General features: G+C 42.9%; 2 protein-coding genes and 1 pseudogene across 2 annotated transcripts; 1 reads left to right on the top strand and 2 right to left on the bottom strand.

The window, feature by feature from the left end:
- Nucleotides 1-5,373: 5,373 nt before the first annotated feature.
- On the bottom strand, nt 5,374-6,219 carry LOC122734029 (annotated as a pseudogene).
- Nucleotides 6,220-38,300: 32,081 nt separating this feature from the next.
- On the bottom strand, nt 38,301-39,601 carry LOC122733602 (L-lactate dehydrogenase B chain-like). Its single transcript, XM_043974154.1, is given in 3 exon segments — nt 38,301-38,696; nt 38,699-38,975; nt 38,977-39,601. Coding segments are annotated over 3 exon segments (996 nt in total). The 5' UTR covers nt 39,486-39,601; the 3' UTR covers nt 38,301-38,486.
- A 23,274-nt stretch (nt 39,602-62,875) lies between these two features.
- On the top strand, nt 62,876-65,110 carry LOC122734028 (inactive ribonuclease-like protein 10). The gene is made up of 2 exons (XM_043974705.1): nt 62,876-62,992; nt 64,488-65,110. The coding sequence occupies exon 2, from the start codon at nt 64,493-64,495 to the stop codon at nt 65,108-65,110; it is 618 nt and encodes a 205-aa protein (XP_043830640.1). The 5' UTR covers nt 62,876-62,992; nt 64,488-64,492.
- Nucleotides 65,111-72,089: the final 6,979 nt, after the last annotated feature.

Below are 72,089 nucleotides of genomic sequence, written 5' to 3'. Positions count from 1 at the left end.
GTGGGAGGTCCAGAGGTGTGGAGTACTGTAAATATTTTCAGATTTTTTCAATTGATTGATTGGTTTTACTGATTGTTTTTTTCTCTTCTGCCTCTTTTCTTTCTTTAAATTTTTTTTTAAATCATGTTTTTAATTGCAAATGTATAACTTAAATCTGATTGCTTACCTCCTCAAGGAGGGCAGAGGGGAGGGATAAAATTTGGAACCCTAAAACTTTAAATAAAAATGTTTATTATTCAAAAAAATCATCTAAAATTATAAAGGTAAAAGAAATAAAAATAAAATTAGAAGGGTAGATTGTCTGGAGGGCAGCTAGGTGGTACAGTAGATAAAGCACTGGACTTGAAATCTAGAAAATTCATCTTCCTGAGTTCAAATCCAGCCTCAGACACTTACTAGCAAGTCACTTGACCCTGTTTGCCTCAGTTTTTCATCTGCAAAATGAACTGGAGAAGGAAATGCCAAACCAGTCCAGTATCTCTGCCAAGAAAACTCAAATGGGTTCACGAAGAGTTGGACAGGACTGAAAACAACTGAACTGTGGCACCCCTCAGCTGAATACCTTCTTTCCCTGGCCTCTCTACAGCTTCCTTTTGTGTATTGCCTTACCAATAAGAATGCCAGCTTCGGGAGGATGGGGACTTTCTTTTCCCCAGTATTGGCATTCCCGTGCTTAGCATCTTGCCTGACCCAAAGGAAGCTCGGAATAAATGCTTATAGCTTGATTAGTCAGGCTGAGGCTTGGACTACAACTACAGATGATCAAAGCCTAAGCTGGGACCCAGCAGGGCATTTGTTTCAAAAGGTTGTGAAGCCCTTTTCTCTGTGCAGTTAGTGAGAGAACTTAATACCATCTCTTAAGTCCAAGGCCATGGGTCTCAAGTTTCCTTTAGACCTTTATTCCCCCACATGCTCCACACCTTTATAGCAAATATTCACTGAATATCCAAGCCAAGTAAGCTATCTACACGTGGAGAGAAAGCTGTCACTAAAGGAGACCAAAAATACACTAGAACAGCCAACTTCAGAGGGCAGCGATGCCAGCGGAAGCAGTGAGGAAGGGAGAGGGCACAGCCAGCAGGTACATCAAGACCAAAGTAATTCTGTGAGGGCTGTGTACTCATTCAGCGCATGTGTCAGCCAGAAACACCTCTAGCACTTATGATTATATTCAGTTGCCATTACCAGCAGCTCATTGCTGAGACCTCTCTGATCAGCACCCTTCTCCTCTTAATCCAGAGAGAAAATGCCTGGGAGCCTCCCTCCTCCTATCAACCTTCATTGCCTCCTTGCAGATATGAAAAACTTCACTTCCCATCAGCCCTCTGCCTGATAAGTGAGCCAAGTCCTTCAAGTGCCAGGCAAGCACTGCCATCCCAAGTGCCCACCACTCCACCCTTTCCCAACTGTGTCCATGCTGGGCAGATGGCAGATCTCAGCCACAGGCTACAGGAAGCTGTTCTCAGCCATGGGCTATTGCGGCAGGAGAGATGACGTGAGAAAGTCCCAGCCTAGAGCTCTCTTCTCCTTCTCATACCCCCAGGGATTCTGTGGGGCCAGGGAACCACTGAAGAAAAGGAACATTTCTGAATACTGACCTTGTTACTGTTTTGCAAAATAAAGCTTCCCTTCCAGATAAAACCACCTTTCTTTAGAAGTACCCAACCTCAGTAGAAACCCAACCCTCTGCCCTTCTAGATATCCTGGTAATACAGGGGTGACCAAAATTCCTGCCAAAGTTTTTGAAGGGGAAGAGGGAAGAGGGGAGTACTTTTCATGCCATGTGATCTGAGGGGAGGCCAGTGACTTTCCCACATGCCATTACTCAGGATTGAGGCTAATGGGATGTGTGAGTATGGGGGATGGGGGGTGGGGAGGTGCCTGAAACAAAAAAACAAGACCCAGGCACTGCTCAACTGTAAGAGATGCAGAGACAGTGATGGTATCTCTGGGTATATTCTTTTCTTCTTCTTCTTCTTTTTTGGTGAGGCAATTGGGGTTAAGCAACTTGCCCAGGGTCACACAGCTAGTGTCAAGTGTCTGAGGCCGCATTAGAACTCAGGTCCTTCTGACTCCAGGGCTGGTGCTCTATCCACTGTGCCACCTAGCTGCCCCAGGGGTACATTTTTAATCAGATTTTTCTCTATGGTTTCTTCATACAGAAACGTAAAAATGAAAGGAAATAATCTTCTGATTGGCTATACTCACAAGGTACAAAGAAGTACAGAAAAAACAAAGTCACTGTTAAGAAACATCTGCTTTCAAAATCCACAAGTGATGAATGGCAGAGACAATGACCTGCAGCTAAGAGACAACTTCAGCAACAGGACAAAATGTGGAACCTACAGACAACTTCAGCAATGACCAAACTCTCTCTAGAACAAGGATACAGGATGTGTCTACAGATATGTGTGCCATGCTATCCATGATGCTAGAAACAGCAGTCCTGGGATTGCTTTAAACAAACCAGGAGTTCTTTGGGTTCACAAATTAATTTCATTTCTAGGGTGTCCCCAGGGTTTGCTACAGCAGGGCTACGGTTAACTTCAGGGTTAGGGGAGCCCTACGTCCTTACTGCCCTTGCTTTGTAAAGCCCCAGACTTGCTTGAGCAGGACTCATTGCCTGAGGCCCTGGATGAAAAGAATGACTAAGTGGATGGGGGTGGGGGTCCCTCAGTTTCCTCAAGTCAGACTCCCATGGGACGCCCTAGAGAGGTGAGTGGGGTGGGTAAAAGATAGACATTCCCAGGCAAAGAGCGTCTTTCCAGAGAGGAGGTGAGATACCGGGTCAAGGAGAAGCTTTTCTGAGCCACCTCTGGCCGAGGGACCTCCAGGATGTTGAGGGCGCAGAGCACCCCAGACGTTCTCTGGGGTACATCAAGGAATCTTCTCCTTGAGAAACTAAACCAGAGGACAGATACGCCTAGAGAGATAAGGGAAACCAAAACTGAGCCAGCTTTGGGACCTCCCCCCTTCATTCCAATCTCCCTTACCCCTGGGGAGATAACTTTGGGTGTGGCTGCAGCCTTTGTGTCCCGAAGAAAGAGATGGCTTGAGAGATTGTAGCCACCCCTCACTCAATTCCTCTAGCCACCACCAGTGGGGGATGGTCCTCCCTCACTAAAGGAACTTTCCACAGGCAGATGGTCACTCCCATCAGTCCCCTATTAAAGTACCTGCCTGTCTCCTGTTCAAGGAGATTGGTACCTCATAGCCACGTGCTTTGTTCCATACCTCTCTCCCCATGAGAAGTCCAAGGTTTTCTTTCATGGTTTCCCTTCCCTTCCCCCTTCCCTTTCCTTGCCCCTAAATAACCTACCATCTTATAACTACTTTTGTGTGCAAGAGGGTGTAATTCTTTAAAGAGGAATTCCTAAGAACTCCAACCCCTAATAACCCCAAACCCATACCCCATTTTCCCCCATAACAAGGACAATAGGGATATGCCAGGAATATGGGGGCCGGGGTACATGGGGTAAGCAGCTCCGCCTGCGTGGTGGGGGTCTGTGGTGTGACACTGTTAGGCTTCCCCTCTCCCCTTAGATAGCCCGAGGTAGCCAATAGAAGCAGCAGAGAGGGCTGAGACAGAGCTCCCCCTCCCCTTCCCCTTCCCTTCTCCCCAGGACACAGGCAATAGAAGTGTGGGAGCCTCAAGAGACCTGATCATAGAGGTGTTACCCATGAGTGCTGAGCGGGGAGGTCTGGGGCCCCCAGAACCCTGGAGGCCACCGGCCCCGCCCAAGAAGGACAGAGAAAGCGCTGTGCCCTTCCCTACGGATTTCTCCCCCCCCCCTCCCCCCCTCCCCACCCCATGCTCACACACCTCCCCTCCAGCTCTCTTCCCTTAGTTAAGATGAAAGATCTTTCCAATCTCACACATTCAGCTCACTGTTATTCAGCTCCACATGCAAAACGGGCAGTGGGAGTCACCCCCCCCCATCCACGCCCAATGCAGGTCAGAGGAAGCTCTCTTATCTGGTAGGACCGTGGGAGCCCCCACCCCGTCCAAATACAACGCGGGCGGTGGGAAACCCTCTCCCCATCGATATAGGAAGCAGGTCAGTGGCAACCTCCCCAATCCATAAACGAAGTGGGGGCAGTGGACCCCCATTCATATACCAAGCGGCAGTGGGATCTCCCCCCGCCCCGCCCCATCCATACAGGGAGCAGGGCATGGCAGAGCAGCCCCCTACCCCAACCCACCCCAGCCTTCAGAGCGCTCAGAGGCAGATGTCAGCAGCTCCTGAGGTCAAGCTGGGGGGCGGGGAGAGGTGGGGGGGGCGGGGCAGACTGAGGAGACCTAGAGCTGGTGAAACTGAAAAAAACAGGGAAACGCTCAACAAGCCCCCTACCCCCAGACAGTGTGTGTGTGCCACACTGGAGACACGGACTGGAATGGGGACAGGCGAAGATACCTCCGGGGATGTCCGCACACTTGTCCATCCTTCCCCGACGTCCGAGCCCAGGAGCCTCAGTCGGGGCGGGCGGGGAAGTGATGCGGCACGAGTCTTCTCCCGTCCTTTCTGTGCAGGGTTCTGGCTGTCTTTGTGTGCAGGCCTGCCTGGCAAAGTGGACGAGTTGTCAGCCGATTCTCTGGTTTGCTTTTGCATTATTCCCTCTGCTAATTTTTCCCGAACTGTACTGGGGTGTGTGTATGTTATTGTTGTCGTTGTTGTTTTGAGGAGGGGAAGAAGGGGATATCAAGGCTCTGGCGGGTCTTAACCCTCTGCCTGCCATCTTCCCACAATGCATCAGAATAACACTTTCCCCCAGACTGACTGTTGTGAGTCCCAGCCTCGCATTTCTCTTGGAAGTGATTCAGTATTTCATTGTCTCTTGGGACAATGTTAATTTCGGACCCTTCAGCCCTTCTCTGCTTCCTGTCTGTTTCAAATATTCGAATTCTATTGTTCTATCTAATGTCCTTTTTTCCCTCCACTGAGTATGTCTCCTTTGCAAATTAGCCCAGTTTTCACAGACACGTCAAATCCATTGCATAACTTTCCCATGGGCCAATCAGAGCCAAAGCTTCCAGGCTTACTGGCTCGGTTTCTCTGGTGCCACATAACCCCTAATTCAGGTTTGGTTCCTTAAGAATCTGCTAATGCTCAGTTTATTTTCATCAGTTTGAGGTCACTTTGCTTCTTATTCATAGGCCTTTGAATTCGGCCAATTCACTGCAAGCCTTCTAACGGGAAACAGAGTTGTCAGTAGAATCAACCAGTACAGGAAAATAGGTTAGCGATGGGGACTCCCCAGCGGTGGAACTCCTCTTTTGGCTGGGGATGAAGATCCATGGTTTTCCACTTTACTCCTTGGAGTAAAGACCTCATGTAGAGCATGAGGTCTACTACACGGTTGCTATAACTAGACTCAGTTATACCAGAAAATGAGCTTCACAAAATGGTCGTTGAGGTCAATTCCAGCACCAGCATCAAAGGTAGAAGAAAGGGTCTTGCTTTTAAAGTCACAGAATACAACTTGGGCCTCTGTGTAGTCCAAGATGCCATTCCAGTGTCCTTCTGATTCTTGTTTCACCACTTTATTGATATCATCATATTTGGCAGGTTTCTCCAGGCAGAAGGTCAGATCCACAACAGACACATTGAGAGTAGGAACAGGGAAGGCCATGCCTGTGAGCTTCCCATTCAGCTCAAGAGTAGCCTTGCCTACAGCATTAGCAGCACCAGTGGAAGCAGGGATGATATTCTGCACAGCACCATGCTCATCACGCCACAGCTTGCCAGATGGGCAATCTACTATCTATGGGGTAGCAATAATGGCATGGAGTGTGGTCGGGAGTCCTTCCACAATGCCAAAGTTGTCATGAACGACCTTGGTCAAGAAGGCCAAGCAGTTGGTAGTTCAGGAGCCAATCCTGACAATCTTAAGGGAATTATCAAATTTCTCACGGTTCACTCCCATCCGGAACATTGAGGCATCACCAGAAGGGGCAGAAATAATGACCCACTTGGCTCCACCCTTCAAGTGAGTGCCAGCCTTTTCTATGGTGGTAAAGACACCAGTAAACTCTACAACATACTCAATTCCAGCATCTCCCTATTTAATATTAGTGGGATCCTGCTCCTGGAAGATGGTAATGGTTTTTCCATTGATCACCAGCCTTCTACTCTCAGCCTTGACACTGCCCTTAAAATTGCCATGGGTGGAATCATATTGAAACATAAACCATACAGTTGAGATCAATGAAGGGGTCATTGATGGCCACTAATTTCTCTGCCAGAGTCGAATGCAACCCTGGTCACCATTGGATTGGCAATATAACCCACCATTTTCCAATGAAAAAGGATTAAGATAGCTATTGCAGGGGGGATGTGCCCTTGTTTATCTAAAGCTTTCTTGGAGACCAGAGAGTTGGAAAATGTGAAGGACTATGCCAATATGGACCTCTCTCCCTCTCTACCCCCTCTCAAAAATGCTTGGCTATTAGATAAATTCTAAATTAAATAAATGATGCCTGGTGGGCATGATCCAAAATCACAGAGTACAGCATTCATATCTGTCTTTTTTCTTGAATGCTGTAGACTTTGATCATCACTGGAGGCTGTCAGAACTTGAAATTTACAATTTAATAAATAAACTCTCTAATGATTTTTGGCAAGATGTACTTTCTGAAATCTGGCATTTGGGGGTCAGATAATTTTATTCCACCTAATTTTATTCAATAGCCATCATGACCTATTTCACCAGATCTGGATTTAGGGTGTGATTTCATTAAGAAACCAAAGCAGAGAGCATCGTGGTCATTTTTAATCCCTTGTAATTTCTCTCTCTTTAGGATCACACCGTCCATTTGTTAATTTCTCTCTCTTCAGGATCGCACAGTCCATTTGTTAATATCATTACAGACATTAGTGGTGTTTGACTACAGTGATTAAAATTTGGAAGAGTTGAAAACCCAAGTATAGTGGTACTTAAGAGGCCTCATTATCACTGACTCAAAGGAATTAAAACAACAGTCATATTGCTCACAGTTATTGCTAAGTATGAGGAATATAGCCTTAATTAACTTAACTGAGTCACACTTCATCTTTATTTTTAGTCATCTATTCCTAAGTGAGACACATGAATGACCCTCATTAATGTTATTGAGAAATACCTGGGTAATTCTGCTTGGATAATTGACCTAGCATGTTTCTAAATACCTTGAAAATCCACATGCTTAGCACACAACTGAAACCCATTTCTCATCCTTCTTGACATCTGGGCAGCTTTTGACTATTAACCTTCCCTGCTCATACCTGGGTCTCCTCCTACCTGGCTGACCTCTCCTTCTCTGCCTCCTTTGCTAGACTTATATACAGGTCACACATGCTGACTAGGATTGTCCTCCAAGGCCTCTTCTTCTTTTGGTTCTACATGCTCTCGTTGAGCTTTAATGAAATAATAATGACCCAGTAAGATTATCTTTTTAAAGTACCTAGAACACAGTAGGCATTCTCTGACTGCTTGCTCCTTCCCCCTTCCTCTGTAATGGCTTCAGTTATTTGTTAGGTGATTCATAAATTAACATAACTGACGTTTTCAAGAGGTTTTAATGTACACACAGTTTTTTAATCTGAACCTTGGGCAGCTAGGTGACACAGTGGATAGAGCACTGGCCCTGAAGTTGGGAGGAGCTGAGTTCAAATCTCACCTCAGATACTTACTAGCCGTGTGACCCTGGGTAAGTCACTTAACCCCCTTTGCCTTAAACATCTGGGGCCATCTCCAGTCATCCTGATACATATCTAACCACTGGAGCCAGATGGCTCTGGAGGAGAGAGTGAGGTTGGTGACCTTGCACAGCCCTGCCTCACTTTAATCCAGTTCACTGTAAGTCATGGCAACACCTGGATGTCATGGGCCTCTTTGAGAATGAAGGGCAAATAACAAGCTGATCCTTATAACAACTATGTGAGAGATATTCTAGCAATTATTAGCTCCATTTTTAGGAGGTCTGGATGGAAATGGCTCGAGGCTGCTGTTGTTTGTCCTTTGGGAGGTGATGTCATGACTTGCAGTGAACTGGATATACATCAGCACTACTGGAGATGGCCCCAGATGTTTAAGGCCATTGGGATTAAGTGACTTGGCCAGAGTCACACAGCTAGTAAGTGTTGGAGGTGAGATTTGAACCCAGGTCCTCCCAACTTCAGGGCCAGTACTCTATTCTGAAGCTGCTGAGTCTCATAATCGATCCACATTCTCAGCAGGAGATCAAGATTTCCTAGCCTAACTTCTCATTAAATGTTCACCAATAGGGTTGTTTTACTTGTCAAAATGTAACTTGTCAATACAGCATTGTTTTCCATAATTGCACATGAATAACACATATCTGATTGCTTACCTCCTCAAGCAGTGGAAGGGGAGGGACGGAAGGAGGGAAAAAATTTGGAAATCAAAACTTTAAATAAAAATGTTTATCATTTGGGCAGCTAGGTGGCACAGTGGATAGAGTACCAGCCCTGGAGTCAGGAGTACCTAAGTTCAAATCCGGCCTCAGACACTTAACACTTACTAGCTATGTGACCCTGGGCAAGTCACTTAACCCCAACTGCCTCACTAAAAAAAAATGTTTATCATTCAAAAAACAAATAAATAAAAATAGAGGTACATTGTAGTAATTACAAAACAAAAGTTTCACTTATCAGGGGAGTTTCTTATGAGAAGGAACACGCCTGATGGATTTTAAATGTTTCCGTCAATTTATTGATTATTGGCTAGCCTAATAAATAAATTGATTGTTAATACCCAGAAACACCTGTTCTTGCATCCCATTAGCTTATGAACCACACCCCCAACCCTCCACACCCAGTCAGAGAAAGGAACTGATCTTGGGTAAGCTTTGAACCCAGCTGTAGAAAAATTAAGGGATGAGAGGAATGCTCTGGGAGAAAGGGAAAGGGAGAGGTAGAATGGGGTAAAGTATCTCACATAAAAGAAGCAAGAAAAAGCTTATGGAATGGAGGGGAGGATGGGAGAGTTGCCAGGGAGTGAGTGAGCCTTACTCTCATAAGAACTGGCTCAAAGAGGGAGTAACATACACACTGAATTGGGTATAGTAATCTATGTTACCCTGGTAGATTATGTTCAATTTAGATCTGGGGAACTGTCTGGTTATGGTATTGTGGTCCCAGTTAATTACCCACCTAATATCTGACATCAGGGCAATGTGTCTACAACTGGAAAATAAGGGAGTTTTTTGTCCTTTAAGGCACACTTTAATCAAGGTTGCTCTATGTGGTCTTAAATACAATCAATTTAGAATTTCAACAATTCGTGTTTAGAAATGTATGTTACCACTGTAAAAACTGCATAAGGAATATTGTTAGGAATTGAAAAACACAACTCTCTTCTTGTATAGTACAAGTATTAACTCTCTAGACTCTGAAAAGTGAAGAACAAGTAAACAGAAAAAAGAAGAGTAGGATTTAATTTGGGAAAAACGCTTTGAGATTTGTAGTCTTTGTAGACAACGTAACAGCCCTGGATGGTTAATTGGGCAGGCAACCTTTTTGTAAGCTGTTAATGAGGATTGGGGGAATGCTTCAACAGGAGCATAAGTTACTGCAGGTCTCCTAAAAGTTTTTTAAGAACATCTTCTTTGGGTTTTTTTAAAGGGCTTTGTCCCACAAACCTCTTCCTATATTGGGACTAGGAATAGGCAGTATAGGTTTCTATCTCCTTTTGGGAGAATGAGAGAGACTTGAGGTATCTCAATCTTCTGAAGCCTAGCTTCTTAAATTGTGGGTCTCAACACCATATGGGTCATGTAACTGAATGTAGATATCGCAAAAGATTTGGCAGGAGTAAAAGTTTATGTATAACTATTTTATTTATTTATTTATTTATTCATTCATTCATTTATTTATTTATTGTGGGGCAATGGGGCTTAAGTGACTTGCCCAGGGTCACACAGCCGGATTTGAACTCAAGTACTCCTGAATCCAGGGCCACCTAGCCACCCCTGTATAACTATTTTATATACCTTTATACCTTTGGTAGAGTAAAAATTACTCAGGTGAAAGGGGATCATTAAACCCTATCCTAGAGGACACCTGAATTGAAACTAATCAAGCAACAATGTTTAATTGTAGATAATTTTCTCTTTTTGGGGGTGGGGTGCGGCAATGAAGGTTAAGTGACTTGCCCAGGGTCACACAGCTAGTAAGAGTCAAGTGTTTTGAGGCCAGATTTGAACTCAGGCCCTCCTGAATTCAGGGCTGGTGCTTTTTATTCACTGAGCCACCTAGCTGCCCCCAATTGTAGATAATTTTTTAAAATATCATCTGTATCTTTTAAAAAATAAAATTAAGGGGTGAGAGGAATGCACTGGGAGAAAAGGAAGGGAGAGGTGGAATGGGGTAAAGTATCTCACATAAAAGAAGCAAGAAAAAGCTTATGGAATGGAGGGGAAGATGGGAGAGGTGCCAGGGAGTGAGTGAGCCTTACTCTCATAAGAACTGGCTCAAAGAGGGAGTAACATACACACTGAATTGGGCATAGTAATCTATCTTACCCTGCAGGAAAATAGGAGGGGAAGGGGATGAGGGTGTGTGTGATAGAAGGGAGGGCAAATTGGGGGAGGGGGCAGTTGAGGAGGGACAGGGTGAAAGAAGATAGAAAATAGAGTAAATGTCATGGGGAAGGAATAGGATGGAGGGAAATGCAGTTAGCAATAGTAACTGTGAAAAACAATTTGAAGTGAGTTTGTTTAACAGGCCTCATTTCTCAAACACATAGAGAACTGAGTCAAATTTGTTAAAATAAGAGCCATTCCCCAGTTGATAGATGATCAAAAGACATGAAGTTTTCAGATAAAATAATAAAAAAAAAAAACTTTAGAAAAATGCAGTCCATCTCCAGAGAAGGAACTTATGGCATCTGAATACAGATTGAAGCATAATTTTTTAAGTTCTTTTTTCTAAAGTTTTTTTTTCTGTTTTCTTTCACAACCTGACTAATATGGAAATGTTTTGCATGAATACACATGTATAACTAAGAAAAATCACCTGAGTTTAAATTAAGTATACAGCTTGGGAAAGTAAGGTTGTAGGAAGCCATTGGGTTTTTTCCACAACAATATCTGCTAAAATTATAAAGGAAATACTCAGTGGAATGAAATAGTGTGAGATATGGTTGAAATGTAGGATTTGAGCAAAGGAAAGTTGTATAGTCTCAGTAAAGGGTTTTGGAGATTTGGAAAGAGAAATAAAATTTAAGAAGCTAGGCTCTAGGAGATTGAGAAATAAAAAAGGTATAGTTTTCAAGATCACTAGAGGGGTGGGGACAGCAAATAAGGAAGATTTATGTTTTCAAATGCCAAAGAAATTGTACATACCCTTTGACCCAGCAATAGCACTATTAGGTCTCTTTCCCAAAGAGATCATAAAAAAGGGAAAAGGACCCACATGTACAAAAATATTTATAGCAGCTCTTTTTCTGGTGGCAAAGAACTGTAAATTGAGGGAATGCCCATCAATTTGGGAATGGCTAAACAAGTTGTGGTATATGAATGTAATGAATGTATTGTGCTATAAGAAGTGATGAGCTGACATTTCAGAAAAACCTGGAAAGACTTACATGAACTGATGCTGAGTTAAATGAATAAAATCAAAAGGACATTGTACACACTAACAGCAGTATTGTTCGATGATCAGCTATGATAGATTTATTTAGCTCGTCTCAGCAATAAAATGCTCTGACAATTCCAAAAGACTCATGATGGAAAACGCTCTCCACATCCAGAGAAAGAAGTTTGGAGTCTGAATACTGATAAAATACTATTCTTCATACTATTTTCACTTTATTTTTTTCATTTTTCCCCTTTTGTTCTGTTTCTTCTTTCACAACATGACTAATATGGAAATATGTTTTACATGGTTGCACATATATAAAATCTATATCAAAGTGCTTATTGTCTTAGAGACAAGGAAAGCAAGGGAGGGAGGAAATTTGAAACTCAAAACTTTATAAAAATGAATGTTAAAAATTGTCTTTACATGCAATTAGAAAAATAAAATACTAGTAAAAAAAAGAAAATAGATCCAGGTATAATTGAATTTATTCTAGTCTCATTTTTGTTTTGTTTTTTGGGGGCAATGAGGGTTAAGTGACTTGTCCAGGGTCACACGGCCAGTAAGTGTCAAGGGTCTGAGACCAGATTTGAATTCAGGTCCTCCTGAATCCAGGCCTGGTGCTCTATCTACTGCACCACATAGCGGCCCCTATTCTGGTCTCTCCTAGAATTTATTACTATTTGTCATTAAGACAAATTGAGAAAATGTATGGATCAGGAAAATTGTTAGCTGTATGATCATAACTGAAGTCATCTCAGCATACCAATTTGTTAAATGCATGAAAATAGAGCCCAACATAAATGATTAGAAATATGGTTTAGAAAAGTGAACTCTTCTTTGATTCTCTTGGGTTTCATTTTTTTAAAAGACTGATGTAAATATGTGTTTTTTTTAAAACTCTTTAAAATATCGAAGACTAACAGTTTGAAGTAATTAGGTTTGCATTTAATTTTAATTGAGAACTAGAAAAGGAAAAGATTCAGTCTCTACCCATTGGAACACAATGCCCTAAGAATCTTCTGAAACTTTCTTAGTCCTGTACAAGTGAAGTGAGATAAACATCTAATAACTGTGCTCACCTAACCTTTTCAAGATGGGCTGTAGGAAGTCCTTGTTTATAGAATGCTTTGCCTTAGGTTTTGCCCATATTATACATCAAGCACTATATAAATGTTGGCTATTGTGATCTGTGGCTTTAAATATTTCCTTAAATCATGGAAACTGAGAAATATTTTGTTAACTCCCTCTGTGAAAAGTCTTAAAGATTTCTGCCTAGGGAAAAAAGGGTCATGTCCTGCAGACACAAAAATCAGTCATCTAGAACCCTAGAGTGACCTGAAGCCTCTTCACTGAGGCATGATGGAGAAGCTTGGCTGTGCCAAAGTTTAAACTTCTCTCCCTCTGATAAGATTTCTGTTCTTCGTTCCATGCTTATAAAAAATGTACTATACCAGGGCAGCTAGGTGGCGCAGTAGATAAAGCATCGGCCCTGGATTCAGGAGGACCTGAGTTCAAATCTGGTCTCAGACACTTGACACTTACTAGCTGTGTGACCCTGGGCAAGTCACTTAACCCCCATTGCCCCACCAAAAAAAAACAAAAACAAAAACAAAAATGTACTATACCCTGTAAAAAATTGTTATTTGAGGTTTTTATGCCTCAGTGTGCACTGGCCTGGGGCTCCACAAACCACACAGTGCTCCACCCACTGGTTGTAGCTGTTGCCATGGCGCTGGCACCTCACATCATTACCACTCGCCGACGCCTACATAGGCCTGGCAAAATTATAATGATTGGAAGCCTAGTGAGGGCAGTCATGTGACTGACTGTCAGAGTGGCCAGTCAATTGGCTGGGGGCTGTGTGGGGCTTCTGGGAATGGGGAGGAAAATTCGCCATTCTAGCTGGAAGCTGGAAGGTGACAGGAGCTCTGTGTATTCTCAGCTGATTCCTGGGCGGTGGTATTTTTCAGTATGTATAACTTCCCTCTCCCCATTTTATTTCCTTTCCCTTGATCCTACTGATCCTGTTTGTCATTTTTTAAGTTCGTTCTTGTTAAAATAAATCCTGTTCTGTTTTGAGGGAGGCTGCCGGTCTCCTTCCTTGCCCCAATATTGCAGCGAGCCGTTTAGCTAACACTCCCCAATTAAAAATTGGTCCCCATACCCTCTATTTGGGGATTCTTGGCCAGAAGCTGGGCCATTGGATCATAATAAAGGGTAACTGGCTAGGAGATCTGCCTCAGTAAGTTTCTATCAAAACAGAGCTAATAGTTGTGAGTTTAATTTGGCAAAACTTTATATGTATTTCCTAGTACAATACATGTTTTTTTTTCTTTTTTCTTTTTTCTTTTGGTGAGGCAATTGGGGTTAAATGACTTGCCCAGGGTCACACAGCTAGTAAGTGTCAAGTATCTGAGACCGGATCTGAACTCAGGTCCTCCTGACTCCAGGGCTGGTGCTCTATCTACTGCACCACCCAGCTGCCCCTCAATACATCTTTATGTTGTGGAACTTGATAACACCAGCATAGTTATCAATTCAGTTGATAAAGAGTTGTCTAAGCTGTGCATACCCTTTGACCCAGAAATACCACTATTAGGTCTTCTTCCCAAAGAGATCATAAAAAGACCCACATGTACAAAAATATTTATAGGTGCTCTTTTTGTGGTGGCAAGGAATTGGAAATTGAGGGGATGCCCATCAATTGGGGAATGGCTAAACAAGTTGTGGTATAAGAATATAATGGAATTCTATTGTGCTGTAAGAAACGATGAGCAGGCAGATTTCAGAGAAACCTGGAAGGACTTGCATGAACTGATGGTGAGTGAGATGAGCAGAACCAGGAGAACATTGTACACAGTATCAACAGCATTGTGTGTTGATCAACTGATAGACTTGACTCTTCTCAGCAACACAATGGTCCAAGATAGTTCCAAAGAACTCATGATGGAAAATGCTCTCCAAATCCAGAAAAAAAGAACTATGGAATCTAGATGCAGATTGAACCATATTGTTTCCACTTTTTTGTTGGTTTTTTTGAGGTTTTTCCCTTTTGCTCTTATTCTCCTTTCACAACATGACTAATGCAGAAATATGTTTAATGTGATTGTACATATAAAACCTATATCAGATTGCTTTCTGTCTTAGGAGGGGAGGGAAGGGAGGGAGAAAAAGTTGGAACTGAAAATATTATAAAAATAAATGTTGAAAACTATCTTTACATGGTAACTGTAAATGGAAACTGTAACATAGTAAATGTAACTGGAAAAAATAAAATATTATGAAAAAAGTGGGATCAGAAAGATCCCCCTTCCCCTCCTCATCCCAGCCTCTGTGGTACCTGAGATTAGCAGTGAGTGTGTTTTTTCCTTCTCTGATTCTCTTTGGTTGAATTCCAACCCCTCAGAGGATTGAAATTTTGGTTTTGTGATTGAAGAAAAGATTCATGTCTCTTCTTGGTGAAGTCTCTTGATTTCTTTGGAATGGGTTTTTGTGTCCTTCAATTATAATTATGGAAAACTTGTGTGAGATTTAAAATTGGATATATGAGCATTAAACTCCCTCTTTTAATGTTTCCCTCATATATCTCCCAGACCACTAAGAAAAAGAAGCCTCTGAGCTTTAATCAGTGACGATTAGTTTTTATTGCTTGGGAATTAATTTGACAACAAAAGTTGATACCAATTAGGGAAATAGGAAAGTAGAAATACAAATGAATCATCTTAGATCTAAGCTTAGTCTATTTTCCTTTATAAAACTCACCGAATCCCAAACTGCCCGCCAGGCTGAGAACCAGCACATGCACACACCACCACAGTTAAGTTTAAAAAAACCAGAGAGACCCCACTTCCATTCCTCCTTCAGTTTAAACTGGTGTCTCGGAAATTGGTGCCCACAGATACGGCATGCTTGGCCAGCTTTCCAGGCAGCAGCAGGCGCACGGCAGTTTGTCGTGGTCTCCTCCCCAAAAGAGCAGTCCTTCAAAAGCTGCTTCAGTAGCATGCGTTCAACTCTCAAATGATTCAGCTAAAACTTCCATTTTTTGCCACACTTGGGATCTAAGAATGAGCTCCTAAAGAACTTGGCTTCAGGGCATATACATTTAGTCCAAGGACCAGATATTTGCAAGTTTCTTAATAATTGCTATAATTTGACATCCTTGGCCAACTTGGAGTTCTTTGATCAGGATAAAATTAATTACCTTAGGAAATGTCTTAATGAAGCCGACAAGAAAACTAAATACCCCAAATGGGATGCTTTTAATAAATGGCTGCTATAAACCACCAAATGAGATCAGTTTTGCTTTTTTCTTTGCATCCCCAGTGCTTGATACTGATATGTCTTCACACAGTAAGTACTTAACAAATGGTGTTTGTTGAGTTGAATTGAAGATTGAGTTTCACTGGTACTGTGTTTCTCCTGCTTTGCTTTCCCCCAAATATCTGCAAAATTACAGTACGTATTCTGAGCACCAGTTCACTTTCAGTCATCAATTCTCTAGAATAAACTTTACTCTTTCAATATATTTTGTTTACCTTGCTCCTTTTTTTTGCGGGGCAGTGGGGGTTAAGTGAGTTTTCCAGGGTCACACAGCTAGTGTCAAGTGTCTGAGGCTGGATTTGAATTCAGGTCCTCCTGAATCCAGGGCCAGTGCTCTATCCACTGTGCCACCTAGCTGCTCCCACCTTGCTCCTTTCTTGACAATAATTTAAGAAAACACTCATAGATCTGCTAACTTTCTGGCTCAAAACAGAAAAGCATGTTATGAAAGGATTTTTCCTTATCTTTTCAATTCTTTAAAACTGGAAAAATGGATGCACAAAGAGTTAGTCTTATAATTGAATGAGTAGGGGGCAGTTAGGTGGTGAAGTGGATAGAGCACTGGCCCTGGATTCAGGAGGACCTAAGTTCAAATCCAGCCTCAGACACTTGACACTTACTAGCTGTGTGACCCTGGGCAAGTCACTTAAACCCAATTGCCTCGCAAAAAAAAAAATAATAATTGAATGAGTGACTCATCCGAGAGGAGAACCAACTAGCAAGTCCTCTATTACTTAGCTAATGAACATGCATGTAGTATGAATCATGCCCTCATGGTAGTTCCAGATGTTGGACTTTTATAGCTAAGTTTGGAAAGGCTGGTCCGTCAGTCTGGCCATTGGGTAATGATTTCATGTTCATAGACATTCTCATAGACTAGCTAAGTAACAAAGGGGTTGCATTGGTGGAAGAAATCACAGATCCTTGGAGGATACAGGAAGATGGGAAATTTTCTTAGCCAAGACATTGTGGTAGATTGCCATTAGCCATTTTTACAGATGAGGAAACTAAAGCAAACAATGACTTGCCTAAAACCTATATTGGTGTTTTCCTAAGGCCTGAATCAGTCAGCATCTGACAACATCACAGAGCTTGCTGATCCTTTTTGTGTCTTAAGGATCTAGCAGAAAAGAAGTTCCTCCTTCAACTATTTATTTTGGGTACTGCCCAAATGCATTGTCAGAGGAAGATGTTTCCATGGAAATGAAAAATGTTAGAAGGTAGTTGTGATGTGTTCTAGAGGTCATGAGCAGTGCAAAAAATATTCTGGGAACATATTTAACTGAGAAATAGGAGCTCCAATACAACACAGCTATATCAGGATTGGTATTCAAGTAAATACTAATTTTTACATTTTTGTAGTTTCTTTAAAAAATAGAAATGCAAACGTTGACAAAGATTGTTTCTTAGGCTGTTAGCTTTGCAAGCAGAGGTAAGTGCTCTTCCCATTCTAGGGATCAGAAATAAAAAACTGTCATGAAAAAGGTAATTTTACCAGTCAACAATGGACCCAAATAGAACATACCAGAATGTTAATAGAGTCACAGTAATTAGTCTATTCCCAATTCTGCTGAATTTTGTCTTTTTGTTCTCAGAAGTCTCGTATTTATTCCCACATTCCCCACTACCTTCCCAACTGTCTTCAAGGGCACCACCAGGTTCTTGGACTCCTCGCTCTGAGGCCCCTTCCACTGTCACCATATCTAAGCTGTTGCCGAGAACTGTCAATTCTACTTTTCAGCATCTTCTCTCCTCTGACAGTGCTATCCTTTGGTGTAGCCCCTGTCACCTCATGCCTGGTGAGTCGGCCTGCTTCAAGTCTCTCCTCACACCAGTCTGTCCTCCACTGAGCCACCAAAGGAATTTTCATAAAACACAAGTCTGATAATATCTTCACTAAGTAAAGTTCAGTGCCTATTGCCTTTAGAATCAAATACAAAATGCAGTTTGGCATTCAAAGCCCTGCATAATCTCTCCCCTTCTTTCCTTTCCAGTCTTCTTACACCTTACTCCTCAAAACTTTTTCTTCAATCCAGTGACCCCGGCCTCCTGGCTGTTTCACAAACGAGACACTCCATTTCTCATCCCTGGACATTTCCTCTGGCTTTCTCCCATGCCTAGAATTTTCTCCCTCCTCTGCTCTGACTACTGACCTCCCTGGCTTCCTTTAAGTCCTGACTAAAATTATACCTCTTACAGGAAGCCATCCCTAACTCTTAATTACAGTGCCTTACCTCTTTAATTATCTCCTACTTATCCTGTGGATAGCTTGCTTTTTGTATGTCTGCATGTTGTTGTTCCCCATTAGATTATTAATTTTTGTGTGTGGGGGGCAATGAGGGTTAAGTGACTTGCCCAGGGTCACACAGCTAGTAAATGTCAAGTGTCTGAGGCTGGATTTGAACTCAGGTCCTCCTGACTCCAGGGCCAATGCTTAATCCACTGTGCCACATAGCTGCCCCCTCCCCTTTAGATTATAAACTCCTTGAGGGCAGGGACTGTCTCTGGCCTCTTTTTGTATCCGAAGTGCTTAGCACAGTGCCTGGCACATAGTAGGCAGTTAACCAATGTTGATTTATAGATTTCCTAGATTTCCAGTCTTCTCCTCTTCTGAGCCCAAAGGAGAGCAAGGTTTGTTTGAGCAGCAGCACCACCGGTACCAGCAGCAGCAGCAGCAGTACCAGCAGCAGCAACACCCTGATGATGGTGATGATGACTTCATGGATTTTCCTGGTTTACTAGTCAGTCAGTCATTAGCTTTCATACTTACTATGTGCCAGGAACTATGCTAAGTGCTAAGGATATAAATGGCTCAAGAGTCAGAGGATCTTGATTTGAATGCCCCCTCTGACACTTGGGCAAAGCACTTCACTCCCTGGTTCCTCATCTGTCAAATAATGGGGTTAGATGGGATAGTCTCCAAGGGCCTGGATTTTGAATCTATGATTTGCAGAAGAGAATGAAGACAGTTCAGTGCTGAATGCCACTGTGAGAGACCACACTTAGACTGAGGACCTGATCTGATCATGTTACTTCCCTACTTAATAAACTCCCCTGGCTCCCAATCACCTCCACGATCCAATTTTAGATTTTCTTTTAGATTTTCTAGCAATATTTCATGCGTCTCCACCCCCATGCACCCTGTGATCCATTGCTGCTTGGTCTCCTTGCTGTTCCTCACTTACTCTAGGCATTCCCATAAATAGGATTTTCTCTCTCTTCATCTCAGTGGATTCCTCTAAATCCCAGCTAAAATCTCACCTTCTCCATCTCCCTTAATTCCAGTGACTTTCCCCTACTGATTATTTCTCATTTAGAGAAGGTGGGATGGACTAAGCATCAACTACCAACAAACTTGGCATTCCTTTGCCAAACTTGTTCTACTTCCTTCTATTTACTAGTTCCTGCCCCTTACTTACATGACTGAACTATCATATCTGTCCCAAGGGGGAAAAGAGGAGATGTTCATCCTAAATTTTTGCACTTAAAACTTCCTGGGTAGGGGCGGCTAGGTGGCGCAGTGAATAAAGCACTGGCCCTGGAGTCAGGAGTCCCTGAGTTCAAATCTGGCCTCAGACACTTGACACTTACTAGCTGTGTGACCCTGGGCAAGTCACTTAACCCCCACTGCCCTGCAAAAAAACAAAAACAAAAACAAACTTCTTGGGTAAAGTGAGGGAGACACTGGCAAACTCCAAGGTTTGTTCTTATCTGTGTGGAACATCAACTTTTTACTGGTTAACCTGCACATTGTAGGGTTAAACCAGCTAAATGAGCTCTCCACTGTTACTGATTTTATGTTTTAATGGATAGTGTTTGGTTTGTTTGTTTGTTTTTTTGTTTTTTTGCAGGGCAATGAGGGTTAAGTGACTTGCCCAGGGTCACACGGCTAGTAAGTGTCAAGTGTCTGAGGCCGGATTTGAACTCAGGTCCTCCTGACTCCAGGGCTGGTGCTTTACCACTGTGCCACCTAGCCGCCCCCTGTTTTGTTTGTTGTTGTTGTTTTTGTTTATGGATAGCATTTGGTATGATTGAGACTTCAGTAGACATTTTCATGGGGATGATTTGGTCTGAAAGGTGGCAAACTGACACTGGGAAGCCTCTCTGAGCAACAAGAAACAAAGAGAAACAAAGGTGGGGTCTACAGTCTGCCCAGTACAGTCTGAGCCGCTGAGTTACTGAATTCACAGATTCTTAGAGGTCTCTTCATTCATGTGTGGGGCAGCAAGGTACTCTAGAAGCTGATCCAGATTGTATTTTACAGGTCACTATGTCCTAACTTTGTACGTTCCATGATGTCTCAATCATTGCTTTACAATACTTTCTGACTTTATCCTTTTAATATAAAGATCAATCTAAAGGTATGTTTATTATGATCCTATATACTTTATAATGATTTAGTTACACTTCTAAGGTTATTTAACCGGGTAATTTCCTTGGGATTACATCATAGTTTATTTACACACAGCGTTTTCCCCCCTTTGGTACTATGTTTTATAGTGATAAATCACAGTTATTTTTATAACTGTAATATTTATATTTATAGCTGATAAAAGATTAGCAAGGTGAAACAAAGCAAAGCACTCAAGGCATTGGTTATTAGTCTTTTTCCTTTCAATTCCCATGACTTGCCCAGGGTCACAAGCTAGTAAGTGTCAAGTGTCTGAGGCCGGATTTGAACTCAGGCCCTCCTGAATCCAGGGCCGGTGCTTTATCCACTGCGCCACCTAGCTGGCCCCAAGGCATTGTTTATCGATCTTCCTTTCAAAGGTCATGTGTTAAACACTTTTTACAATGATAATCTCATTTAATCCTCACAACTCTGTGAAGTACACACGGTTATTATCCCCATTTTTCAGGTGAGGAAACTGAGGCAAACAGAGGTTAGGTTACTTGCCTAGGGTCACACAGCTGTCTGAGGATGGATTTGAACTCAGGTCCCAGGCCAAGCATTCTAACCACTGCACCACCAGCTGACTCATTTTATCATGTATAAAGTTTATCTGTATGTAGTTGTTCTCATGTCATCTCTTCTGTTAGACTATGAACTCCTTGAAAGTAGGCAAGGACTGTCTTTTGCAGCTGCTTGTATTCCTATCCCATAGTACATTGTTTGGCATAGAGTAGGTGCTTAAAAATGCTAACTGACTGACTGTAAAGGGGCAAAGGATCCTGCCAATTATGCAGATCTCTTCTGTCCTAATTATGCTGATTGTAGGGTGGCATACCCTGAGAGAATACTAAGATACCAAAGAAAGACTTGCTTATACTAGCTTGGTTATCAGTAGGGTTGTAGTAGGGGAGTTTACTCCCAGGAAGCCAGTCGTTCCGAGCAGCTGCAGGACAAAGTAACATCGTGGATCCCTACCCCAACCCTAGGCTAAAGAAAGCAAGGTGCCAGGATGGACCAGATCTAGAGTGAGTGTAGTCACAGGTCTTGCTCCCACTCTACCTACTCTCCTACACTTTACCCCTCAACACCTGTTCATAAAGTCTTTCCCATCATTTCTTCCCCCAAATTCCCTAAAGCAGTGCGTGCCTATTTTTGTTCACAGGGAAGAAGGAGAGGAGCCTACCACCGAGTTCTATTGGAGGCACAATCCACAGCAGCAATACAAGTACAGGGACGGAAGCATCAGAACCAATAAGAAAATGAGCACAGTTGTTCCAATTTGCTAGGGATGGCTAGGAAGGTGAAAGAAGGACCAGTGGCATTTGGTGATTAGTGGCAGAACTTAACTCAGGACAGTACGGCTGCCCTTCTGAGCTCAGTTTAGAGAGAAAGAATTTGACAGCATATTGGGAGTAGTACAGAATCATTTGATATTCTCAATTTCCCCTTTTTGTCAACAGGAGACTTGTCACAATTTTTCCTGACCAGTCCATGTAAGAGCAACCAAAATGATGGATCACAGTACAAGCCATAGCAAAAGGGTCTAAAACCATGGACTAACACTAGAGAGAAAGTTTACATGACAGCAAGATAACAGAGAGAAATCAGGGTAGAGATAAAGTAAAATTCAAACCAGTGCAGTGGTAGCTGTCCTCTGTGAGCACGATCACAGACTGAGAGACACACAAACATAGGCACAGTAAAACGCAAAGACACCAACAACTGTGAGATAGGGGCCCCACTTTGAAAAGTTACTTCTCTTGTTACTAAATATCTCCAGAGAAGCTATGCTACCCCCCACCTCTCTGTCTCTGTTTCTGTCTCTGTCTCTCTGCCCTAAGAAATCATTACTCTTTTAAAAATTGCACCTGTCTTTTTTCTTCCAGTCAGGGAAGAGAGAGACAGAGAAAGAGAGAGACAGGGAGACACAGAGAGACAGAGACAGAGAGAGAGACAAAGAGACAGAGACTAAGATTCTCTGTTCTTTATTCTATCATACTGAGGACAATTACCATTTCAAGGTGTCTCTTAACAGTGCTGAAAGTTCTCATCTTTGCCTAGGCTATAAATCTTCCATTAAGCAACACAAACAGCAGGCATTATATGGGGTTTCCCTCCCCCTCCCCGTGGAAGCTTATCAAGGCACAAGCCAAGGTACATTTTCCAGGAGTCCCCAGTACTAATGTGGCTCAGGCCAACTTCCAGTTGGATGTGGGTGACTAACATGCCACTTCTCCCTCAGGAATAAGGATGGCCAGGATTCCTCCTGCAGAAACCTCAATACCCAAGTCCCTTTCTTTGGTATCCTGCCAATTACCCCAAATGTAAGGGGAAAGATTTGTTCTGCCAACTCTAGAGTGGCATGCCCTTTGAAAGAATATTAAGGTTCCAAAGAAAAAGGGGCCCATACCAGCTTGCTTGTTAATAGTTTGTATCAGGGTTAATTAGGGGGCTTTATTCCCAGGAGGCCAGTCATCATGGGCAGCAACAGGATAAAGGAATGACTTGGATCCCCACACCAACCCCAGGCCAGGTCAGGTATTATGCAGAAACAGACAAAGAAGGCAAGGTGCTAGGATGGCCCAGATGTAGAGTGAATGCTCCCAGAGGACATTTGGAGTTTCTTCAGTGCAGTCAGAGGTCACCTTCTGATTCTGACATACCATACACTGACCAGACGCATATAAACAAAGACAGTGGCCCTAGAGAGGGAAAGAAGCCCAGCCTAGATACAAATCACTAGGTCTGTATCCCAAAGGGATCATAAAAAAGGGGAAAGGACCCACATGTGTAAAAATATTTCTAACACCTCTCTTTGTGGTGGCAAAGAATTGGAAATCGAAGGAATGCTCATCAATAGGGGAATGGCTAAACAAGTTGTGGTATATGAATGTAATGGAATACTACTGTGCTGTAAGAAATGATGAGCAGGAGGAGTTCAGAGAAGTTTGGAAGGACTTACATGAACTGATGCTGAGTGAGATGAGCAGAACCAGGAGAACACTGTACATAGTATCATCAACATTATGTGTTGATCAACTGTGATTGATATATGCACACACATACATATACGTATACATATACACACACATATGTGTGTATATTAGAATGAAATACAAGGTAAATCTATGGTAGTTTAGGGAATGAGAGAAGAGGGGAATCAGGAGTATCAGAAACAATCTCCTGCGTAGGTTGAAGTTGGGTGTAGTCCAGTGTGAAAATATTTTAAATTGACTAGGGCTAATTTGGAGGGACTAATCTGACTGGCGGACTAATCTGGGGACTTTTGACTATTTGGCTATCTGACTGCTATTAATTTAACATGGGCCGTTTATAAAGTTCCACCACACTGCTCCCAAATTGATAAGCAAAATATTTAGAAGCCTCTTAACTAAATAATCAAAGCAGAGTTTATTTATGAGATACTATTTAAAATTAAGAATACAGGGAAATAAAATGTACAACCTGACTACGTTCCCCTTCTGGTGCTGGGGTTAAAAAGAGAGTCTATGAGGGGCAGCTAGGTGGCGCAGTGAATAGAGCACCTGCCCTGGATTCAGGAGGACCTGAGTTCAAATCCAGCCTCAGACACTTGACACTTACTAGCTGTGTGACCCTGGGCAAGTCACTTAACCCCCATTGTCCCGCAAAAAAAGGGGGAGTCTATGGGGAGGAGAGGAAAGGGAAGGTGGAATGTTATGAAGAGGTGAAAAAAATACCTATTACAATAGAGGGAAAGAAGGGAGGGGTGAACATTGTTTCAACTTTACTCTCATCAGATTTGATTCAAAGAGGGAATAACATATACATTCATTGGGATAAAGAAACTTAGCTCATTCTTTAGGGAAGTAAAAGGGGAAGGGAAAGGGGGGGACTGACAGAAGGGAGGACAAAAGTAAGGGAGAAAAAGGTAAAAACGGGAGGGGGTGATAAAAAGGGAGGGCAGATTGGGGGAGGCAGGGGTAAGAAGCAAAACATCAGTGAGGAGGAATAGGGTGAAAGAAGGAGGGAAAAGTACAAAGAGGGTAAAATAGAATGGAGGGGAATAGACAGTAATAATAACTGTGAATGTGAATGGGATGAACTCTGCTATAAAACGGAAGTGAATTGCAGAGTGGATTAAAAGCCAGAATCCTACAAATGCTGTTTACAAGAAACACATTTGAAGCAGAGAGATACACATGGTAAAAGGCTGGAGCAGAATGTATTATGCTTCAGCTAAAGTAAAAAAAGCAGGGGTAGCAATCCTTATCTCAGACAAAGCACAGGAAAAAATAGATCTCATTAAAAGAGATAAAGAAGGGGGCAGCTAGATGTCACAATGGATAGAGCACCAACCCTGGAGTCAGGAGTACCTGAGTTCAAATCCGACCTCAGACACTTAACATTTACTAGCTGTGTGACCCTGGGAAGTCACTTAACCCCAATTGCCTCACTAAAAGAAAAAAAAAGAGAGATAAGGAAGGAAACTACATCTTGCTAAAAGGTACTATAGATAATGAAGTAATATCAATATTAAATATGTATGCGGGAAGTGGTATAGCAGGCCCAGAGACACAGACTCATGCATCCAATGACCATGCTACCTTTAGAAATGAATTTGTTGAGGGAAATGCTAGGTAGAAATAGTGCTAACCCCACTCTCCCCAGGAACTGAAGTGATTTGGGGGACAGTGTGTTCCCAGATGCTGGAGGAAAGTTTATATTTCTGTTCTTTCTATGAATGCAAGGTCATTAGCCTTTTGTAAAAATCTAGTTGATCTTATTTGGTTAAACAAAGTGGTGGTACTCACCAGAAGTTAGCAATAGGGGGACCGCCTGGATCTGGAGCTTATGCTGACCATGAGAGAAGACTCACTTTGGCTCTTCAGAGGTATACCTAGAAGCCTGAGAGATGAGGTGGCCTATCTTGCTCTGTGAGAGTGGGTTCAGAGTATTGTTAGATTTTGTAATCTTGAGCTCAAAGATGGCAACCACAGCCATGAAATTAAAAGACACTTACTCCTTGGAAGGAAAGCTGTGGCAAATCTGGAAGCAGACTAAAAAGCAGAGGCAGCACTTTGTGGACAAAGGTCCATATAGTCAAAGCTATGAGAGTTGGACTGGAAGGAAAGCTTAGCACTGTAGAATTGATGTTTTTGAACTGTGATGCTGGAGAAGACTTTTGAGAGTCCCTTGGACAGCAAGGAGGTCAAATCAGTCAATACTTGGAGAAATAATTCAGACTATTCACTGGAAGGTCTAATACTAAAGATGAAACATAAATACTTTGGCCACATAAGAAGAAGATGAAACTCTTTGGAAACCTAGAACCCTGATGTTGGGAAAGATTGAAGGCAAAAGGAAAAGGAAACAGCAGAGGATGAGATGGATAGTGTGGTGGAAACAACGAACAAGAACTTGGCCATACTTTGGAGATAATAGAAGATAGGCCTATAGTTCATGGGGTCACAGAGTTAGACATGACTAAATGACTGAAAAACAATAATTAGCTCTTTTATTTTTGTATCACTTATCTTTACATCCAAGGTATCAGAACTTTATCCAATAAATTTGCTACAAAGATGTTTTTACAATTAACCATCTCCCTAATTAAGACTACATTGATTTGACTTGTGCAAAAAACTTTAAATTTCATATAATCAAAATTGTCCATTCTCGTCTTCTGTGAGTCTTTCCCTTACTTAAATCAAATGAGTTTTTATACCATTAGTGGGTATCCTTGTGTTTATCCAAAACAATGGATAAACACTTTTCTTCTTGCTTTTTTCTCATTGTTTCCCTTCACATTCTTAACCTTTCTAAAAATTTTCTTCCAGATTTTTTTTCTAATTCTGTCAAATAACCCTTTGGTAGTTGAATTGATATGGAATAGTCTATAAATTGATTTAGGTAGTTTTGTCAGCTTTATTAGAATAGCTTCACCACTTAGCCGTCCCAGCTCATCATTTCTTATAGCACAATAGTATTCTGTCACAATCCTAAACCACAGGGGGCAGCTAGGTGTCACAATGGATAAAGCACCGGCCCTGGATTCAGGAGGACCTGAGTTCAAATGAGGCCTCAGACACTTGACACTTACTAGCTGTGTGACTGTGGGCAAGTCACTTAACCCTCAATGCCCCACAAAAAAAAGAACAATCCTATACCACAACTCCTTTAGCCATTACCCAATTGATACGTATCATCTCAGTGTCCAGTTCTTTGCCACCACAAAGAGACCTATCAATGTTTGTGTACAAATTGGTTCTTCTCCTTTTTGTTTTTTTATCTCTTCGGGATACAGACCTAGTAGCAGTATTGTTGGGTCAAGGGGTATGCGCAGTTTTCTAATTCTTTGGGCATAATTCTGGATTGCTCTTCATAGGAAATTTGGTATCAAAAATTCTGGGTAACAGATCTCTACAGTGGGTCTTGAAAATAGAAAAGACCCTAAAAAATTAAAAAAAAAACTTTAAAACTTTAAAAAATTTTAAAATTTTAAAAAAGAAAATAGAAAAGACCCAATATTTACACCAAGTGAGCCCCAACAGAGAATATTCATACTAATGTGAATATGACTTTTCCAAGCTGCTATAATACATAGGTGTTATATATCTATTTTTTATTACCAGGCCTAGAATCTTCTCTTTGGGCAGTCAAGTAGAAAGACAACTTAGAAATCATGAACCTAATCCCCCTTTGAGATGGTGAAAGGGGAAGGGGAATTATGCTTACCATGTGTTGGTGGGGGGAGCATGTTTGTATATTTGTCATCATGCCTTCTGAAGTAAATATTTCTGTGTAAAAGTGAATCTGACTGTTAGTGGCTAATGGAAACTGGGGTGCAGGGGAACACCATCAGTGGGGGCAGAAAACCTAGAATGCTCCTCACCCCAATTCCCTTAAGGATACTGGAGAGCCCTGGGGGAAGGGTCAAATTAAACACACCTGACCTCCAGTGCTGGGGGCCAAGGTGCTCTGTGTTATGAAGAGAAAAGAAAAAAATCCCTCAACTTTTTGCATTTCCTCCCACCCTTCCCCTAAGCTCCATGGATCTGTCCAAATCCACCATTGACTCAAACTGCAGGCAATGTTATTGCTGCCCTCCTCTCCTCCACTTTTCCAGGGGAGGGATGCATTAGAGGTGGCTACTCTATTGCATCTCTTCTTTTAGAAGCCTTTATCTGCTTCAAGGACAGAAAAATCCGTTTGGAATGGAGAGAGAGGGAAAACGTTCATTAGGATGTTTAATGGGCTGGCCTCTGCCAAGGTCTGGCCTGGGAATGATAGGATGACCTTGCATAGCCTTGCCAGCTGTAGCTTCTGTAAATCCAGTTTTGGATCATGGGAAGGGTTTACTCCTAGAATTGTTATCTTATATCAAAGGATATAAGAGAGGCAGCTGGGTAGCACAGTGGATAAAGCACCAGCCCTGGAGTCAGGAGGACCTGAGTTCAAATCCAATCTCAGACACTTGTCACTTGCTGGCTGTGTGACCCTGGGCAAGCCACTCAACCCCAACTGCCTCACCAAAAAAAAAAAATAAGGAAAAAACAAATGTGTTTCCATCTATTTTCAGATACTATCACTTCTTTCTTGCCATTTTCATAAATCCTTCAGGGTTATATTGGATCATTGCCTTGCTGAAAATAACCACATGCTTCCCAGCTTCCCACTATTGCTGTTATTTTGTATACAGTACACTTCACTCTGCTCCAGTTCATGTAGGTCTTTCCAGGTTTTTCTGATAGTATCCTGTTCATCATAACCTAAATAAAGTACCTTAAACTTGACAAAGAATTGTCTTCACATTAGCCCAGAAAAGTAGGTACCATATGTTTTGCCATTATATTCAATCATCATAACTATTTCCCTCCATCCTATTCCCTTCCCATGATATTTACTCTATTTTCTATCTTCTTTTAAACTACTCCTCCTCAAAAGTGTTTTACTTTTGACTGTCCCCTCCCCTACTCTGCACTCCCTTTTTTTTCACCCTACCTTCCTTATCCTCTTCCCCTCATACTTTCCTGTAGGGTTAAATAGATTACTCCTTCCAACTGGGTGTGAATGTTATTCTCTCCATGAGCCAGCTCTAATGAGTTTAAGGTCTTTGAGGTAATTCTGTGTTCCAAATTTTCTTCCTCCCTCTCTCCTCAACCCTCCCTATTAAATCAAGCAATTCAATATGTCATACTTGTGCAGTTATGCAGAACATCTTTACCTTCCTCAAAAGTGTTTTGCTTTTACTGCTCTCTCACCCAATCTGCCCTTCCCTCCTTCCCCTCTCCCCCCCACCTTATGTCCCTCCCCTCCCTCAGGGCAAAAATATATTACTATACCCACTTGAGTATGTATGTTAGTCCTTCTTTGAGTCAATTCTGATGATATTAAGGTTCACTCACTCCCCAATTCCTTCCCCCTCTTCCCCTCCCCTCCATAAGCTTTTTTCTTGTTTCCTTCGTGTGAACAACCTCTCCCCAGACCATCTCTCCCCTTGCCTCTCCCCCAGTCTATTTCTCCTACACATCAACCCTATTTTAAAGATGTCATTATGGGTTAGTTAGATGGCACAGTGGACAATGCACCAGCCCTGGACCCAGGAGGCCCCAAGCCCATCTGGCCCCAGACATAAGACACCCCACAAAGAACAAAACATAAATGCTTTACAGATATCATCCCTTTGTATTCAGTTCAGACCTGTGTCCTCTGTTAATTCTTTACTGAGATAGTTCTTATGAGTTCAAAGTATTATCTTCCCATGTAGGAATATAAACAGTTTGATCTTTTAATATCCCTCATGAAGTCTTTCTCCTGTTTAACTTTTTATGCTTCTCCAGGGTCTTGTATTTGAAAGTCAAATTTTCTATTCAGTTCAGGTCTTTTCATAACAAATGCCTGAAAGTCTTCTTTCTCATTGAAATTCCATGTTTTCCTCTGAAAGATGATGCTTAGTTTTGCTGGGTATGTGATTTTTGGCTGTAGTCCCAGTTCCTTTGCCCTCTGGAATATCATATTCCATGCTCTCCGGTCCTTTAATGTAGAAGCTGCTAGATCTTGCTTTATCCTTATTGGAGCTCCACAGTATTTGAATTCCTTTTTTCTAGCTGCTTGCAGTATTTTCTCCTTGACCTGGGAGTTCTGGTTCTCCACCAAGATGGCGGAAGAGAGGCTGTGACTCCCACAAGCTCCAGATAAACCTGTCCATTCACGCCCAAATAATGTGGTAAAAAAATCAAAACCCAGAACAGCCTAATGCACATAAGAACAGAGTGAGACTATTTCGCCGCAAAAGAGGGCAATTCTGATCACCTACTGATCAGGCTGAACAGCTCAGCGCGCAGTCCGGACCCAGCCAGGGACACTGCTTCCAGCGCATGTCAGAGTCTTCAGCACCAGCAGCTTCTGAGGCTCCGATTACGGACTGGTGAGGGGGTTCGGCGGTAGGCTGGGGTGAAGTGGAGGCAGTATCTACTGGAGTTGCGGCATAGTGCCCTGGGTCTGAACCAGAGGACTGAATCGAGTGGTGGTGGCCCAGTGGGGGAGGGGTAAAAGCACACCAAGCTTCCAACCTTAGAGAATCAGAGTTCAATCAGACTTCTGTTTCCAGGTCAAAGAGAAAGTGGCTGTGATTACTCACAAGCCAGGCAGGCTGAGAAGAAGCCCAATCACGCCCTGGGCCATGCTGGAGCACCAACAGTGTGTCCTGGAAACAGCACTACACTTTAAGAAGGAGTTAAAAGCCAAGAAATAGTAAGCCAGGATGAGTAGGCAGAGAAAGCAGAAGACCATGGAAAACTTCTTTGGGGGAAAGGTAGACCACAATACATCCTCAGAAGAAGAAGAAGATAATAACAGGATCAAAGCTCCAACATTCAAAGCTTCCAAGAAAAATATGAACTGGTCTCAGGCCATGGAAGCTCTCAAAAGGGACTTTGAAGAGAAAGTAGGAGAGAGAGAACAAAGATGTAGAGAAAGAGAGGAAGGAATGGAAAGAGAATGAGAACAATGCAGGAGAGTCATGAGAAAAAAGTCAACAGTTTAAAAAGCCAAATGGAAAAGGAGATTAAAAAACTGTCTGATGAAAATAACTGCCTAAGAATTAAGATTGAACAAATGGAAGCTAGTTACCTTATAAGAAACCAAGACACAGTAAAGCAAATCCAATTGAATGAAAAAATAGAGGGCAATGTGAAATATCTCCTTGGAAAAACAGCTGACCTAGAAAATAAATCTAGGAGAGATAATTTGAAAATCATTGGACTACCTGAAAACCATGACCAAAACAAGAGCTTAGACACCATCCTCCAAGAGATTGTGAGGGAAAATTGCCCTGATATTCTAGAAGCAGAAGCTAAAATAGAAATTGAAAGAATCCACTGATCACCTCCTGAAAGAGATCCCAAAAGGAAAACCTCCAGGAATATTATAGCCAAATTCCAGACCTCACAGGTCAAGGAGAAAATATTGCAAGCAGCTAGAAAAAAGGAATTCAAATACTGTGGAGCTCCAATAAGGATAAAGCAAGATCTAGCAGCTACTACATTAAAGGACCGGAGGGCATGGAATATGATATTCCAGAGGGCAAAGGAACTGGGACTACAGCCAAAAATCACATACCCAGCAAAACTAAGCATCATCTTTCAGAGGAAAACATGGAATTTCAATGAGAAAGAAGACTTTCAGGCATTTGTTATGAAAAGACCTGAACTGAATAGAAAATTTGACTTTCAAATACAAGACCCTGGAGAAGCATAAAAAGTTAAACAGGAGAAAGACTTCATGAGGGATATTAAAAGATCAAACTGTTTATATTCCTACATGGGAAGATAATACTTTGAACTCATAAGAACTATCTCAGTAAAGAATTAACAGAGGACACAGGTCTGAACTGAATACGAAGGGATGATATCTGTAAAGCATTTATGTTTTGTTCTTTGTGGGGTGTCTTATGTCTGGGGCCAGATGGGCTTGGGGCCTCCTGGGTCCAGGGCTGGTGCATTGTCCACTGTGCCATCTAACTAACCCATAATGACATCTTTAAAATAGGGTTGATGTGTAGGAGAAATAGACTGGGGGAGAGGCAAGGGGAGAGATGGTCTGGGGAGAGGTTGTTCACACGAAGGAAACAAGAAAAAAGCTTATGGAGGGGAGGGGAAGAGGGGGAAGGAATTGGGGAGTGAGTGAACCTTAATATCATCAGAATTGACTCAAAGAAGGACTAACATACATACTCAAGTGGGTATAGTAATATATTTTTGCCCTGAGGGAGGGGAGGGACATAAGGTGGGGGGGAGAGGGGAAGGAGGGAAGGGCAGATTGGGTGAGAGAGCAGTAAAAGCAAAACACTTTTGAGGAAGGTAAAGATGTTCTGCATAACTGCACAAGTATGACATATTGAATTGCTTGATTTAATAGGGAGGGTTGAGGAGAGAGGGAGGAAGAAAATTTGGAACACAGAATTAGCTCAAAGACCTTAAACTCATTAGAGTTGGCTCATGGAGGGAATAACATTCACACCCAGTTGGGAGGAGTAGGGAGTGTAGAGTAGGGGAGGGGACAGTCAAAAGTAAAACACTTTTGAGGAGGAATAGGTTAAAAGAAGATAGAAAATAGAGTAAATATCATGGGAAGGGAATAGGATGGAGGGAAATAGTTATGATGATTGAATATAATGGCAAAATGTATGGTACCTACTTTGCTGGGCTAATATGAAGAAAATTCTTTGTCACGTTTAAGGTACTTTATTCAGGTTATAATGAAGAGGATATTATCAGAAAAACCTGGAAAGACCTACATGAACTGAAGCAGAGTGAAATGTACTGTATACAAAATATCAGCAATAGTGTAAGATGATCTGCTGGGAAGCATGTGCTTATTTTCAGCAAGGCAATGGTCCAATATAACCTTGAAGGACTTATGAAAATGGCAACCTATCTACAGAGAAAGAAGTAATAGTATCTGAAAATAGGTGCAAACACTTTTTAAAAAAATTTTTTTTTTCCTCTTTGACAATTCCTCAATCTGAAGTTTTGGGTTTTTTTTTTTACTTTTTTTCTCTCACAACCTAGCTAATGTGGGAATGTTTTCCATGACTACTCATGTATAACTTATTTTGAAATGCTTGAGTTCTAGTGGGTGGGGGTTTGGAATGGAGGAGGAAGAGAAGTTGGAACACAAATTTTTAAAAAATTGATGTTAAAATTTGTTTTCACATATATTTTGGAAAATAAAATTCTATTCAATAAAAAAGAAATACCACTGCTAGGTCTGTATCCCAAAGAGATCATGGAAAAGGGAAAAGGACCCACATGGACAAAATATTTATAGCTGTTCTTTTTGTGGTAGCAAAGAATTGAACATTTAGGGAATGCCCATCAATTGGGGAATGGCTAAAGAAGTTGTGGTAAATGAATGGAATGGAATACTATTGAGCTTTAAGAAATGATGAGCAGGCAGATTTCAGAAAAACCTGGAAAGGCTTACATGAATTGATGCTGAGTGAAATGAGCAGAACCAAGAGAACATTGTATGCACTATCAACAACATTGTGTGATGACCAACTGTGATGGACTTGGCTCTTGTCAGCAATTCAATGATCCAAGACAATGCCAAAAGACCTATGGTGGAAAATGTTCTCCACACTCAGAAAAAGAACTATGGCGTCTGAATGCAGACCAAAGTAGACTATTTTCACTTCTGTTGTTGCTTTTCTGTTCTTGTTCTTGTTTATTTTTTCTTGCGTTTTTTTCTTTTTGTTCTGAATAATGTGGAAATATGTTTAACGTGATTGTAATGTATAACCTATATCAAATTGCTTACTAGCTTTGGGAGGAGGGAGAAAAATTTGGAACTCAAAAATATCTTTACACATATTGATTAAAAACAAAACAAATAAAATAAAATAAAACACAAGGAATCAAAGTTACCATTTGCAATGATGAAAGAACAATCATACCAACTGAACATAATTGCCCTCTGGAACTGTTTGTACTTAGCAAAGACCACAAACTAGTGAGGCTGAAATTCCATGTAAATCGGTTTAAACCAATGCGATTTGAAAGAGGTATTTAAGAAAAAGTAAAGTGAGCCACTTTATCTTCTTTCTGCAGGAAAATAATCAAATTCAAAGCAAACACCTGTGTGACTTGTGCATCCTGTGAATTGTTGCTTCCTCCTCAAAGATTAGCCTTTCCCAGCTCTGACACATTTGTTTACCCAGCTACAGGGTAGGGGGCAAGGGAAAGGGGGAGGGGGAGAGCAGATAGTGAAAAGGGCCCTTGTTCATTCCAAATCTGAAAGGCAGGAATTCCACTACTGAAGAAAAGGTTTTTGTCATGGAGAAACTAGGAATTGGATTTTGACTATTAAGGACTTCTGACACTTGCTTTTCCTAGAATTTTCTTGGTGGGTAGAAACAAATGGTCAGTAATCTTTTACTTGAGCTTACATATTTATCTTCCAGGGTCTGGTAATTTCTTCTTCTTGGTCACTTTTTCTTTCTTTTTAAATTACATTTTTTTTCAATGACCAAAAACCAATTTTCTCTCCCTCCCAAGTATTCCCACAACTGAAGAAAATTTAAAAAGCCCTTGTATGAAATATGAAATACTCATAGTCCAGCAAAACCAATCATCACATTGGCCATGTCCAAATGTGTCATTCTGCATCTCGAGTCTATTACTTCTCAGGCAGGAGGTAGGAAACTTGTTTCATCATTGGTTCTCTGGAATCCTGGCTGCTGATTGGGTTGGTCAGAGTTGTTACTGTTGGTATTTTTTCTGTATCTAATTACAATGGAGTCAAACACACACACACACACACACACACACACACACACACACACACACACACACACTGCCCTATTTAAAGCATTCTAGAGTGATTCTTTCTGTCATCCATTAGGAAAACATTAAGGAGCACTCACACTAACATTAAAACAATCAGGAACAGATTAGCACCACCTCAGGGCAAGGGTGACACTCAAATATGTGAAGTGTTCCATGTTATTCAGTGTGGAGCAGGGTATCGAGAAACTAAAAGCTTGGTGATTTTAAAGAAAACAAAACATGAAATTGAGCCAGAACTAAGAGTGAGATAAGGGGGCCCACGAATGTCACTGACATGTGACTTCATGTACAGGGAGTAATGGGGACCAGAAGGTAAAGCACATAGAATGTAAGTTGGCTTCTGAATACTAGCCTCTTTCTAGTATCAACAATTCAAGGATCCATGACTTTGTCAACAAGGGCACTCCCTCCATCAATACAAACCTTATCTCTCCCCACCTTCAATGCTCCATAAATGGTCTTTGAGAATAACCCTAACCTCTTCCTGCCCCAATTCATCACTCCACAGTCTGCTGATGAGCCCCCCAGGACATAGCTAGACTCATCCTCACACCCAAGACCCATAGATGTAGGTGTTCACATACACATGGGGCAGCTAGGTGGTGCATTAGATAAAGACTCCTCTTCCTGAGTTCAAATGTGGCCTTGGACACTTCCTGGTTGTGTGATCCTAGGCAAGTCACTTAATCCTATTTGCCTCAGTCTCCCTAATCTTTAAAATGAGCTGGAGAAGGAAATAACGAACCACACCAGTATCTTGGCCAAGAAACCCCCAAATGGGGTCACAAAGAGTCAGACATAACTGAAAACCACTTAACAACAACAAAAATCCACATACTTATGTAATCAGACAGATAGCTCGACATATGGTTAGTAACCCTACAGGACTGTATTTGAAGTTTTTTCAGTTTAACAGCACATTGCAGTGCTCCTATTCTGTTGGCCTACTTGGGGGAATCTCAAGTCCTCTCTAGTAATGTTTTTCCTAGGACTTGCCCCGCTGAAGTGTCCAGCCCCACTTCCTCCCAGTTTTGTTCTTCCAGGTTGCCTCCTCATGGCTCAGTGTCACTCCCCTACCTGTTCAAGCAATTCCATTCCTTCCTGTCTCCTCCAACTCTCCCTCCTGGCTTCCTTCAAGTCTCACCTTTCCCAGGTCTTACTCTTAGTACCTTCCTTGTGGTGATTTGCTCCTATTGTTTATAGTTTGTCTGTCCATAGTTCATCTGCTGGCTCCTGCATTAGATTGGGAGCTCCCAGAGGGCAGGGACTGTTTTTGGCCTTTCTTTGTATCCCCAGAACTCAGCACATTTCCTGGCACACCATAAATGCTTGTTTATGTTTGTTAACTAACTAAATTTTCATGGAACTTTAAGATTTCAAAGGTACTTTACAGACATAATCTATATGGTCCATTATCCAACCCTGGCCAAGAAGTGGTATTATCATTATCATCATAGTATGCCAGGCCCTCCTATTCTCCACTGTCTCTCAATGTCTGTCCAAGTTCATGTTCATTGTTTCCAGGACACTATCCATCCATCTCATCCTCTGCTGTTCCCTTTCATTATGTGGCCAAAGCATTTACGCTTCAGCTTCAGTATTTGACCTTCCAATGTTATCATTATTTCCTTTTTATAGGTGGGGAAACTGAGTCTGTGTGGGGTGAAGTGACTTGCCCAGGATTAGGGTGAGTGAGTGTTAAAATCACAATGTTTGAACTGGGGTCTTCCTGCGTCCTCTTTCCACATCCCTGTGCTCTTTCTCCCCTAGTACTAACAATAATATGATAACAGCTTGCACTTGTATTTAAGGATTGTGGAGTGTTTTACAATCAAATGATCTCACTAGGAAGTAGGGAGTATTATTATTAGCCCCACTTTTCAGATGAAAAAGTTAAGGCAAACAGAAGGTAAGTGACTCGCCATGGGTCACATGGCTATGAAGTGTCTGAGGCTGAATTGGAATAGCAGTCTGGTCTATTCCCTTCATTATTGCTCTTGAGATTCTTGACCCCCAAGTGATCTTCCTAAAACCTAAGTCTCAGCATGTCAACCTCCTATTCAATCAGATATAGAGGTTCCTATCACCTCCAGGATCAAGTATAAAATGTTCTGTTTGTCCAAAACTTGGACCCTTTTCCCCTTTCTAGTCTTATCTTCTAATTCCGGTATATTGAGAAAGGAAGGAGAAGAATCTAGGAGACAATGAATAATAGCCACTAGAATCTGGAGTGGATAGGAGAAAACTCAAAAGATGGGAAGGTGCTTCCTAGAAATGGTCCAGCTGGCCTCTGGAGGTGGGATGATCAGCAGGTAGTGTTTCGCTGAAACCAGAGAATTGGGGAAAGATAGTCATGTACTGAGGAAGGGTGGGGAGGGAAGCCGTATCACCAGGAAGGAGCCAGGACTAAAAAGATGCTTGTGACCTTGATAGGAATAGGGAAGTCTGGATGTGCATGAGGGAGTAGCTTTAGGGGAAAATAATTGGAACCAATTAGAGGTGTGGAGCTCACCAAGACAGAAAGTGGAGAGAGAAGAGGTCAGCAGAGAGCCTCAGGATGCACTCCAAGTCAAAGGATTCAAATGGTCATCAGCTAGGAAGAGAGTCAAGAAAAGAGAGTGTCCAGGAGGAAAGGGTGTTCAATCATGTCAAAGGCTGCAGAGAAGTGAAGAAGAGTAAATACTGAGCAAAGATTTGGCAACTAAGAGATCATTTTTTTTTTCTTTCAGGAAATTAGTTGGAATGCATAACCCACATCAGCATCTCAGGGAGGGGGATGAGAAGGAGGGGTACAATCTGGAACTCAAAACTTTTAAGTAAAAATGTTTATTATTCAAATCTGTTGGAAAGCAGAAAATCAAAAGGATTGAGAAATAAGTGGAGTCGAAGCAATAAACATTTATTAAGTCTCTACTGTGTGCCAGGCTCCATCCCAAGTGCTGAGGGTACAAAGACAAAACAGTCCTTGCTTTCAAGGATCGCACCATATCAACAGCTGTGTACAAACAAGCCATATCCAGGATAATTGGAAAAGACTCATCGGAGGGAAAGCAGTAGAATGAAGAGGGATTGGGAAAAGCTTCCTGTAGAAAATGGAAGGAAGCCAGGGGAGCCAGGAGGAAGAGATGAGGAAGGAGAGCACTACAGGCTTGGGAGACAGCTAGGCGGTCCTAGAGTTCAAATAGGGCCTCAATCACTTATTAGCTGCGTGACCCTGGCAAGTCATTTCACCTTGTTTCCCTCATTTTGTGAGGATGAAATCATATGACACAGAAGAGGTGCTATAGAAATGCCAGCTTTTCTCAATGTTCTTGTCACTGAATCCCAGAGGAATCCCTAGGAACCATCTACCTAAAATCCAAATGAAAACAACTCATGATCATTTACAGATGAGGTCATGAGTGAGCTCCATTCCTGGAGTGAGGCTGGGAGTTCTCATCTTCTGCACTCTTCTACTGTGGCCCTTGGATGTGCACAGACACTATACCTTCATTACCTTTTCTATGTCCCATACACAAGAGGGTGCTCCAGAGCCATCTTCTAAGGAAGCAGCTGCTGTGGAAATGCCTGTACTACAGCCACAGCTACTGAAGACCCATAAAGGAAAGGCCTTGGCCCCACCATCCTTGGCCCTGGTCAATGGTTCCACATCAGAGATTGATAGGATTTTATCAGTGGAAATAACATTAAAGAAGCATCACCACTGTTTGCACCTTTCCCCCTGACTTATCGCTGAAATCTCCTTCCATTAGAATGTGAGCTCCTGGAAAACAGGGATTATCTTACTCTTCTATATGTACCCCTAGTGCTTAGCACAGTGGTTTTCACATAAAAAGTGCTTCAGAAATGCTTCATTCATTTGGGGTTTTTTGGTAAGTTTTTATTCATTTGAAACTTAAATACAAAGTGAAAAAAGAGAAAAAAGGAATATTTCCACGTATACAACAGAAGCTGAGAGGATTCAATAGAAAACAATAAATTTCCATTGCAAGAAAACCTATATAATAAATACTACACATTGTTCTCAAAGCTACCCAGCTTTGCTTCCTTTTTTTTTAGCCTAGCAATTACAGCTGTAACTTTTAATTTAATTTAATCATACTATCATATTCAAAAGAAAAGAGCTATTTATATAACTGGAAATATTAAAAGAATGTTTCTTGGGGAAGAAAACACACTTCAGTAGTTTATTTGTTAGTTCATGAGTTCATATAGCAAGCTTTTACATCATATACTTTGATGCTGTGGCCAGAGTTGAGTTCAAGAGAAAAATTCTATCCACCAAGATGACTAATTACTAAGTGGGCACAGCAAATCATCTCGTGTTGATTGGGTTTCTACAGAATATTACTATGCATGTTACAGGTCTTTCAGGTCTTTTTGGATGTCCCACAAAGTATCTGCGCTCTTCTTGAGTTGAGCTACCTCATCATCTTTCAGCTTCTGGTTGATAACGCTGGTCAGTCCTCGGGCATTCAGAATGCACGGAAGGCTGAGGAAAACTTCATTCTCGATGCCATACATCCCCTTCACCATAGTGGACACAGGATGAATCCTGGATAGATTTTTTTTAACATGGTCTCAATTAGATCAGCAACACTTAATCCAATAGCCCAGTTAGTATATCCTTTAAGTTTGATCACTTCATAGGCACTTTCAATCACCAGCTTATGAACTTCCTTCCAGTTCTCACTGTCGTTGTCAGTTCCCATTTCTGAATTCAGCTCTTGGAGGGAAACACCTGCCACATTCACTCCACTCCACACAGCCACACTTGAGTCCCCGTGTTGTCCCAGGATCCAGCCATGGCAGTTGCTTGGGTGTATGCCAAGTTTTTCAGACATAAGATCTGGCAGAATCCAGATTGCATCCACTACCAATCACCCTGTGCTTTGGCAGACCACTCAGCTTCCAGGTGACATAGGTCAGGATATCCACTGGGTTGGAAACCACAATTATGATACAGTCTGGGCTATACTTTACAATCTGGGGGATAATAAATTTGAAGATATTCACATTCCTCTGTACCAGATTGAGGCGACTCTCTCCCTCTTGCTGATGGACTCCTGCAGTGACTACAACAATCTTAGAACCAGCAGTGACAGAGTAATCTTTATCAGCCACAATTTTAGGAATTTGGAGAAATAAGCTCCCATGTTGCAGATCCATCATTTCTCCTTTGAGTTTGTCTTCCAAAACATCAACAAGGGCAAGTTCATCAGAAAGACTCTTTCCAAGTATGCTGGTAGCACAGGCCATACCAACTTGTCCAACACCCACAACAGTAATCTTATTGTTTGGGGCTGCTGCCTCCTCTTCTGCAACTGGTGCAATCAGCTTTTCTTTAAGAGTGGCCATTTTGTTCTGTCTGAAGAGTCAGCTGTTTGCTTGTGATGAAATTTGTCCCAAAGAGAGGAGACTGTTAGCTACGTCTTTCTCCTGCCTTGTGCTAGCCACAAGGAGAGAGAAGGTCTTTGCTTCCTTCTAGATATTCTCTTGTTCTCTACTGTGCACTTTTTTTTTTTTAGTAAGGCAATTGGGGGTTAAGTGACTTGCCCAGGGTCACACAGCTAGTAAGTGTTAAGTGTCTGAGGCCAGATTTGAACTCAGGTACTCCTGAATCCAGGGCCGGTGCTCTATCCACTGTGCCATCTAGCTGCCCCTACTGTGCACTTTTAATTTTTTTTCTTCCTCCCCCCAAAAGAAGGCTACAATTTTTTTTTTCAGGGCAATGAGGGTTAAGTGACTTGCCCCAGGTCACACAGCTAGTGTCAAGTGTCTGAGGACAGATTTGAACTCAGGTCCTCTTGAATCCAAGCTGGTGCTTTATCCACTGCACCACCTAGCTGCACCTATAAAAGAAATTTTTAATGTAAAATAGTAGAAGTTATCCATTTTACACTTCAACAATGCTCTCACCTTGTAATATAGTTTAAGGTCTGACACTGCTGAATCTCCTTCCTTTACATCTTTTCCCATGGTTTCTGTAAAATTCCTGACCTTTTGTTCTTCCAAATGTATTTTGTTTTATATTTTTCTCAGTAAAATAATTTTAGTAATTTAATTGGGATAGCACTGAATAAATAGATTATTTAGGTAAAATTGTCATTAAAAATTATATTGGCTCTACCTACCCATGAACAATAAATATCACTCCAATTATTTAAATCTGACTTTATTTGTATAAAAAAGTGTTTTATATTTTTGTTCATGTAGTTCCTGTGTCTGCTTTGGCAGGTATACACTCAAGTATTTTATACTGTCTGGTTATTTTAAATGGCCTAAAACAATATTGAATAATATCGGTGATGCTATTGTAGTTTCCCTGTTTTTCTCTTTTGAGTCTATGTATTTTAGCTTTAACTTTGTCTGAGATCATGATTACTACTCCTGCTTTTACTACATAACAAGTTCTACTCCAGCCCTTTATCTTTGTGTATCTCATTTTTATTGTGTTTCCCCAAAGCACCATATTGTTGAACTCAGATTGTTAATCTGATACACGTTTCCTTTTTAAAAAATATTTTTCCATATAAATATTTTATAATTTTCCAGTTACATTTAGAGATAATTTTAAACATTTGTTTTTATAAGATTTCTAGTTTTAAATTTTTCTCCATCCCTCCCCTCCCTCTCCCCTCCCCAAGACAGCAAGCAATTCATATGTACAATCACACTAAACATATTTCTGCATTAGTCATGTAATGAGAGAAGAATCAGAGCAAAAAGGAAAAACCTCCAAAAAGAAAAAAAAACAACAAAAACAATAGAAATAATATGGTTCGATCTGCATCCAGAATCAACAATTCTTTTTTTTTCCTGGATTTGGAGAGCATTTTCCATCATGAGTCCTTTGGAACTATCTTGGACCATTGTATTGCTTAGAAGAATCAAGTCTATCACAGTTGATCAACACACAGTGTTGTTGATACTGTGTACAATGCTCTCCTGGTTCTGCTCTTCTCACTCAGCATCAGTTCATGCAAGTTCTTCTAGGTTTCTCTGAACTCCCCCTGCTCATCCTTTCTTACAGCACAATAGAATTCCATTACATTCATATACCACAACTTGTTTAGCCATTCCCCAATTGATGGGCAACCCCTCAATTTCCAATTCCTTGCCACCACAAAAAGAGCAGCTATAAATATTTTTGTACATGTGGGTCCTTTTCTCTTTTTAATGATCTCTTTGGGAAAAAGACCTAATAGTGGTATTGCTGGGACAAAGGGTATACATTTCCTTTTTAATGGGTAAATTCATCCCATTCACATTCTAAGCTATCATTACTTGTTCTGTATTTCTCTCCTTCCTATTCTTCCTCACTCTCCTTCTCATCCTGTTTACCCAATCCCTCCACACTCCTTTAATTTACTTCTACCAGCTTCCTTGCCCTCCTATTCCTTAACCTACCCACCACTAGGAGTCCTTCCCTTATCTTCTCCCCCTCCCCACCTTATTTCCTGGTCCTCATTTCTTTATGAATTTAGAAAACTTTTTTTTAACCTTTCTAGATATATATGTTGTTCCCTCTTCAACCCATTCCCCATGAGAGTAAGGTTCCAGCACCACTGCCCCCCCACCCCAGTGTCTTCTATATCAGTTATTCCTTTTATGGCTCCTTTGTGTGAGATAAGAACTCCTTTTTGTCTCTCTCTATACAGTTTTTTTTTAATGTTTTGTTTTTTTTTTTCTCCCTTTCGTGGGGCAATGAGGGTTAAGTGACTTGCCCAGGGTCACACAGCTAGTAAGTGTCTAGTGTCTGAGGCTAGATTTGAACTCAGGTCTTCTTGAATCCAGGGACAGTGCTTTATCCACTGTGCCACCTAGCTGCCCCCCTATGCAATTTTTTTAGAATCACCACATCATCCACAGCTCAGCCCAAGCCTTTTTTCAAACTACCCAAATACGGATGGCAGTCTGAGAGTACTGAGAACATTTTCACATGTTTGAAGTAAACGCTTTGTCTTTATGAAGTCCCTTATAATTGTTTTTTCATGTCTACCTTATGTTTCTCCTGGATCTTATATGTCAAACCTTCCATTAAGGGTACAGACCCTTTTGTTTTTCAGGTTGTTAAATTTCCATTTTTTCCCCATTTAGGATTATAATTAACTTTTCTGGGTAAATTACCCTTGGTTATAACCCCAGCCCTTTTGCTCTATGCAATATAGTATCTAAGACCTATAGTCCTTCAACCTAGTAGCTACTAGGTCTTGTGTAATCCTTATTGTTGTTGTTATTCCTTGTCCTTCATTCTTTTTTTTTCTCTTTTTGGTGAGGCAATTGGGGTTAAGTGACTTGCCCAGGGTCACACAGCTAGTTAAGTGTTAAGTGTCAGAGGCCAGATTTGAACTCAGGTACTCCTGGATCCAGGGCTGGTGCTTTATCCACTGTGCCATCTAGCTGCCCCGTCCTTCATTCTTAAGGAGGACCCTGACATTGGGGTGAGCTCATGACTTGCAGTGAATTGGATTTAAGGGAGGGAGGGCTGTGCAAGGTCACCAACTTCATTCTCTCCTCTAGAGCCATCTGGGTCCAGTGGCAAGATATACATCAGGATGACTGGAGATGGCCCTGGATGTTTAAAGCAATAGGGGTTAAGGGACTTGCCCAAGTTCACACAGCTAGTAAGTGTTTGAGATGAGATTTGAACTCAGGTCCTCCCAACTTCAGGGCCAGTGCTCTATCCACTGTGCTACCTAACTGCCCATAATCTACTTGGATATAACAAGAGTAATTTGTGAGGGTTTTAATCTAGGGTAAAGGTTTCAATTCCACTTACGCCCTTCTCTGCAAATGCAAAGAAAACTTCAAGATACGAACTTCAAACACAATTGACAAAATCCTCTGAGCACTTTTGATTGGCTTTTGTCCTAGCCAGTTGAAGTTTGTGTAATCATTCATGGACAGGTTTTCTTTCTCTCACACAAAACCCAAACTCAAAATTCTATTGAAGTTTTCTTTATATTGCACACTATTGTTTCAAATATAAATAACTAGTAAATAGCCAAGAACCCATTAGTGATGACTCTTGCCACCCAACTGCAATAAAAAAAAGGTGAAACAGTGGAGTAGATTCATCATTGTTCTCTCCTTTTCTCCAAGAAGCCAGAATTCAGCCCCTCTTCCCACACAGTTCTTTTAATAAGTTGATCTGTGGGACTGGGAAAAGGAGAGTTCCCCAGTCACCCTCAGGTACATCTCATTTGCCACCAGCCAGTCTCCTCTCCTGTCCCTTCCCATAATTCTCCAATACTGCTCCTGAGCTTGGCCTTTAGTAAGCCTGGGCCCCCTCCCAAGGCAAGGCAAGTTCATACAAGCCAAAAGGACTTGGTTCTCCTCTAAATAAGTGTTGGCATTGATTACCATCTCTTTCCTCTTAGCATGTACATCAAGCACTTTTTAGGAACCTTTGTTTCCCTTATAATAACTGATTAGCATTGGTTAAAAATTGATAATATTAATTTCATAATTGAAGTTCACATGCTTTCTTCCATCTACAGCTCATTTTTCATTAATATTATCTTATTTAGGGGCAGCTAGGTGGTGCAGTGGATAAAGCACTGGCCCTGGATTCAGGAGTACCTGATTTCAAATCTGACCTCAGACACTTGACACTTACTAGCTGTGTGACCCTGGGCAAGTCACTTAACCCCAATTGCCCTTCCAAAAAAACAACAAAAAAAAAAGATTATCTTATTTAAATGAATCAATGTTATAATTTCCTTATTTCCCTGTTTTGGTGTTTTGATAACTACACATTTACTGAGAACTGACTGACCCCCCCCCCCCTACTCTCCATTCCCAGGCCAATGAATTGCCTGGGGCTCACCAATCTTTGTGGATTCCAGACTATTGATTGACTTATGGATCTCCCCCAAGAAAACTATCCCCTCCCAATGATTCCCCACCTTAGTCCTCTGACTTTGTTATTATGTAAAAGGATCCACTTACATTGAGTAGTTTCTATTTAGAGTTAAGTAGCATCTATACTTAACTCAGGAGCAGTTCTATGGTTTCTTTTTGTTAAAGGTTCATTTACATTAAGTAGTTAAGTAGTTTCTCTAGTGACTCTGGAGCAGTCTTTTGGTTCCCTTTTGTTCCCTTACCCCATAAAAACCTGTCCTTGGTTCCCATCTTTGGGTATTCCTAGCTTCTTGCTTTGCTATACCAGGAACTATAGTTCCTCTGCCCCAATTAAAGACCTTGTTTTTTCCTATATTGATGGTTTCCTTAATTTCCAGGTTAATACTAATTAACCCCTTACAATCCTGCTGACCTCATCATTCCACTAAAATGACTCTCCAAAGTTACTAAAGATCTCTTAGTTTCTAAATCCAATGATCTTTACTTAGTCCTCATTCTCCTCGACCACCTTTTGACATTGTTGGTCATTCTCTTTGACACTCTTTTCTCTCTTGGTTTTCAAACCCTCTCTCCCTCCTTCTTCTTCTCTCTCTGACCACTCCTCTGTCTCCTTTTCTGTATCTTCCCACAGATCACATCCTCTAACCATAGATGTCTCTCATGGTTCTGTCCTGGTCAGTTTTCTCTTCTCCCTGGGTACTTCTGCACTTAGAGATCTCATCAACTCCCATGGATTTAATTACCATCTCTATGCTGAATTTTCAAATCACCTGTCCTGCCCCACTCTCTCTGCTGACACCCAATCTCACATCTCCAGATTCCTTTCAGACATCTTGAACCGGATGTCCAGTAGACATCTGAAACTCAACATGTCCAGAAGAGAACTCATATTTCCCCCCAAACCTCCCTCCACAACTTACCTATTAGGGAAGAGGGTAACACCATCTTCTCACAATGTTCCCACCCTGGTACAGACCCTCATCACCTCCTGCCTGGACTATTGTAATAGCTGCTGGGGGAGTGTGTCTGCCACATGTCTTTCCAATTCATCCTCCATTCAGACACCAAAGTGACTTTCCTAAAGTACAGATCTGACCATGTCACTCCCACCTCTCTACTCAATAAACTCTCTTGACTCCCTATTACCTCCATAATCTAATATAAAATGCACTTCTTGGCATCCAAAGCCCCGCCAAACACATACTTTTCTGGTCTCGCCAAAATGTACTCTTGGATGCTATGACATTGGCCTCCTGGCTGTACCATGAATAAGACATCCTATCTCTGGGCATTCTCTCTAGCTGTCCCCATGCCTGGACTGTTCTCCCTCCTCTGTTCTGATTACTGACTTTCCTGGATTCTTTCAAATCCTAATGTATAACTTGCTTTTTATACATTTATGTGCATGTAGTCTCCCTTATTAGCTTGTAAGGTTCTTGAGGGCAAGCATTGTCTTTTGCCTCGTTTTGCATACCCAGTGCTTAGCACAGTGCCTGGCCTGTATGTAGTAAGTGCTTAATAAATGTGGACTGAATGAATGAATGGATTATAGCTGAAAGTCTTTGGTCTGAGAGAGGAGAGAGGAGAGAGGGAGAGGGAGAGGGAGAGGGAGAGGGAGAGGGAGAGGGAGAGGGAGAGGGAGAGGGAGAGGGAGAGGGAGAGGGAGAGGGAGAGGGAGAGGGAGAGGGAGAGGGAGAGGGAGAGGGAGAGAGAGAGAGAGAGAAAGAGAGAGAGAGAGAGAGAGAGAGAGAGAGAGAGAGAGAGAGAGAGAGAGAGAGAGAACCAATGACCACTTTTTCTTAATAACCTGCTGGCCTTATTAATAAGATTATTAGATTACCCAGAAAAAAAAAGTCTTTCTCTTGGTTGCTTACAGAATTTGTTGACTGTTGTGGAAATTATTCAATTTAACTGCTATTTTTCTGGATGCAATCTGGAATTCTGAGGTGTTACATTTTCTGTATTCAGAAGTTCTGGGCAGTTTCTTTGAATTATTTTTAGCACCATAGTGTTTTGTTTTATTTTGTTTTAATTTGTAAATTTAACTTAATTTGTATTTTAATTTGTGCTGACCTCATTGGTATATGCCTATGAAACCTGGACAGTCTACCAGCACCATGGCAGGAAACTGAGTTGCTTCTATTTGAATTGTCATAGTGTTATGAGCCCAGAGCACCCCAGCAGTTCTCTGGGGTACATCAAAGAACCTTCTCCTTGAGAAACTAAACCAAAGGACAGACACACCTAAAGAGATAAGTGGAACCTGACCAGGACTGAACAAGCTCCGGGACCCCCATCCTTCATTCCAGTCTCCCTCACCCCTAGGGAGATAAGATTAGGTGTGGCTGCTGCCTTTGTGATGGGAGGAGGAAAGAGAGATGGCTTGAGAGATCCACAGCCACCCCTCACCCAATTCCCCCAGCCACCACCAGTGGGGGATGGTCCTCCCTCAATAGGGGAACTTTACACAGTCAGAAATCAGCTCATCGGACCACCATCAGTCCTCTATAAAAGTATCTGCCTGACTCCTGCTTGAGAAGATTGGCATCTCAGAGCCACACTCTGTGCCATGCCTTCTTCCCATGAGAAGTCCAAGGACTTCTCTCTTGGTTTCCCTTCCCCAGCCCCTAAATAAACTATTATCTTATTCTATTGGTTTTGTATGCAAGAGGGTGTAATTCTTTAAAAAGGAATTCCTAAGAACCCCAAACCCCAACCCTATTTCCCCACAACAATAGGAAGATTCTGAGGATAACCTGGTGGTATAAGGGACCAGGTCCTTTCTTGAACTGAACTGTCAAGCATTCAAACTATTGCAGAATACCCTTTGAGCCAGCAATACCACTTTTGGGTCTTTTTCCCAAAGAGATCATGGAAGGGGGAAAGGGACCCACATGTACAAAAATATTTATAGCTGCTCTTTACGTGGTAGCAAGGAATTGGAAGTTGAGGGGGTGCCCATCAATTGGGGAATGGCTGGACAAGTTGTGGTATATGAATACAATGGAATACTATTGTGCTGTAAGAAACGATGAGCAGGAGGAGTTCAGAGAAACCTGGAGGGTCTTGCATGGGCTGATGATGAGTGAGATGAGCAGAACCAGAAGAACATTGTACACAGTATCATCAACATTGAGTGTTGACCTACTGTGATGGACTAGATTCTTCTCACCAATGCAATGGTCCAGAAGAGTTCCAGGGAACTCATGATAGAAGAGGATCTCCAAATCCAAGGAAAAAAAAAAAGAACTGTGGAGTATAGATGCTGATTGAACCATACTATTTCTTTTGTTTTGGGTGCTGTTGTTTTTTTTTCTATTTTGAGGTTTTGCATTACTGCCCTGATTTTTTCTCTTATAACAGGATTAATGCAGAAATAGGATTAATGTTATTATGTGTATATATATGTGTGTGTATAGATATATAGATATATAGATATAACCTATATCAGATTACCTGCTATCTAGGGGAGGGGGGAGGGAGGGGAGGGAGGGAGAAAAATCTGAAATTGTAAAGCTTGTATAAACAAAAGTTGAGAACTATCTTTACATGTAATGGAAAAAAAATACCTTATATGCAAACTATTGCAGAAAGAGCAATTCTGATGGGCTGGCCATGTTATCTGAATGTCAAATATACATTTGCCTAAAAGAATATTTTTACAGAGAACTCACACAAGGCAAGCACTCATTTGGTGATCAGAAGAAGTGATATAAGGATCCTTTCAAGGTCTCTCTGAAGAACTTTGGAGTTGATTGCGAAGTATGGGAGACATTGCACAGGACTGCCCTCATCAGAGAAGGGGCTGTGCTCTAGGAGAAATGAAGTAGCTCAAAAGAAACATGAGATGTGCCAATTAAGAGAATCCAACCCAAATGTTCCCAGGGACTATTTGTGCCCGACCTGTGGTACAGCATTCCGATCTCATACTGCTCTGATCTGTCACAGCTGGACACATTGTGACTTGACTCTAAAACAATGATGTTATTTTGATCCTCTTCAAGAACAAAGGACAACAACCAATCAATCTTAGGCTTATAACCCTTTAGTTATTTTTCTACATCCTATATCAAACTATTCTGAAATATCCTGCTATAGTTTCATTCTTTCTTGGAAACCCACAGGGTTCTGTGTTTCATTATGACATGGGGTTGGGATTATTAAAGTTTAAACTGGCCAACTAGATATCAGGAGGGACACACCTAAGAAGTAGGGGGAGACTGAAATCTATAGCAGGAAAGTCAATTGGGCTTGGCTACCACCTGAGTTAGGAGACTGACATAACTCCACAGGTCAGGACAATCATTCTCCCTGACTCTCAGGAAGCTTTCCCCACCCCACCCCACCCCCAAAGGGAACTTTCCATTGTCACGTGGTCACCCCATGTATCCTCAATAAAAGCTTTGGCCTGTCTTCTGTTGGAGTAGGAAGATGTCTCAGAGAAAGATGTCTCTATGCCATCTCCTCTCCTCCAGGCTTTGACCACTTTCTCTTGCCCTCAAATAAAAGACTGTTTTATTCTAATTGGCTTGTGTGAGAGAGTTGCAATTCCTTAAAGAGAAATACCCAAGGACCCCCAGCACCTATTTCCCTGTGACAATTAGATAATAATTCAATTTCCTTTGCTTTACATTATGTCTTTAGAGAAGTGTGAAATCTCTTGGATGTCTTGGTCTTCACCTCCCCTTCTAATTTTAGTATCTTCTCTGCTGATTTTAGATGCTTGTGCTATAGGGTTTGGGTTTTTTTGTTTGTTTTTTACTGAATTGCCTTCCTCTTTAGATCTTTGGTGCTTTCTACATTTCCCCCCTTATTTTCCCATATCACTCATTTTCTGACTCCTCCACCTTGAATCATGGGTTTACTCGGGCCTAGACCTCAAAGCTATTTCAGCTTTCTCCCACACTGGGAGAAATTCGAGACTTGGAGACTTTTCACTGGTTATTTTCTGAGGGTCTATGTCTGAGGATCCCTCCTTGAGTCTATCTAGAGAGTATTTTTGTGTCATCTGACACAGTATTTTTTATTTCAAATATTTTTAATTTTAATTTAAATTTTTAATTTCCCATATAATTCTTGGAGCTAAGAGAGCTCAGAGCATTTTGGACTTGTTTTGCACCTAAGTTCATACTTACTTGGAAAAACAAAATTATGTGACCGAAGAAACCTTTGTTTCACTGTATGTTTGTGTGTCTTCTGTGTATATGTGAAAATAAAGAATTGACTTGTTTTTTAAAGGCCATAGGCTGAGCCCCTGTCTCAGTTTCCTAATTTCTCTAGTTTCCTGGCTGGGCTGAGTCTATATCTGTGGCATTTTCTGAGCCTGTGATATAGTGGTGGCTGGACCCAGCAAATCCCCCAAACCTTGAGGTTCTCTAACCTAGACACTGACCAAGGTAGAAGAAAAGCAAAGTTCTTCATTACACACACACACACACACACACACACACACACACACACACACACACACACACACACACACACCTCCCTCCCTCTCTCTCTCTCCCTCTCTCTCTCTCCCCCTCTCTCTCTCCCTCTCTCTCTCTCTCTCTCTCTCTCTCTCTCTCTCTCTCTCTGTCTCCCTCTCTCTCTCTCTCCCTCTCTCTCTCCCTCTCTCTCTCCTTGTTACAACAGGATGTTGGGGTAAGGACAGGAGCATCATGCAATTTCTAAACCAGTACAAAGCACAAGCCTATGAGTTTGCTAGTAATCCCTGAGCTGTAGCTTGGAGGCTGCTGAGTGAGCACATGAAAGATTCTCCACTGTTGTTATAAGGTTGTTACCTTGGTGGGGGTTTTTTGCACTTTCCTGGCCTGTGGAAACAGCTGTCATTTTGCATTGCTAGTGCATAATTCCTTTGTGGGTTGTTGTTAGTAGAAACTGGGGAAAATTTCTGATGCGAAATCTTGTTGGTCACATTCTCAATTTACGAAATGACTATTGAACACTCTGTCACTTGAAATGTGAATGCCAAGGATGGTTGAATTTTCCTCTGTAAAGGAGATTTTTGTATTGTGGTACAGCATAAAGCCAAAGAAAAGGGGGTAGTTTAGACAAAGAATGACAGGGTCCCAGTGGATACTAATTAGTTACCAAAGCTTTATTGCTACTGATAGGGAGATTGACAAAACAGTTATTAATGGGAAGTAGTATGGGCTTGTGACCCCCACTGACCCATTGTCTGATGGGGACCACAACGGTGATGGCTTGGATGTGCAGTGGGATGTGTACTCTAGTCAAAGGCTCAAACTTATGTAGAGCATTTAGATAAAGGGATGACATGGCACTGTCATATCACCAGGGTAGGCCACTGGAATGATGGTTATCCCAGGAGGGATGCAGGATGGGGAGCTGTGTCATAGCAAACAAGTGGATGGGTGGGTGGCAACACCCAGTCTCTGGGTCAGTTAAGCCTTAGCACATATGCATCATGACCTATTCTGGGGGCTGGGGTGAAAACAAATAAACTGGCTTTCAGCAACACACAGCGAGGTCACCTCTAAGGTACCTTCAAACTCAGAGATTGTGTGAAATCACATCCTCTGAAATATGTCCATGGTATAAAAATGGCCCACAGTAATGTAACCCATTTTTAGCACATTTAGTCACATTTAGCCAAATGTGAATCCTGTTCCATAGGATTATGGTCCTAAACTTGAACACATTCATTCTTGACAACCTCAGTTTTGCATCATGAAAGCTGGGATGGGGGGAGTACGGGGTGTACAAGGAAGTAGGCCTGAGTGACCTGAAGAAAGAAAATGAGGCAATTGAGACCTTCCATTATGGCATAAGTGGGTTATGAATGGGCCAGATGAGAAGCCATCCATCAGTAACCTTGGGAGCTAACACGATTGCATTTCTATCACCAGTAATGTTAGGGGAGTGGCTTGAGGACAGCAAGGAGGAACAATTTGGGGGATGACTGATTTGTGGGTAGAAACAGTATAAGTGGTTGTACTTTGTAGTGGTAGGGTCATTTCTGGGGACATTCATTTGCCATGGGAGAACAATTTGGGTGTTGTCTTCAGAAAAGCATAATTCCAGAACAAGTAGAATGATCATTTGGTTATACTATGACCTGATTTGCCCACATTGGGTCATGGCTAAATTGGAAGTGATGAGGGTGGCCAAGGAACTTGAAATTATGCCACATGGGGACTGGTAGAAGGAACTGCAAATGTTTAGATAGAAAGGTAATCTCTATGTAGAGTACAGAGAACTCTGGACTTCAAGTCAGGGAAACTGGGACGTGAGTCCCACCTCAGGCATTTACTAGCTTTGTGAACCAGACCAAGTCAGCTGAACTCTCTGTGCTTCAATTGCCTCATCATAAAAATGAAGGGGCTGGAATGTATGACCTCTAAAGTCTTCAAATCTTCTGAATTCTGGGAAATATGGTAGCCCACTTGCAGATGATGGAATTTTACAAGAGAAGACTTATTCCAACAGAATGAATGCCCTGTCCCATCTAATTTGTTACATATACTGGTATCTTATCCTACACTTGGACAAAGTTAGGTCTGTGTTTACATTTATAAGACAAGAGTCCAACCTCCTCAATTCGGCTCCCTTGTTTAGGTGCGAACCCTAGGGCCTGTATACACACCTTCAAACAGTCACAGCCTGAACCAGAATAAAATAGAATAGATCATGGATAATGTTCATCTGTGGTTTCCTAAGCCCATATGTGGCCCAGAGGAACCTGTTTCTCTTTGAATTTGATATCACTGGTACACAAGCACAAGTATCTTGTATAAAAGGGATAAGCTCTGTCAAGAAAGCAAGAGATTCTGAGCATCTGGATTCAAGAAGTTGGAGCAAGGGTAGTGCAAAGGGCAGACTGAGAGGAGAAAGAGAAAGGAAACAAACATCTTTTAAGTGTCTACTATAGGCCAGGCTCTTTGCACACTAAGTGCTGTACAAATATTATCTTCTTTGAGATGGGGAAGAGAATGGAGATACTGAAGAGTCTGGCTTTGAGTCCATCTTAGAGAGAAAGATTGAGGAGAAGCCCCAAGAAAAGGTTAGCTCTCTCCAACTCCTCCTCTTCCCAATGACTGTCTGTCTATCCACAGATACTAGAAGGGAAACTGGTAATTACCACATTTGCAGGAACCTAAAGAAGCGGGAAGTTAACAAGAGATCGAAAGAAACATAATATTAGGCAGAAAACCCAACCTCCATCTAGGTGTCACAATGTCTTTTTTCCTAACAGAGTTCTGGAATAGATATGTTGCACTCGGAACTTTTCATATAAAATAAACTTCCTGACACCCAAACATAAGGCAACCAAGTGAACTTTAGTGGGGAAAAGGTGATTTAGTAAAATTGCAAATAATGCAGTCCCCCAAACCAAACATCAGTTCATAATAAGGGTATGAATGAAGTACTCTGTGAAAGTCATGTGGAGAAGAGTCTTTTCTGAATTGTATTCAGGGCCCCAGGGATTTGTGGAAGAGGTGACATTGGAGTTTATTTTAAAGAATGGGCAGGAACTCATGTTGTAAGGGGGTCTTTATTTTCTTTGTTTTGGTGGTGGTGAGAGGCCAAATTAGAGAAAACCCCCAAAGTGCTTGATGTGACACATTCCAGAACAGCCTGGGTTACCTCTGATGGTTAAAAATGTGGCTAAAGTTCTTGGAAGAAGGATTCAGGGGCCCTCTGATACACATATATTTCTGTGGTAGGCTGCTCTTTTCCAGAAGCTAGCATCTTTCTTGGGCCAGCTCGGAGCACATGTATTTCTGAGTACCAGTAACTGCCAGTAACCTGGTAGAAAGTGGACCCTGAAGGTACAGAAGCTTCAAAGTGTGCCTACAACCCTCATTACTATAGAATAATAAAGGGTAGAGGTGCTGGGATAGCACTTAATAAATCTATCTATCATGTAGCCCAACTCCTGGCCTTCTCCTGGCGGAACTGTTTCCACCAACAGGAGAAGGGGCGAAGGTGAGTCACTGGCGCCTTAAAACCAGTCGCTTCGGGCAAGTGGGGCTCATTAGCCTTGGTAGGCAACCCGCCTAGGGGAAGGTAACCCTGATCTTAAACCTCCACTGCCTTGTGGCTATACCCATCCATGGGAAAGGCTTTGGGAATTAACCCCGAGGAAAAATCAGGAGTCGGGAGTCCCTTAGGCAGTTGGATGTTGGACATCACATCCCTCTGGCAACTCCTGCAGTGGCACAGGTGCCAAACTGTACTGGCTCTGCCTCTCCTTTGGATCCACCAATGTCTCAGAGTGGGGAAACCTGCTGCATGGGCAACAGCTTATTTTCCATATTGATCTGCCCAGGCCAGCGCCCTGGAGAGGACACTCCAGCTACTCCTGATGGGGTAGATACAACACGGGATGCGGCAGTTACCAGTTATAAGTCACTCAGGAGCTTCGGCTCCCGTATCGGACTGCACAGCCACACTGGCCTGTGGCTCTTCAAGGCGCTGCTCCATGGTCGTCTTCGACTAGTGGAGGCCTACTACCACTACTATCATGTATTCATCTATTTAGCATCTACCTCTGATCTAGCTATCTATTTCATGTTTAAGTGAAAAACATAGAGTATATGAGATCTTATAAAATCCTTGAGAATCTACCTACCAAGAAACAGCATCATGATATGAATACAAGTATACAAAGAGGTCCTTACATGAATGAAAGCATAACTAATTGGGGAAATATTAATTGCTCAGAGTCTGAGCCAATCTCATCAAAATGATGATTGCTTGCATTTCTTTTCTTATCTTTAGTGTCACAACAACCAAACTACAAAAGGAAACGGAATTGTACAGAAGAAGAAAAGTAATAGTGACATTCATTGGGAAGAACAAAAGGAGCAGAATCTAAAGAGGAATAATGAAAACCTGGAGAGAAGGAAGGAGGCCTGGCAGTCCTCAAACTGTAATCACCTATAGTGATTAAATGCTTGTTAAGAAATAGAGAGGTTGAGCAAGCTGTGAAATAAGATGCACAACATATGGAGGAGAAGGACCACAGTAGCTTGATGGTTCATAAACCCTATCACAGGAGGGAAAACTCACATTTCCTTCAGAGTCTTATTGTATGTTAACTTGATCACTCGTACCTTGCAATCCAGTGACAGTCAATTAGCTACCTTGGTTCTTAGCAGAGTGCCTGGCAAGGAGTGGGCACTTGATAGTGTCCCTTTAGAGAGTGATTCAGTACCCACATCAGTTTGTAGTCATCTCAAAGGCTGGGCACTTTCATTCACAGCTTCAGACAGAGTTAGGCGACCCAAATTCATTTCCTATTGGCACCACAGGTTAGTAGGTGAGAGGCAGGTGACTATCACAAGCAAACTCAATACTGACTCTGTCTTCAAAACTTCTGCCCATTCCTATCCCTTATCAGGTTACCATGTCTACAATGTCACAGTTTAATCCTAGAGAAAAAAGGCAAATGGAGTACCTTGAGAAAAATAATTTAGTCTCCACTATTGAAACTTTTGGTAGTATAATCAATAAAAACAGGAAATCAAAAAATCTTCTCATGATTATAGCTCAGAGCCTCCACATACCTCATATATACTGTGTGAAGGTATAGCTTTTGATTTTTTATTTTATTTTTTTTTTGCGGGGCAATGAGGGTTAAGTGACTTGCCCAGGGTCACACAGCTAGTAAGTGTCAAGTGTCTGAGACTGGATTTGAACTCAGGTCCTCCTGAATCCAGAGCCAGTGCTTTATCCACTGTACCACCTAGCTACCCCCTAGCTTTTAATTTTTTAATTTTATTTTGGGGGTGGGGGCAATGAGGGTTAAGTGACTTGCCCAGGGTCACACAGCTAGTAAGTGTCAAGTGTCTGAGGCAGGATTGAAACTCAGGTCCTCCTAAATCCAGGGCTGGTGCTTTACCCACTGTGCCACCTAGCTGCTCCCTAGGTATAGCTTTTTAGACCAAGGTTCAAACCCCTTTCCTCTTTTCGTGCCATAGACTGTAGCAAGCTTGCTATGGACTCTCTCCCAGAGCCAGGCCGACTACATTGACCCCTCAAGATTCTAGGGGTTTTCTCTACTGCTATTAGCAAAAGCCCTCATCAGCTATGTTTCCCCCACTGTTAGGTGCTAGTGACTAGGGTCCCAGTCCCATTTATCCACTTGAAGTCAATTAGCTTTTAGAGAGAGTTGTTTACTTCCAAATAGGACAAGGAAAAACATACAGCACCTCAGGGCTTGCAGTGTTCCTGCTAAGTTCATGCTCATAACCAGTAGATGAGTTTTATCTCATTCACATTCATCATTTACAGTATTTGCTGCACCAGTTACCCCTTGCTCCACAGGGAGCATACATCTATGCTGGGCTGGCTAGAAAGCCCAGTTCGGACTCAGACACCATCATATCTCCAGATTAATCTTCTTCACCTTAAAGAACAAACACAGAGGGGGAGCTAGGTGGCACAGTGGATAGAGCACCGGTCCTGGATTCGGGAGGACCTGAGTTCAAATCCAGCCTCAGACACTTAACACTTACTAGCTGTGTGACCCTGGGCAAGTCACTTAACCCCAACTGCCTCACCAAAAAAAAAAAAAAAAAAAAAGAACAAACACAGAAGTCAAGGTCCCCAGACTGAAGAAGGCCCTAAGGCCCCTCAACTCATAGAAGTCAGTGAGATTCCCCAGGAGCACAGATAGAGAGAATGTAGGAAAGAAAAAAGGCTGAGGATAACTCAGGCTTTTGGAAGGTGCCCCACGTTCCAACTAGGCAGCCAAGCAAAAAAGACGGCTTCTTGACATGCGGTCAGTAGACTAGAACCAGATACAAAATAATAGGCAATGGAGGGGGTGGGGCACAGCGGATAGCACTGGATCCAGAGTCAGGAAGACCTGAGTTCAAATCCAGCCTCAGACACTCACTAGCTCAGTGACTTTACCTCTGTTTACCTCAGTAAAATCATCTATAAACTGGGGGTCATAACAGCCCCTATATCATATCGAAGGGTTGTTGTGAGGACTGATGAGATCATATCTGCAGAAAGCCCTAAACACATGCACATGTACAACCCACATGAAATTGGGTTGAGGGTGCAGAGCACCCCAGAAGTTCTCTGGGGCACACCAAGGAATCTTCTCCTTGAGAAACTAAATCAGAGGACAGATACGCCTAGAGAGATAAGCAGAACCAAATCAGCCTGAGCTAGCTTGGGATTCCCACCCTTCATCCTGATCTCCCTTACCCCTGGGGAGGTAACTTTGGGTGTGGCTGCAGCCTTTGCGTCCTGAAGAGAGAGATGGCTTGAGATCCGCAGCCACCCTTCACCCAATTCCTCTAGCCACCCCCAGTGAGGGATGGTCCTCCCTCACTAAAGGAACTTTCCACAGTCAAATGGTGACCCCTCCCCCCATCAGTCCCTTATAAAAGTACCTGCCCGTCTCCTGCTCGAGGAGATTTGGTACCTCTGAGCCATGTGCTTTGTGCCTATCTCCCCATGAGAAGTCCAAGGATTTCTTTCATGGTTTCCCTCCCCCCCTTCCCTTCCCTTACCCCTAAATAAACTACCATCTTATTCTAACTGCTTTTGTGTGCAAGAGGGTGTAATTCTTTAAAGAGGAATTCCTAAGAACCCCGACCCCTAACCAAACCCGTACCCCATTTCCCCCCATATCAATTGCCTACTACCTCCGGGAGGGGGGAGTGGAGGGAGGGAAGGACCAGAAAAGTCATCCTGCCCTGGGTGGCATTTGAATTGAGACTTTCCATGGAAACACTTGGGCACCAGCCATGTCCACTTACTCAGTTTGTGTTTTGGAGCCTCTGACAATAGAGCAAGCACAGACACTCACAACCTTCCTAGCTACAAATTCATTCCCAAGGATTCCTGAAACAGATTAATGATGGTATGATGCCCAAAATCATGGTAAAGGAAGGAAGGAAGGAAACAAGTCCCTCCTATGTGCCAGTCATTGTGCTAAGTGCTTTCCTTTTTTTCCAGGGCAATGAAGGTTAAGTGACTTGCCCAGGGTCACACAACTAGTAAGTGTCAAGTGTCTGAAGTTAGACCTCAACTCAGGTCCTCCTGAATCCAGGGCCGGTGCTTTATCTACTGCGCCACCTAGCTGCCCCTATGTGCTTTATTTTTTTTTGTTTTGTTTTGTTTTGTTTTGTTTTGTTTTTTAGCGAGGCAGTTGGGGTTAAGTGACTTGCCCAGGGTCACACAGCTAGTAAGTGTTAAGTGTCTGAGGCCGGATTTGAACTCAGGTATTCCTGACTCCAGAGCCAGTGCTCTATCCACTGTGCCATCTAGCTGCCCCCCCTATGTGCTTTAAAAAAAAAAATTAGCTTCTATTTTATTCACATAAAGTTTAGATTTTGTCACCATTTTAAGACAGAGAAATCTTAAATATACAATAAAATAGGGTCATATATACATATAGTCCCATAAGACTTTTGTGACACACTATACTTATTCATAAAACATTTGCCAATTTCCATGTTTCTGTATAGAATGTGACAGATCCATGATTTGGGAGGTGGGGGGTTACATATCATCTCCTCCATTAGAATGGAAGACCTTTCTTTGAATCCCCAAGACATAGTTCATAGCACATAAGAAGGAGGACTTCAGAAATGTTGGACAAATGGTGGTTGACTGCTATGAATGGATCCTGGCAGAAAAACAATTGTCTCACAATCCTTAGTGACTGTGGAAGCTTTCTGGTTGCTGCTATGCTTGTGCATACCTTCTGAAGTGATCAGTCACCAGCAATATGTGGTGTCTCCTTTCAAAGACAGTAAATGAATGCAAACAAGTGACAAAGGTTGACTAGTGTTCATGTTCTCTAAATATCTACCACGAGTTGCTGCTACTTTCCTTTACTTTGCATAAAGACACTACTGATCTTGGTGACATCTGTAGCCATCTTGGGCTGTTTCTTACCATTTCTTTGCTGACCCAGACTTCAGGGTCATCACGTGTAGTTTTCCTGACTTATGCTGCCTTGTAGCATGTGTGGAATCAGTGACACTTTGGCATACTATTTTTTATACAGCACCAACTTATGCCAGAGACACAAAAGACTTATATGAACTGATGCTGAGTGAAGTGAGCAGAACCAGGACAACACTGTACACAATAACAGCAACACTGTACAATAATCAACTATGATGGACTTAGCTCTTCTCAGCAATACAATGATCCAAGACAATTCCAAAGGACTCATGCAAGAAAATTGCTCTCATTATCCAGAGAAAGAATTATGGAGTCTGAATGCAGATCAGAGCATACTATTTTCACTTTTGTTGGGTTTTTTTTTCCTTTCTCATGGTTTTCCCCTTTTGTTCTGATTCATCTTTCACAACATGACTAATGTGGACATTTGTTTAATGTGATTATACTGTATAACCTATATCAGATTGCTTGCTGTCTTAGGAAGGCTTGTGGGGAGGGAGAAAAATTCAGAACTCAAAATCTTATAAAAATTAATGTTGAAAAAATCTTTATATGTCATTGGAAAAAAATAAAATACTATTAAGTAAAAAATATTTTTAAAAAGTAATGCAGGGGCAGCTAGGTGGCACAGTGGATAGAGTACCGGCCCTGGAGTCAGGAGTACCTGAGTTCAAATCCGGCCTCAGACACTTAACACTTACTAGCTGTGTGACCCTGGGCAAGTCACTTAACCCCAATTGCCTCACTAAAAAAAAAAATGTAATGCAACATTGATTCACGAGTAAGAAAACTATAAATGTGAATAATAAGAACAATGAAAAATACATGATTATAGTAATACATGCAGAAGAAGCTTTTGAGAAAATTCAGTATCATTCCTGTTGAAAAAACAACAACACTGGAATGTAGAAGAATAAATAGTCCTTTCCTTAATATAACAAAGTCATAAAAATAAAATCTTTCTAAAACCAAGAACCAGGATATGTTATAGGGATAAATTAGTCCTTTGCAATAAGATCAGGGATAGATAAAGGGTGTCCACTATTACTACAATGACATGATATAATAATAGAAATGTTCTCAATAGTATTAGAAGAAAATAAGTTGAAGAAAAAAACATAGGCAAAGAGATCTTATTTTCATATTATCTGATGGTTCCCTTAAAGAAGCCTAGAGGGGCAGCTAGATGGTGCAGTGGATAGAGCACCGGCCCTGGAGTCAGGAGGACCTGAGTTCAAATCCAGCCTCAGACACTTAACACTTACTAGCTGTGTGACCCTGGGCAAGTCACTTAACCCCAATTGCCTCACTAAAAAAAAAAAAAGAAGAAGCCTAGAGAACTAACTAAAAATTAGATGAAACAATTAGTAAATTCAACAAAGTTAAGTGTACATGGCTGTTATCTAAGTATTTCCATAGCAAGTCTCAATTAAAATGCCAGCCTGGTCAGGATGACTTTAGAAAGGACCGAGGAAAGGTTGATACCGTGTTTCCTGCCCAACAACTCAAGGAAAAAAGCCAGGAACAGAACAGAGGTCTGTATACAACATTCAGGATTCATAGCAGCAACCAGAAAACTTCCACAGTCAGTATATACTGTGAGACACATATTTTTCTGCCAGGACGCATTTATACCAATCTGCCAATCAATCAGTAATCACTTATTAAAGTTTCAGGATATAATAATAAATCCAGGTAAGTCACTGATATTTCTGTATACAACTTAACCCAGTGGGAAGGGAAACAGATTCATTTCACTAAAAACAACTGGTTGGCTTCTCTATAGATTTTCTGTGGGTGTTATAAATTGGCTTATGAACTTGCAGGCACTTTCCCTGCTATGTTTCCTTAGATCATGCAGAAGCAGACATACTTAGGTAGTTGGAATTGCACGTCTATGGGAGTAGGACAGTTGTCAGGCCTTTTCTTTTTCTTCATATGTTTTTTCAATTTGTCGCTTGGTCAGTCAGGATGACTGGTTAGCTACAGCATTAGTTAAGGCTACTCTTGAGCCAAAGTACTCTACTTTTTAAATTCTGCTCATACTTTTGTTTTAATGCTTTAATACCTTGTCTGGCCACTCATGTTATATGCTGAGTGTAATTGCCAGACTCTGAAAATGTCAAGCACTCTGATATTTCAGAGGTGTGGTACCACAGTGGATGGAGCAGTGAGTGGATCTGGAGTCAGGAAGATCCGAATCCCCATCCAGTTTCAGACACTGACTAGCTGGGTGACCCTGGGCAAGTCACCTCACTGTCATCTGAATCAGTTTCCTCAGCTGTGGAGTGGGGATTGTAAGAGCCCCTACTTCCCAGGGCGGTTGTGGGGATCAAAGGAGATGATATTTGGAAAGGGTGAGCTCGGCACAGTGCCCAGGCACAGAATAGTTGCTATGGAGATGCCCGTTGCTGTATTGATCGATTGTTCCCTTGTTCCTAAATTGAGTCCCCTTGCTGCGGCTCCTCTAGCTAGAGGAGCCATGGGAGTGATCTTTTTTCTTGCAGAGGCACACTGCTCAGGAAACCTCTTCTCTCTAAAAGGTCCAGTCTCTGAATTCTCAGACTCTGGTTACCATGGAGGCAATCCAGCAGACCAGTACCGCCTAGACAATCTCCCTTTTCTGTTAGGAGACAACAATGCAGCCTGGCCGGGTCTGTGCTTTCCAAGAAATGCTCCTCCTCTGAATAGGGGGTGGGGGGTGGGGGGGAAGGGGGGCCAGGAGTTCAGGAACACTGCCCACCATCCCCGTCTTGGGCTGTGTGTGTGTGTGTGTGTGTGTGTGTGTGTGTCTGCACAGGTCGGCTCTGCTCCTCTCTGGCAGGTGCCCTGGTTACTGGCCTAACAGGCCCTCTGCTACTAGAAAAAAGGGAAGAAAGCTGTAGTCAAACAGATGTAACTCCCCTGAGCACCATGGGAACCATTAATAATTGGGGTGGGGGAGGGAGGAAGGAGGAGGAGGAGAAATCGCTACAGACACTGCCTGCTCACATTCCACACACTGTACTCTGGGGGGAAAGGACCAGAAGGCTCCTCAGGCTTGGCTGGTGATTCTTGTAAGTGGGCAGGAAGGCAGCTCTTCTCCCCAAAGACCATTCTCCCAAGCCTCCTGGACACAAAGGAGCCCTCTTGGGGCAGCCCCGGACCCCAGACCCCACCCCCTAGCAGGTGCTGAGGAGGGGCTCCCAAGAAGCCCCTTCATCTTGGTGCAGCCACATGCACACCTGAGGCCTCACCCCCCCTCAGAAGGGAGTGTCCCCATGCCCTCCCTGAGGAGGTGTTTTCCACCATGGGCACACTGCCCTGCAAGCGCTTCAAGGTGAATGCCTGACACAAACTCCCTTGGCCAACACCCCTTCCACCCTCACATGCAGCAGAGGGGACAGAGCCTAAGAATTAAGTGACTTAAACGGGAAAGTTCTGTGCAAGGAGACCAGTCTTTGTGAGGGTGGGTGAGCCAAGCCAGAAAAGACTCCAGCTGCTCAAGGGTCTGTTCATTTCCTGGTGGCAGGCCTCTTCTGGTTTGCAGTCAGTTCACTGCTGGCACTGCCAGGGGAGCCTGCACCCCTGGGCCTTCCACTCTCTAGAGACCATCCCCTACCCTGAGAAGCTTCTGCCTCCCATGATGGTTTGGTCCCTCCTTCCAACTGGGAACAATGACCCAGGGCCAAGGGAAGTACAAGGGCTCCACTCAGTTCAAAGACTCCAACATTTGTTAAGTGCCCTCTGACCTTGTGAGTTGGGCACGGGGCTGGGGCTGGGGCTGGGAAGGTGACCCTGCTTGTGGGACAGGGAAGTTTGGGGCCCAATGAAGGCTTGGGAGGGAGATGGTGGGATGGCACTCTAGGGCCTGCTCTGACCTTACCCTCACATCCATTAGCACTGAATCTGACTTTTCCTACCACAGTCAGTTGATCTTTGGCCCCTGACACAGAAACTGCCATATGCTATCCCAGAAACAGTGCTAAGAGTAGGACACCAATCAGAAAGTCCAAATCCTCTGGCTCTCTGCAGTTCACAAACCCTTGTATGGCAGAGAAGGAGGTGAGGAAACTGAGGCTGAGGTGCTTTCCTCATCTCCTCAAATCCAAGTGAGTCCTTCTGAGGAGCTTGGTTGAAGACCTTCACTGTGAAGGGGCGAGGTGCAGGAATTCCTTCCTGCAGTATCCTACAGTTCAAGTAGCACCACCTCAAGCAACAGGGCTAGTGGGTGTGGAGGAGAGAACAAACATCCCTGCTTTCCCCTGAAGACGGGGGATGTTTCCTGTAGAGTGTTGTCTTCACCCAATAGCCAAGGATCAATAATCCTTTCAAGTTGATCCAAATGTGCTTTTATCCCATTTTGTCCAACTGAGTTTTGTCATTCTTGTTCTGGACATGAAGAAAACATTGGTCATTTTGGCTCTGCACAGGGTATCCTGCTTTGGCACTTCTCTTACCTGGGACCAAATGATTAGATAGGAAGAATCAGGGTGGCATTATGGAAACAAGTTTTTGATTAGGTGATAAAAAAGATTCTTTTATGTAATGAAGACAATATTAATAAGAGAGGACTATGTCGATTCACACATAGTCTAGAAGAGTAATCTAAGTACTTGCTTCCCTGAAATGGAAAGCCAAATAATCATGATGGCCAGTTGAGTCAAATGAAGACCATGTGTCTAAGTTGTTTGATCCCAGGAAAGAGTTAAATGAACAAGAATTGAAAGAGATGGAAAATGGTCAGATCTGGTTGGCCAACTTCAGGTTAGCTACATGCAGCAGGGCTGTGGGCGTAAGCAAGGAGCAGAACAGCCCATTAATGGAACGGAGCTACCTGGCCTCCTCCAATCCTGGGTTATTTCCTTTCTTGGTGTTTGGATAGCTTCCAGGATCTTTGTGGCCCCGTTTCATAGAATTTCTGTGTGTGGGTTGGAACAAAGGCTAGCTGGGAGGGTGCTCAAAGATTGGTGGAGCACGACTATATTTAAGGGAGATGCACCTTTTTCTGTAGCTCAGCCACCAGGCAACTGATCCAGGAGGAAGGAATCTGACCTTGTAAGGTTGGGGTGAAGATTCTAGTTGAAGGGAGCCTTGGAAGCCTTTTGGGTGCTTAGGTAAGTTGGTCTGTTAGTAAATATGCTAGGCACTGTGCTAAGCTCTGGGTTACAAAAGAAGGCAAAAGACAGACTGATGGGAGAGACGATAAGCAAACAGCTATGTCCAAACCTGTGTACGTGGAATAAATTGGGAAAGCATGAGAATTAGGGGAGTACAAGAAATGAGATGTGGAAATACTGGCCTGTATGGCAGGGCCAGTGTGTGCAGGTGTGACTAAGAGCTCAGTGGCTACTTGCTCATTTGTCTTTAGGACAAATCAGGAAGCTGATTCTTCAGGCAGTCCTTTTCAGATTCACTCTGCTGTTTGGGAGCAGCTACAATTCAAACTTCATTGGGAAGAGAAGGAGAAACTTTCCTAGTTCTTCAGTTGCAAAAGGGACCTGTCATGGCAGCTAGGTGGCAAAGGGCACAGAACACTGGACTTGCACTCAGGCAGACCTGAGTTTGTAATCTTGCCTCCCTTTCCTCATCTGTAAAATGGGGTTCTTAACAGCACCTACCTCATTGGGTTATTAGGATCCAATGAGATAACATGTGAAGTTCTTTGTGAGCTATTTCTTCCTCCTCCTCTTCCTCCTCCTCCTTGTCTTCCTCCTTTTGCTCTTCCTCCTCTTCCTCTAAGATCTTGTCAAGGCTCCAAGGCATGTCAAAGCAGGCATCTTCATTGTCTCTCCCCAGACTTGACTCAGGGGCCTGACATTGTTTATGGAGGAGGGGGACAGCAAGGGAACTTTGGGAAAAATTCTAAGGAATGGCCTTAAAATGGCTTCCTAGCCTCTTGGAAGTTGTAAAGGGTCATAAGGATCAGCTGGTCTAAGCCTTTCATGTTAAGCATACGAGCTCTCTTGTTCCCATGGCTTGGTTGTTTCCTCCACTGGCACTTTGTAGTATCTAGTACTTTAGAGGAGTCTCAGCACCTGGAGGGGCCAGTCCTTTTGACCCAGGTGACAGGGGAGGGAAAGAGGGACTGTTCCTTGGCTGATGGGTTCCACTACCTGCTGTGACCTTTCCTTAGAGGCCTGGAGTTCAAGCTCCCACAGCTTTTTCACTAGAATGAGATTTGACTCTTATTCCAGACAAGTGTATGTAGGGCCATCTTGGCTTAACACTGAAGGACCTTGCAGCTCATTGCTATTCAAAGGAAGTGCCTAATGATGCCCATCTTTCCCCACCAAGGTCACCAGTGCATGTGACCCAAGTCCAGTTCATTTCCAGCTCTAGCCAGCCCTGATGTCTACCATGTCAATTAGACCCTATTTCTGCAGAAACCACATCACAGGGAATAGGGAGGGGAGGAGACAGACATGGAATGCCTCAGGCCAGGTATGACAGGAAGAAGAGTTAGGAAAATGTGAAGCATAAAGAGAGAAGAGTTACTTTGTCATAGATCAAGATGCAAGGACACCAACTGACCAGATGAGGAGAGTGTTTTCAGAGGAGATTCCCACCACCCTCCTCAGCTCCCTAAATTCACCCTCTCTTTTGCCATAGGAAAGATGAAGACAGTTCTCCCATTCTTCCCCGTGGTGCTGCTGTTCCTGGGCCTGGGGTGGGGCCATCGCTTGGCTCCAGCAGTCCTAGATGACAGTCAGGAGCTGCTGAATCAGCTTTGGGCCAGTGACTCCTGGGAGGAGGCGGCTGAAGATATGGATCTCACCAAAACCCCGGAAGCCCAGGAAGCTGGTGACAATGACATGCTGTTGTTGGATTCCATGGAGTCGTCATTGGCAGAGGCCTTTCTCAGAGAAGATGAAGTTAAGGGTGAGGAGGAATCAGAGGCTGAGGAGCCCTTTCACCAGGAGGGTGTGCTCCACTTGAGGCAGGTCCAGTTTGTCATGAAGGCCCAGAAAACTTGTCAGCCAAAGAGCATCTGTAGAGTGCAACACACCTTTATCCATGAAAACCTAGATGAAGTCAAAGCGATGTGTGTCTCCCCACGCATTCCTTGTAAGGAGAACAAATGTCACCAGAGCAGTGAGCTTTGGAAATTCGCTGTCTGCCAGCTAATTGGAGACATAGTCTTCCCCAATAAGTGTTACTACCAAAGCACCCCTGTGACTGTGACTGTCACCATTGACTGCAATGGGATGGAGCCTCAGAGCTTGAATTATTAAATATTATATATTGTGGCCAGCTCTTCTTTCTCCTCCTGTTATTTCTTAACCCGAGTGTGGGCTCATAGAGTCAAGGTGAGAACATCTGGGGAATTTATAAGTGAGGAAAGTGAGTTCTATCGAGAGTGACAATGCTCTCATGCCCAAGGTTTAATGACTGCAGGGAAGGCCCTGGGAATTAGGACAATTTCTCCTATAGCTCACCTCTTAAAGCAGCCCAGCAGCGACCACCCTAGTGAAGAATCTTCCACTGAATAGGAATAGGGCAGAGATGGAGAGAAAAAAGGTTGTTTCCATTCCTCTCCTAGCATGGGAGGAAATAGAAAGGCAAGTCTAGATGTCTGGATTCTCCCACTGTCCTATCTTCTCTATTCTGCCCTTCCCAGCCAGGACTGATGCTGCTGATGTAGTCCTGTTGGACTGAACATATGGTCCTCAGGAAAATCCTGGCCTTAGAGTTGTGTTAAACTGAGTCTTCATGCTTTCAATGCAAATAAAATACAGGAAACTTGTGAATGTGTACTAAATGTAAGCCAGTAATAACTGTAACAGTAAATGAAAAATCAGTTCTACATTCATGAATTCATGCTTAAAAATTGTAGCTCTATTACCCATATTGGATCAATGGGACAATCCAAGAAATGTAAGAGCAAGCTCAAAATCTGATTTTTATGTCATCAATTCTAAAACAGATGGAGAAATTGAGGGTGGAGTTGATAGGCATGGCTGCTTGCTTGGCTCATGGTTGGCAAATGATGACAAACTTCGGTAGAAAGCATCATTTCCAAGGGACTGAGTGTCCACTCTACCCCCTCTCCTCCACCAAACAGAAACTGGTCTCTCACATTAGATATGGGTATATGTGTCATATCCCCTTTCTAGACAGTAAACACTTAGAGGGTGGGATCCATGCCATAAGACAGCAAGGCACTTTGAGAAAATAAATACTCAATAAATGTTTGAGGGATTGAAGGCCAGGAACTTGACCAACAAGGAAAAGACTTTCAGTTGAGACACAAAAGATCCAGGAAACAAATCCTGCAGGATGTTGTAGATGTGGCTGGCTTCTTGTTATTGGGTAAGAGGTTAATGGGCCCATGTAGGAGGGGGGAGAGAGATTCAAAGAGTAAGAGAGAGACAGAGGCAGAAAGAGAAAGTCAGAGGGAAATCGAGAGCCAGAGAGAAGGGTTGAGTGGTCAAGTAAGTGATTGGGATTGGAAGGGGAGGAAAGTCACACAGAGCAGAGATGACGGCCTGAAGGAGAAATGAAATGGAAAGGCATTTAGGAGACAATTTCATATTTATACACATATTGATATGAGCCATGCAGGGGTCAGAAATACAAGAAATCAAGAGGGTCTGTGCTCTGAAGGTGCCTCCATCCCATTTGGGGAAGACAGCACCTAGAGGGGAGCAAGAGGGGAAAGGGTGGAGGGCATGAAGCATGTGCAGGGCTAGTGCTAGGGGCTGCATAGTGTGGAGATGGCTAAGAGGGGTCCTGGCTGATGGGGGCGGGTGGGGGGGGTGAAGAGGAAGGTTAGGAGAAGCAAGGTGTTAGAAAAGGAGGAATGATAGGAAGTTAGCAGAGCTCATAGATAGTTATGCCACCCAGCAGAGCTTCCCAAGGGGGAAAACCTTCCACTTCCCAACAGCCTCCATTCATTCAGGAGCAGGGAGATGTGAAGAGTTCTGAGAATGAGTGGGTGAGAAGGATGCTAATGGATGTGAGGGTAAGGTCAGAGCAGGCCCTAGAGTGCCATCCCACCATCTCCCTCCCAAGCCTTCATTGGGCCCCAAACTTCCCTGTCCCACAAGCAGGGTCACCTTCCCAGCCCCAGCCCCAGCCCCGTGCCCAACTCACAAGGTCAGAGGGCACTTAACAAATGTTGGAGTCTTTGAACTGAGTGGAGCCCTTGTACTTCCCTTGGCCCTGGGTCATTGTTCCCAGTTGGAAGGAGGGACCAAACCATCATGGGAGGCAGAAGCTTCTCAGGGTAGGGGATGGTCTCTAGAGAGTGGAAGGCCCAGGGGTGCAGGCTCCCCTGGCAGTGCCAGCAGTGAACTGACTGCAAACCAGAAGAGGCCTGCCACCAGGAAATGAACAGACCCTTGAGCAGCTGGAGTCTTTTCTGGCTTGGCTCACCCACCCTCACAAAGACTGGTCTCCTTGCACAGAACTTTCCCGTTTAAGTCACTTAATTCTTAGGCTCTGTCCCCTCTGCTGCATGTGAGGGTGGAAGGGGTGTTGGCCAAGGGAGTTTGTGTCAGGCATTCACCTTGAAGCGCTTGCAGGGCAGTGTGCCCATGGTGGAAAACACCTCCTCAGGGAGGGCATGGGGACACTCCCTTCTGAGGGGGGGTGAGGCCTCAGGTGTGCATGTGGCTGCACCAAGATGAAGGGGCTTCTTGGGAGCCCCTCCTCAGCACCTGCTAGGGGGTGGGGTCTGGGGTCCGGGGCTGCCCCAAGAGGGCTCCTTTGTGTCCAGGAGGCTTGGGAGAATGGTCTTTGGGGAGAAGAGCTGCCTTCCTGCCCACTTACAAGAATCACCAGCCAAGCCTGAGGAGCCTTCTGGTCCTTTCCCCCCAGAGTACAGTGTGTGGAATGTGAGCAGGCAGTGTCTGTAGCGATTTCTCCTCCTCCTCCTTCCTCCCTCCCCCACCCCAATTATTAATGGTTCCCATGGTGCTCAGGGGAGTTACATCTGTTTGACTACAGCTTTCTTCCCTTTTTTCTAGTAGCAGAGGGCCTGTTAGGCCAGTAACCAGGGCACCTGCCAGAGAGGAGCAGAGCCGACCTGTGCAGACACACACACACACACACACACACACAGCCCAAGACGGGGATGGTGGGCAGTGTTCCTGAACCCCTGGCCCCCCTTCCCCCCCACCCCCCACCCCCTATTCAGAGGAGGAGCATTTCTTGGAAAGCACAGACCCGGCCAGGCTGCATTGTTGTCTCCTAACAGAAAAGGGAGATTGTCTAGGCGGTACTGGTCTGCTGGATTGCCTCCATGGTAACCAGAGTCTGAGAATTCAGAGACTGGACCTTTTAGAGAGAAGAGGTTTCCTGAGCAGTGTGCCTCTGCAAGAAAAAAGATCACTCCCATGGCTCCTCTAGCTAGAGGAGCCGCAGCAAGGGGACTCAATTTAGGAACAAGGGAACAATCGATCAATACAGCAATGGGCATCTCCATAGCAACTATTCTGTGCCTGGGCACTGTGCCGAGCTCACCCTTTCCAAATATCATCTCCTTTGATCCCCACAACCGCCCTGGGAAGTAGGGGCTCTTACAATCCCCACTCCACAGCTGAGGAAACTGATTCAGATGACAGTGAGGTGACTTGCCCAGGGTCACCCAGCTAGTCAGTGTCTGAAACTGGATGGGGATTCGGATCTTCCTGACTCCAGATCCACTCACTGCTCCATCCACTGTGGTACCACCCAGATGGAAGTGTGGACTGTCTTGGAGGAGAGCTGGTGGCAGCAGGGGTGGGACAGAGCACTGAGAAGATGCAATTGTAGTTGCAACTGGCTCTTCTCCTCCCTAGAACTAAAGAGCAGAAAGGAAGGTGGCTATGGCTGTGATCAGAGAGATGGAGAGTGCTTGCAATTACAGTGGAAGGCCACCCTGGAGGGAGGAGCCGGATCATCCCTCTTCAGGCATCAGCAAGAAAGCCCAAGGAGGTTTCTCCCATCCCCCTCCACATGCTCCACTGTTCTCAGGTGTTCTTCTGGGAATGGGGTCTTGGTTCTGTTCCCGAATCCATCCTTGGCAATCTCTCCACACAAAGTTGTGGTCAACCCCCAAATGTGCGTTTCCGGTGGATAGTTTGGGCCCATCCAGAGAGTGCAAACAGAAAACCATTTGAGCCTCTGGTTGTGTGTGAACCTGAGCTGGCTAGAAGCCTTACTCTTCAGTTACACAGCTAAGTGCTGCCTACTGAATATGACAAGTTCTCATTTCTTCCATTCACAAGGCCGTGCATTTCCCTTGGCAGAACTGGACATTAAATCTGGAGTCATAAGGGAGCTCCCACTGGTGCGCTCCCCACAGACTAGTGGGTCAATATCAATAAGCCAGAGTTACTTAACATTTGGAAAAAGTCTGTGACCCCATCTTTCACAAGGTCATTCAGAGTCCAGGGGAAAGGGCACTCAAGTTCAGAGAACTTGTACCTGTCTGGATGGAAGTCCTTAGGAAGTTCCTGCCCACAGGTGTACAGCTCACCTACTCAAGCCATGGAAGGGGAGTGTGGCATTCTCTATTCTCTGTGGGCTAACTCCTGCCTGGCCCTCCCGTTGGATAAACTCTTAGACAGGCATAAGGGCTCTGCCTCCTCAGAGGTCCAGAGGCTTACCTCTTTTCTTTTTTTTGGTGAGGCAATGGGGGTTAAGTGACTTGCCCAGGGTCACACAGCTAGTAAGTGTTAAGTGTCTGAGGCCGGATTTGAACTCAGGTCCTCCTGAATCCAGGGTTGGTGCTCTATCCACTGGGCCACCTAGCTGCCCCAAGGCTTACCTCTTAAAGTTCATGCTGTGATGTCTTCTGGTATAGCAGAGGTATAGCTAATTTTCCAACCAACCTCCAAATACTTGATCTCAACCAATGGCTGGAAGTCCTTTTCTCCTTCCCACCTTCACTAAGTAGGTTGTTCACCCCTAGCAAGGGTCTGCTCCAGTCACCCCCATCCCCATTCAATAAGCTCCAGTGGTTCAGTGGACAGAGCCTGGGCCAGGAGTCAGGAACAATCATCTTCTTGAGTTCACATCTGGCTTTAGGCTTCCTCCTTAGCTCTGTGGCCCTGGGCAAGTCACTTCACCCTGTTGGCCTCAGTTTTCTTATCTGTAAAATGAGCTGGAGATGTAAATGACAAACCACTCCAGTATCTCTGCCAAGAAAATCCCAGATGGGGTCACAGAGTGGGACGGGACTGAAAAAACAACTAAACAAGAAATAACACCAGGGCTTGCCTACAGTGCTGCCTTAGCCTTCTCCCTCATTCAAGAACTTGCTCTTCACCAGTTATGGTCCTTACTTCAGGTAGCTTATAGGGTGGGTGGTACTGACTCCAATCGTCAGTCTTTGAGCCTCTGTGTCTTCAGATCCAGTACACCCATTCATGTTGCCTCCTGCCCCATTTCAGGCCCTGAGATGAATCAGGGTCTGCTAATGGCTGCATGATTATGAAAAGTGGGAAAGGGTATTCTGGGAAAAATCTCGGCAGCCTTGGGGCTCCTTGAAGTAGGGGTCATTCCAGGTAGAAACCAGCTGGACCCTCCCCTCTTCAGGTGAATAGGCAGAATCAATGCCTGTTTCTTCTTGCAACTGGGTAGAGGGTGGGAATATGTGGAGTGCATCCCCCAAATAGGCCAGTAGCTTGGTCTGTGCACACTGCCAGAGCATGGAGGCTGATGCTGGATGAGTCCTCCACTGCTAATTAATCAGACTGTTATTTTGATGCTCTTCTTGTTCTGTTGATTCAGCTACAATTACTCTACCTCTAGCATATGGTTTGCTGGGGGGGGGGCAGATGTTAGAGTCAATTGAGCCTGGAGAACATCCCTTTTTGGTCACCTGACTAGAACACATCTCACTGCCTTTTTAAAAAAAATAACGAACACAAATCTTTATATTGTCCACTCAGTTATTCTCCTAAGTGTTGGAAGGACCCTCCACTTTACAGTTCCAAGTCATCTACTAAGCTTCTGCTTAAAATTTCTCATGAAAGGAACTATCTCCCAAGATATCCCACTCCATTTTTGGATCCCTCTGTCAAGCAGTTTTTCCTTAAAATGAGCCAGAATTGGCCTAAATGAGCATTGTTGTTGTGTTGTGTAGAACAATTAGCTACTGTAGTAAAATACTGAATTTATTTTTAAATCTAAAGGTAAAATTATTTCCTTTGTCATTCGAATCCCAATTCAAGTTTCTCTCAGTTGATATCTCCAAAAGATAAGGAAGCCAGGGAACATTTCATAGTACATAGATACCTCTGAACTTAGAAACAATTCTTAAAAATGCTACTAACAAATTATAAAATATAGCCATCATATTGAGAGTCTGCATCATTTGTATGTGTCCTGAATGTCCTTAGTCTGCTTCCTCTTTTCATATTTTTCTGCATTCTAAACAGAAAAGCTCTACTTCTTAGTACTGACCCTACATTTTATATATTTTGTAGCAACAGGATTCCTTAAACTAGTGCCTTAGACTAATTGTCTTGATTAAATATTGCCATTTTCATGATATAACTTACTTTATATTTAAAATTTATGAAGATGCACCTTCTACACACAAGGATGTATGGATAAGGCTGCTCTGAAATAATGCCAATGTCTTTGTGGAACTTTGCCATTCTTTTAAATGGATTTTGTATTTTTTTTTGGCTTGCATGAAGACTACAACTATGCTGGCACAGCTTAGATTAAGCTTTAAAAAACAGGAATCCCATAACCTGCTTTTAATTATTTATTAAGTGAAAAATAGGTCAAGAAAAATGTTAAACTTCCACCATTATCCAGAATGTGATTTTTCAGGTACAGATAATCCCATCTATAGATTACTCAGGCTCCTTTCTCCTATGTTGTGTTGCTTGCTTTTTGGCCATCTTGTGGATAGAGCGCTGGCCCTGGAGTCAAGAGGACCTGAGTTCAAATATGACCTCAGACACTCACTAGCTGTGTGACCCTGGGCAAGTCACTTAACCCTCATTGCCCCACCAAAAAAAGGGGGGGGGAGGGGAAGAATGAAGGACAACAGCAACATCTTGTGACAAATTTTCACTTGTACCAGGGGATAGATGAGAAGTAGGTAAATGTCAAACTCAAAGGAACTGATTTTTGTTACTTGTTAGTAGCTCTGGGAAGAAATTTTGTTGAGGGTAAATTACTGGAATGAATTGAGTATCTTTCCTCAAGATCTCTTAATTTCTCTCTTTATCATTAGAGGGAAATGAAAGTTGACTGCTTTCTATTGCA

The sequence above is a fragment of the Dromiciops gliroides genome, chromosome X (genome assembly GCF_019393635.1).
Source record: "Dromiciops gliroides isolate mDroGli1 chromosome X, mDroGli1.pri, whole genome shotgun sequence".
NCBI classification, from domain to species: Eukaryota; Metazoa; Chordata; class Mammalia; order Microbiotheria; family Microbiotheriidae; genus Dromiciops; species Dromiciops gliroides.
Note: the sequence above shows the minus strand (reverse complement) of the source record. Positions and strands in the feature narration are given on the sequence as shown.

Excerpts from the sequence above, each read along its gene's own strand:
- LOC122734028 (XM_043974705.1), top strand. The coding sequence starts at position 64,493 with ATGAAGACAGTTCTCCCATTCTTCCCCGTGGTGCTGCTGTTCCTGGGC.